The following is a 72,089-nucleotide window of genomic DNA, read 5'->3' on the forward strand; positions in this document are numbered from 1 at the left end:
TAACATCAACAATGAAATAAAGGTGTAAAGTCCACTCTTAATTCAGAAGAACAGTGATAGTTCATATAGGTGATGCGGTAAAAGATATCCACCCTGGTGTGTATTAGGATGTAATAGGATGTATATTGAATAGGGGAATAGAAAAAATTATATAAAATGGGGTATCTCACACGTACAAACACAGACTAGGCCCCGATTTACAATTTTTTGTGCCCCTAAAGGCAGGATGAGGATGAGGAAGAGGAGGAGTTCAGAACAGGAGGCAAACTGAAGCGCCCTGCAATCCACGGCGGTGGAAGATGCGCCCAAAAAATTTGAAAGGTGTAGCTCACACGTACCGATACAGACTATGCCGCAATTTAATTTTTTTCACCCCAAAAGGGTGTATATTGAATAGCGGAATAGAAAAAATTAAATAAAACGGTGTATCTCACACGTACAAACACAGACTAGGCCCCGATTTACAATTTTTTGTGCCCCTAAAGGCAGGATGAGGATGAGGAAGAGGAGGAGTTCAGAACAGGAGGCAAACTGAAGCGCCCTGCAATCCACGGCGGTGGAAGATGCGCCCAAAAAATTTGAAAGGTGTATCTCACACGTACCGATACAGACTATGCCGCAATTTAATTTTTTTTACCCCAAAAGGGTGTATATTAAATAGCGGAATAGAAAAAATTATATAAAACTGTGTATCGCACGTACCGATACAGACTATGCCGCAAGTTAATTTTTTTTACCCCAAAAGGGTGTATATTGAATAGCAGAATAGAAAAAAGTATATACAATTGGTGATTTTTCAATAGCACATGTGAACACAGCAGTGTTTTATGTTTTATGTCACGGTCAGCAGCAGGCTATGAAGGGAAAAAAAAATAAAAAATTTCCCCTTTAACTTTGTAATTTTTAAACAGCAGATTAGAACAGCACTCTGTAGTAAAATATAGCTGAACGCTGCACACAACAGACTGATAAAAATAATTTTTTTTCTCTCTCCTCCTCCTCCTCCTCAGTGGGCTCAAGTGAGGGCAAAAAAATCGTTCTCTGCACCACCCCCCACACAGCAAAATCGATGTAGATCGCTAACGGACGATTGTTCTGTCCTGTGTCTCATAATCTCTCCCTGCCTAATCTCTCCAGCCTGTCCCTAAAATGCTCAAATATCTTTCCCTGCCTACACTCCGACCTGTCCCTGCATTCTTTTCGGGCACAATGTTGTTTTTCCCTGTCTCCCTAATCAGCAGCAGTCAGCGGCCTCTCCAGTTGACGTCATTGTGACGAAACGCGTAGGGCGGAGTCTCCGACGTCATACGTCACTTTCGGTTGTCGGCCGTGGAACGCGGAAGCATCCCGGCGCACACTGTACTCTGATCTCGATCATCTTAAGAGTGAGTTATCTACGCCTTGCTTTATGCTATGTATGATTTGACTATTCACTATGGGGTTTCTTCTTATATGAGCATCTAGGCCTCCCGCCAGCGGCCATTGTTTGCATCATTTTCCGAAAAGGAACCCCTCATCATCATACAGGTTGTATTCCGAAGAAACGCCACCTAGTGGCCACTACGGATTTTGCACATCAAGTTTTTTCAGTTTATCATCACACTTTGTGTGGCACGTTTTATTTATTACTCACCAACCCTTTTCACCCTATGCATGGTAGTGAGTTTATTACACTCACGTGTTTTACTTCCAGCACTATTATCATTTAATTTGTAAATAAACACCCAGACTCGCATTTCTGACTATCATTTATTACACCATTTGGCACATTTCACCATTTGTGGGTTTTTACACCCTTTTATCCCCACTCACGTTTTTTGGGGCATTTATAAAGGTAGCGCCAACACCAATCGTCACATTTTATTTATATGTATATATACTTTGCCAACATCCCTGGGTCAGTAAGATACAAGGGAGTCTGGTGCCTCAAGCCAGGAAGAGATTTGGGATTTTTTAGGCAAAGATTTTGAGATGGTTTTTATATAAAATAAAACAATTTATTTGTACATTTTTAAAAACCATACAAGTTTTTGGGTGTAGGGCTAGAGGCCCTATTGTGCAAAGAAGTGATAAAGAGTTGAGTTTTAAAGTGAGAATAGTGACTTGGTGATGGTATGAATGTGTTTCTCTGTTCACCGGACTTGATTACAAGTTATTGGAACAGAGATAGCATCCGAAATATGCGATGCGTTTCGGCTTGACAGCCTTTGTCAAGGATATCACCGTATTTATAGTTATAACAAGGAAAGATATTTTAATACACCTACTCTTCCAAGGGAAGGATATTTAAAAATTGCTTTTAAAAGTTCCTGTGTTCTTGGCACTCATTGCACAGCATGTCATCAAATAATCCTGGTCAATCGTTTGCCAAGCATGTCAAATCATGAAACTGTATTTACTGAAAAGAGTAATAATAATAATATATGTGGTAGTTTTGCATGAAATAATGTGCTTTAAAGTTAGCTTGTTTGGTCAAAGAGGAAAGAACTTACATGATTTGTAGAGCTTGGTTGGATAATAGCAGCATTTAAGCAGGTCCACACATCTCCCTCTCCTGGAAGGGACTGGCGTGCTGCTTCGTTCCCCGTCGCTTAAATACCTTCCCCGCATACGCAGTACTGCGCATTGGGATCATGTGATGTTGCGGCCATTACGTACCTCTAGCTTTACTGCGCATGCATGGTATGAGTTGCGTGCCCAGCTTAGCAAGATGTCCTCGGGATGGAAGACTGTCTGCTGGGGCTTTTTGTGCCGGGTGCAATTAAACAGGATTTTGGAGAAAGGCTTGCTTTTCATGCAAATTGGATTGGCATAAATTAACTTATTTCCATAGTAATAAATAAATTCCAGCAGATGAAAATAAATATTGTTGTATATTATAATTATTTTACAACAATTATTTTTAAAGGAAAAAATCAGAAATGACAAAATGACACAAAGTGTCATGGGAGCATGCTGACAGGGGTAGAGAGGGGAAAATCATGTCATGGTATATGATTTGTTGGCTTTTAGTTGTGCTATGTATGGAGGGGTTGGGTTATATCTCTTTTTGGGGTGTTTAAAACTGTATTTGGAGTTTTTTGGAAAATAAGTTGGGTGTGGATGTCTCATTTTAGGAGGGTATGTATTCTAAATTTCTTAATCAGTTTTTCCGGAGGTGAATCCTGGCAGAAAGGGGCAATGGTTTTATGTTTCATTTAATCCTGAGAAAATAGTGGCTTTTAGATGTTTTATCCATCTCATTTCGATTTGGAGGAGTATCTTGTTCCAGTCCCCACCTCTTTTTGGGATATGAATCCTATCTAGGGCCATGAAGGTAACTTTTGGCATTTTATATCTGTGAAAAAATGCCACATGTCTGCCCAGAGGTAGGTGGTTGTTGCCAATTTCCATACTATTCATATGCTTGTTTATTCTTGTTCTGAATTCTTGTTTTGTTTTTCCCATATAAAATGCCCCACAATCACATTTCATGAAATAAACTATTCCCCTTGTTTTGAAGTTTACAAATGTTTTGGAGTAAAGAGATCCCCATTTGGTAGTGTTGTGGAGGTGCATTTAACAATGACCCGACACTGTGCACAACTTCCACATGGGAAGGTTCCCTTGTCCTTACTTGGGTCTTTTTTTGCACATTCTTTAAACTCGCTATGTACGAGTTTCTCTTTTATTGATCCTGACTTCCTGAATGTTATGGGAGGGTTTTCAGGGACTAGTTCTTTCAGGTTTGGGTCCTCCGTTAAGATGGACCAATGTTTTTTAAGTATATTGCATATCCTATGATGTTCATTGGTATAACGCATTATAATTCTAGTTTTTGGTTGTTTTTGAGTTTCTGTATTTTTTAGTTTTTTGAAGAGAACATCATGCCTGTCTTTAGTTTTGACACGGTTGAAGACTTTTCTGAGGGAGGTCTTCGTATATCCTCTCAGTAACAATCGTTCAGTGAGAGTGTTAGCCTCGTTTTGGAAGTTTTCCGGGCGACTACAATTTCTTTTCAGTCTCAGGTATTGGCTGTAAGGAATTGATTTCTTTAGAGGGATTGGATGGAAGCTTTTGGCGTGTAAGATCGTGTTGCCAGCCGTTTCTTTTCTGTACAGTATTGTCTGTAAGTTTCCTTCTGTATCTTTCTGTACCCAGGTGTCTAGGAATGACACTTTGTTTCTATTGTAGTCCATGGTGAAGAACATATTATAAGAGTTTTTGTTCATTTCTCTAAGACACTCTTCCAACATGGTTTCTGGGCCATCCCAGATAACAAAAATGTCATCAATATACCTTTGCCATAATAGTATATTGTCAGTGTATGGGAGGTTTTTATCGTTGCATAAAAATTCTTGTTCCCATTTTCCAAGGTAAATGTTGGCATATGCGGGGGCAAAACTAGTGCCCATGGCCACACCGCAGGTTTGTAGATAGTAAGATCCAGCAAAGGAAAAGTAGTTGTAATTCAATATGTGTTCCAACATTAGTAGGATGAAGTCGTTGAACTTTTTATCGTATCTACTTTGTTGCTCTAATGTTTCCTTAACAGCCTCTAGTCCTTTTTTGTGTGGTATGTCGATGGTGGCTAAGATGGCATTTTTAGGGATAACCATTCCTTTGAGAATTTGTAGAAAGTGTACTGTGTCTTTTGTGTACAATGCTAATTTGGTGACGTGTGGTTTGAGGTATGATTTAATGACTTGGCTTGTTGTTTCGGAGATGTTACCGTTTCTGGATGTTATTGGTCTTCGGGGGGGGGGGGGGGGTTTGGATCCTTATGGATTTTAGGGAGTACGTAGAAGGTAGGTGTTCTTGGATGTATACGCAGGAATTCCCGCAGTGTTGTTGATATCGTTTTTTCATTTAATGCTTTATCCAGTTTTTTATAAAATTCTTCATTGTAGTTATTGATCATCAGTGGTGAGATCATTTTATAACATTTTTTGTTTTGTAAAACTGTTAGGCACATGGATTTGTAGAATTCATTATCCATGAGGACTATGTTGCCTCCCTTATCTGAGGGCTTGATGGTAATGGTTTCATTTCTTTGTAGATTTTGTAATGCAATTCTTTGTGGTTTGGTCAGGTTTCCTGTGACACACTGATTTTAAATTTTTTCAATATCCTTTATTTGTATTAGTAGTCCAACCGGGTTTTATGTATTCTTTGATATATTGTTCAAAGGCTCTGATGTGCCAATGCAGGGCAGATTTCCTTTCAAGATGTTTCTTTAGTGTTGTAAATAATGCAAGTATATCAGAGTCCTGCTGTTCCTTCCCTTGGAAGTTAGTTTGTATACCTAGCATGAGGTTTTCCCACTCATTTCCTATTAGAGCTCCAATTTTGAATACTTTCTGATAATTGATAGTTCTTTAGTTTTAATATGACCAAAGAAAGGATGCCCCTCCTTAGAGACTGACTACCCTGTCAACTAGGTGGGGTATCTGTCTGAGATAGAAAATAGATCCCTATAACTCTGTGTCTTGCTGTGGATACAAAAAAAAGGAAAGAGAGAATAAACTTTTTTTATGTGTGGCTTTCAGAGACCTATGAGGTCGTGCATGTTTGACCATCCGGGGAGAATTGTGGGGTTTTTTAGGGTTCCCTGAATGCCTTGAGATATATGTATGTATACTTTGTCAACATCCCTGGGTCAGTAAGATACAAGGATTTCTGGTGCCTCAAGCCAGGAAGAGATTTGGGATTTTTTAGGCAAAGATTTTGAGATGGGTTTTATATAAAATAAAACAATTTATTTGTACATTTTTAAAAACCATACAAGTTTTTGGGTGTAGGGCTAGAGGCCCTATTTTGCAAAGAAGTGATAAAGAGTTGAGTTTTACAGTGCAAATAGTGATTTGGTGATGGTATGAATGTGTTTCTCTGTTCACCAGACTTGATTACAAGTTATTGGGACAGAGCTAGCATCCTAAATATCCGACGCGTTTCGGCTTGTCAGCCTTTGTCAAGGATATCACCGTATCTATAGTTATAACAAGAAAATATATTTTAATACGCCTACTCTTCCAAGAGAAGGATATTTCCGTTGGGGTGGGGTTTACATGAACACTTACATTTTTCTTATTTGCCCTTCCATGCATGAAGACCTTTCTTTTTATCCTGTTTCTTGCGACAGGAACTAATGGCTGCTTCTAAAAGTTGATAATATATTGTTTGTTGAAAAATATGACTGAAAATGTCATCATAATATTCTGTTTTGTTACTTACAGGAAAAAGCAGTTTTTTCAAAAAATTGCTTTCAAAATTTCCTGTGTCACTGGGTTCCTGGGTCACTCATTGCACAGCATGTCATCAAATCATCCGGGTCAATCGATTGCCAAGCATGTCAAATCATGAAACTGTATTTACTGAAAAGAGTAATAATAATATATGTGGTAGTTTTGCATGAAATAATGTGCTTTGAAGTTAGCTTGTTTGGTCAAAGAGGAAAGAACTTACATGATTTGTAGAGCTTGGTCGCATTGGTCATCCCCTAGGACCCCTTTCACTTTTTGGAAGCAGGCCGATAAGAGGGAGTATTTGTGTGTTTTTGCATGGGTTGAGAATACTGTTGCGATGGCTGTGGTGGCGGTATTGGTGGTGGTGTTGAGACTTGATTGTCTGACAAATGTATGTATGTAGACAGTTGCCCACTAACACCCTTATGCAGGACTTGTAGGAGTAAGTTTTCAGCCAAAATGCGTTGCTCATCAGACATTTTATGTAATTTGTTGGCTGTGACAATTCCTAACCCATCATAATCATCAGGCTTTCGTTCAAGAGCTGAAGATTCCTTTGATAAGGATGATGTGGCATCCTCCAGGCTTCTCCTTTTTTCCTCTTGGGTGTTGGTGCAAAGGGAGTTGATGGAATGACATCCTCAAGTTCCTATGATTGTAAAAGAAGGCCATTATCAGCAAAGTAAAAACCCCATTTTGTCAAAATGTTTACAGATAAACTGCTGAAGGCCAAAAAATTTTAGAAACTTTTCGCAAAAAAACACCTCTAAAAAAGGAATTGCTGAGGGCCTCATGCTTTTGTTGCGGTCTGAGTAATCCTTGGACTTAACTTTCCATAGGCAAGGCATTTGCCTGTATATCTCAATGAACAGTTGAAGGAATTCAGGGTTGGTGAACTTGTCTGTCATGTTAACTGCAAAGTAAAATTGTAATGATCAGACATGAAGCATGTTGGCACATACTGAAGTTCAATTCAAAGTTATGTTAGTTGGTGAAACCTTAACAAACATAAACCAGAGTTATAATCCAGAACTCCTGGCCAATAGACAACGATAATTTGTGAGGCTTACTAGCTGCAGCAGCACCAATAGTGTGTCAACATAAAATATTAAATGTTCTCATATGAATGTAAACTAAAAGGTTCACTTACTTCCTTCTTTGAACAGATCGATTGTGTGGCAGATAAATCAGGGTCAATGTTTGTTGTATGTCAGATCGTTCGGGTCTGCCACATATGTTTGTTGGATTACACAGTGAGCATGCTCCCATTGCTCCGCCTCCCTCTGATGACTCACGCAGCAGTGTGTAGGACTTGTCAGCGACACACGAGGAAGACATCAGGTGTACAAAATGGCGGACGAGGAGAACGAAGGAGAGCCCAGACCAAAGGCCAGAGGGACATGTGGGAGAAAGATGAAGGCAACAGCAATGTCCCGAGGTGAAATGGTCGATCTTGTATATCTGCTGGAGAAGCATGATTATGAAGGAAAGCTCCAAATTTATGAGAGGCCCAAGAGCAGAAAAGATGCAATTTTGGACAAAGTTCTGGAATGCTTAAGAAAGATGCATGGAGTAGAAAGATCCAAAGACCAAGTCAGGAAAAGATTGTCAGATTTAAAACATCGTAAACATGAACAGTTGGAACAAATCCATCTCACTCTTAAAAAACATGAATATTTATTTTAGGGGTATCTAATGTGAAAACTATGTATTGTAGCAATGTTATATTGTGTCTATGCATGTATGACCTCTAAACGATTCTTTTCTTTTCTCTTATTACAGGAAATATAGTAAAGGATAGAGGCAAAAAAGAAGCTATGCTAACCTGATAAGTAAAGATAATGAGAACCACACAGAAGATAATATTCGCACAACTAAATCAAGTAGGTACCCTAGCATATATCAACACATTTTTAATTCACATCTCAAAAAGTTTAAACACATGTTTTTTTTTTTATTAAAGAGAAACACAAGAAGAGAAGACTACATGTGGGTGATTCCAGCTTTGAAAAATCAACAGGTGAACACTGATGAGGACAGTGGCATCTTAACGGTGGCAGATCAATCTATGCCAAAGTCTTGTGTTAAAGGTTTATTTTTTGAAATTATACTGTACCTATCCGACCATAAATGTATGTCTGTTACATAGGGGTGTACTATAGTGGGATGGATATGGATTCCAGTATGGTCTCCAATCAGGAGTTTCAAACATTTTAAATAGCAATCTAGTAAGTATTACCAACTCAAGAGGTGAGTATTCTGTGAATACATCCTCTCATTGATGGAGCACTGCAGAGGCTGGATTTCTCACATTTTTAAGGTTCACATTGCTTTGTTCCAACCTGTCTATTTTGTGTAGTGTTCTAGCATACATATGACTGAAAATAATGATATTGACTTGTTGGCTTATATTTGGAAATGCAGATGCTACACCAAAAGAGCATATGGAGGTTCAGGAAATTACCAGTTCTGACTGCAGATTGGATATCTTGGAAGAAGACACTTTGGAGATTGTGGGTACAGATGTCATGAAGCCAACAGTTGTGGACATTGTAGAGCCTGTATTATCCTCCCGTAAGTCACATGGTCATGTCTTTTTTTTTTTTATTAGGTTCTATCGAGCATACTACCTACACATAGCACAGTTTGAATCCAACAACCATTGGCCGTCTATCTGCTGATTTGTTTCACTGCTGAACTCAACTTCATAAAATCCAAGAAGCAACACGTTTTGTACTGTTTACTGCAAAATTTCATTGATCTACTTGCTAAGTTGTAGGCCTACAGGGCAGTCAGAATAGGAGTTATAAAGAGGGTGGGAGCAGCTCCAAGCTTTAGTTAGATCTAGTCTTGAATTCAACTTTAATGTGGGGGGAATACATTAAGGTAATCACTTTGGTACTTGCAGTAATCATTTTCAAGTATAACAAGGTCTCCATGCAATACTGCCCAGCATATGAGGTTGCTTCATATGTTGTGCAGAGGGAAATAGAACAATGGAGAGTGGTCTTGAATCGGAAGTTAGGTGTTTTTTTTTTTTTGTCAGACGTACAAGTCTACATGTATTGTATACATGATACAATACATCAGCCTATTATGTCCTGTTTACTAATGTAAAGTATAATATCTGTTATCTCTCAAGTAAATAATGATAAGCTCCAATTTTACATCTTCCTAGGTTTGCTCAAACTAAACTAGATGGCTGTTAATTGATTGTATGAGTCAGAGCATATGACATCATCATCATCATCATCATGCACCTCCAGACAGTGCAGTATGCTATATGCAGCCACACCTAATTAGATGTTCAAAAGGACATCCACGCATGATGTTGAGGGACAAAGTGCAGGTGATCCAAGCTGTCCCAAACAAACTAGGTTCATAATATCAAAAGATAGAGTGGAGCCTTTGTTTAAAAATAATGTATGAAAATGACATGTTCAATGTTAAATTTTTTTTAGAATGTTTTTATGATGATGTCAACTCTTGGATTTTTTAAGAATCCTAGCATCAAAATAATGTATGTAACCTGTATTTGTTCAGAAAAGTGTTTGAATAAAAGTGTTAAAAAAATGCAATGACTCTGCTTCGCTGCAATGAAACCCTTTGTCATCGAAATTTGGTATCTGTGACTGTTACTTCCCAAATGTACCTGCTATGAAAAAGACACTTGTGCAGTTTTTCAAGATCTTTCTTTTATTTTTAACCATGCTATCCTAATTTTTGGCAGACCTTACAAACCATGGAAGTAGTTGGTTCAAAGCAGTCCGAAAAATATTTCAACATCAAAAGTATTTGAAAATGCAAATACAAAAGAATATATAAATATTAACAATGATATTGTACAAATTTACTTGTTTTTATTGCAAACAGGTTTTTCAAAAACAAAGTGTACAAATATAACTTTGACAGCAGCAAATTACATGTCGTTTTGCCAGCTCACTGCACCGATTCCAGTAAAATAATTCATGTAATCCAGCCTGCTTTGCCGAGCACTTTGTGTTGGTAGCCTGGAATGTACTCGGTCAAGAGATGTCAGTACAGCAAGGCGCTCCTGCCCTTCCTCACAGTTATATCTGCCAAGTCTCTCAGCTTCCCGATCTGGTGCTGCAGCAACATACCCCTGTACATGTTGACGGAGGTAGTTGTGAAGGACACAACATACCAAAACTATAGTGTCTATTTTATACATTGCCAAGTTAATCGCAGTTTGGAAATGCGGAATCTGTTGGCTAGTATTCCAAAGGCATTTTCCACCACCCTGCGTGCACGGGACAGCCTATAATTGTAGATCCTCTGATCTGAGGTCAAGCCACGCATGGGGAAAGGCTTCAGTAGGTGTTCTCCTAATGCAAAGGCGTCGTCTGCTATAAAAACAAAATTCATACCTTCCACATTCTGAGCATTGCTTGACAAATTAAGTGTCTCATTCTGGAGGCGCCTATAAAATTCTGTCTGTTCGATAATGCTGGCATCTTGAGTGCCGCCCATTTGTACCAATGTCTAAATATAGGAATTCATAGTTTGCATTAAAAACTTCCATCATGACAATGCTGAAGAATCCCTTATAGTTATAATAAAATGATCCAGAGTTGGCAGGTGGGGTAATCCTAACATGCTTCCCATCTATTGCACCTCCAAAGTTTGGGAAGTTCTACATCTCATGGAAGTTTTTGGCCACCTCCAACCATTCGTCTCTGTTCTTGGGAAACTGTAAAAAAAATACAGAAAATTCAATATGTGTGCTACAGGCAACAATTAACCACAAAGTATTTTAGACAATTGAATCTGGTAATGGTAATAGCTGAGAGTAATTATACATTGATAGCAACCATGAAAACATAATTTAACCACTTCTGTACTAGAAGGATTTGCCCCGTTAATGACCAGGCCATTTTTGGTGATTCGGCACTGTATTACTATAACTGACAACTGTACGGTCGTGTGACGCTGTACCCAGATAAAATTGTCGTCCTTTTTTCAATTTCTGCTATATAACATTCCCAAAAAAATATATATATTTTTACATAATTTAAGGCAAATTTGTATTCTGCTGTAAATATGTAAAATATTTACTACTATAAATATATATATATATTTACTAAACATTGTAAATATGAAAATTACCTTTATATATTCTTTCTGTAGAGCAGTGATCAGCACCTTGCAGGTCTCAGGGATGATCTTGCCAAGGGCCTGTAGGTATATTCCAGTGGTAAATTTTAAGTCCTGCAAGCTTCACCCTGTTGCCAGATAACACAGGGTGGCTATCAGCCTTTGCTCTGCACTAATGGCCCCACGAATGGCTGTTACTGTATCCGGGGAGTGACAGATGACAGGAGATGCTGGAAGCACTCATCATCCATTCGCAAATAATTACGGAAATCATCTGAGTTGTTTTCCTGAATTTCATGGATGAGTTGCATGTGGGAGTACTTTGCACGGTTGAGAAGCCATTCTTTACTCCACGATCTTTGCTTTCTTATTTTCTTTTGGTTAAGAACATTCTGGATAGCCATAACACCAAGGATAGCTACTGGAAGGCTGGAATCCTCCATATTTCCTGTTAAAATCCAAAAGATTGTGTAGAACGAGCGAATAAACATGACCAGACACGAAAATTCCAAATAGCTTGGCACAAAGGCGCTCAAGGCGTTGCTAGAGGGGTCACACGCACATTACATCATTTCCCCTCACACGCTACAGAGTGGTTACGCATACAGGAAGCTTTTGGAGCATCGTATGAGAAAATTCGTATTGTAAGTAACCTCTCCCATTTGCAATATAATTGAGAGTGTACTAGCAACTAAGCAACAATGGACGAAAAGTTGTCCGATTGTTGGATCGTGTGTACAGGCCATAAGACACCGCAGCTATGGGAATCCTGCTGTTTGCGGTGCTCCATTATCCATGTGTTTCTTTGGGCTCCTTTGTCTTCAATCGAGTTCATCCTCAAGAATAGACTGGTTAGGGTTATATATATATATCAGAAGATGGAAAAAAAATAACACAAGTTGAAAATTGTACACGTTTGTTATGTTTATTTCCAGAGGCACACTTACCTCTAGTTGGCATGCAACATTGCATGATAGGAAAGTTTGTTTCCCAACGGGTCTATTATAACAATGGCCTTCTCCAACATCATGATAATAATATAATTTTGGGAGATCACACAACTTTGAGTACAATATAGAGCAGATGTTAACTATCTGCATACATAAAAATTTTAAATGAAATTTAATAGTGCAATTTAACATTATTATGGTAAGAGAAGTAAATTAAGTTTGTTGTGTAATAAATTACCACTAAAATCCAGTGGGCCCTGATGTTAATAGGACAAAAGCAGAGTTGTTCAGCTGGAAACATCTGAAAGTAGTTAGAAAGGCAGGTTAGTAAAAGATCTAAAAAAAAAAAGTGTAACATTGTGACCAACCATGCCAAACCTCTTGAGTTTTTGCAGTAAACACTGCCGTTGAGATGACTGCAGATGAAGTTTCTGTGAAAGAGTAAAGATTAAAAACGTATGATGCAAAAATGCAAATTAACAAAGCAACAAGTTTATAAACACAAGCATACACATAATTTACACTTGCCTGATGCTTTGTAGTTAAATGGTAAAAATAAGCATCAATCACCTGCATTAAAAAAATATATAATATATATATATATATATATATATATATATATATATATATATATATATATATATATATATATATATATATATATATATATATATAGAAATAAAAAATGTAGAGTGTTTGGTTTTGATACATTTTAAATTTCAGTGTAGTATCTTACCTCGTCCACCAACCACTTTGTCTCACGCAGAGTATGAAAGGAGGACACATACAGCTTGTATGGTCCCACTACTGCTTTCACTGAGCCATCATCTTCACCAGCTCACAGGATATTAACTGGGGGGAAAAAAACAGGAATAAATATAAATTGTATTTTTGTTATTGTACGTTCGAGAGCCTAAGCCAATACAAGTTGAGTATTCCCTTATCTGAAAATTCAGAGAGGAGAGAAGGAAGGGGGAAAGAGAGAGAAACATTTTGATAAAACATGATGCCAAACAGCGGCAACTTTAAACAAAATGTGCAGAATGGCCAACAGAGTGAGAAGGCCAGGTCAACCAACAGGCCACGGCCAAACAAATGACCAATGGGGTCAAACTAGTAATAATTAACCCAGTTACTGCCACCTCGTAGGTTAAAGATGCTGAAGGCTTTAAAAACCAAGAGTAATGTTAATAAATTACATTTGTCATAAGTTTTAGATGTATATACTACATTAAAGAAAACTAGGCTGAGAACTGAACAAGACACTCTATATGCAATGGTGATTTATGCAAGATATACATGTAGTGAATTTGCTGGTATGTCAGTAGTAATAACCTTTTGTAGGGTGGCAAACTGGATTACAGAGGTCCTCGTGGTACTGAGGATATGGCCGTGTTGATCTTCTCTGGCGAGTTCAGTGACTGGACATCACCTTCCTGCAGGGGGCCTGAACTTTTCTTCTTTTTTTTTTTTTTTTTAAATTTAATTTATTTATTCAAAAGGAACACTGAAGATATTCCATTACATCATTTCAAATACAGTCCACGTTATATAACATTTGACAGATGGTTATTTCTAACATCCTCTATCATATCAGTTTTAATCAAATTTACTGGACTTAATTATTTCGGTTAACTAAGATCATCGGAACTCTCCCTTGTCCCTAATATTTTCTATTTTTTTTTTTAAACAAAGAAGAAAAAGCAAAAATGGGGTAAAGAAGAAAGAGAAAAAAAAAAAAAAAAAAAAAAGGGGAATTAAAAATTAGAGTCTCTCCCTCTCCTCCCACCTCTAGTATCAAATTAACACGTTCACCATTTATCACTTATCTCACTGAATCCATCTTCTTCATAGTGCCCACAGCTCTGTTTGACCCAGAAGTCAGATTCCACAATGAAATTATTTCCACCGTCTCCTTAATCTCATACTCACACATATTCTTAATTAAAGTCCTACATCCACCTATTTCTATACTTCTTATTACCTTAGGCCTTCTCCGCTTCATCTCCTCTATTCCTCTTCCCTGTTGTATCTCTCTCCAAGGGCATCTAATCTAAACAGATAGAGAAGTTCCCTCCCCCCTCCCTCCTCCAACTCCCGCTATACCTAGTGAGGAGTGTACACAATGGGGGTGGGGCCAGGTATACCTCCTCATCTGTGTAGTCCCCTAAACTCCCTGTAACTAAGTGGGGGGGAGAGTAAATTACTCACTTTTAATAGAGGGTGATCTTGGGGGTTATATAAGTGGGAGCCCCTTACCCAAGGGAGTCTATCCTATATTTGATGTTCCCTTTACTCCAAACAGCATCCCCTCAATTTCCATTATCTGAGTACCATTAACCTCCCCTAAGCGTTCCCTATTGTGTTCTCTCGTATCTCCTATATCTGTGTATTCCTGTGTCATGTGATACTATATATACTTTTATAAATAACATTGGTACTCTAGAGCCACCAATGATTAACAAATTTTGCTGAGTACTATAAATGTAGTGCACCTGTGATTTTAGTTTAAGTATTGCGTCAATAAATATGTTTTCTGTAAATGTGATAAAACTGAATATAATATTTGTGCTGAACAAAAAAAAAAAAAAAAAAAAAAAAAAAAAAAAACTTTGTGAGTTTGTGAAAATTAAATCCAATTGTGACTCCCGCACCTTCTTGTGAAAAAAAAAAGAAAAAACTCATTTGTGAGGAAAGGAAAGAGAAAAAAAAAAAAAATAAATAAATAAATAAATTTTTTAAAGGGGAGGGGGGTACTCATTAATGTAATTATTATGCTCTCCTTGCTGTCACAGTGTCATATATATGTCTCTCCCTGTGGGTCTCATATCCCCCATATCCCCTCAATTATTATATTCTCTCCTTCTCCCCTCCTCCTCTGATCTCCAGATTCTCACTGACTAGGGGGTGGTGGAATAGATTCTCCCTTCATCTGAGGCTATGAACTGATTCCATAATGCCCATGTTTTGGTATACTGTCCATGTTGATCTCGTGTTGATAGAATCAGATCTTCATACTTATTCATTTCTTCTACCTTACTAATCCACATCTTAATAGTCGGCGGGTTAGAATCTCGCCAACACAAGGGGATGCAGGCTTTTGCAGCATCTAATAGATGACGAATAATAGAGTATTTATATTGCCTATCTGATATATCTGGAGCATGGAAAAGAAAAAAAATTGGTTCGTCAGGTATTGTGCGTTCAATAAATTTCTGAGAAATCTCTCGCACTTGTCTCCAGAATTCCTCTAATCTAGGGCATGTCCAGAAGATATGTAATAAAGTCCCTTTTTCCTCCTGACAGCGCCAACATCTATCTGAATTATGAGGTGAAAATAAATGTAGTCGTGCTGGTGTATAGTACCATCTAGATATCAATTTATAATTTGTCTCCTGAACCCGAGTACAGATGGAGGATTTAAACGTAAATTTTAATATGTGTTGTAATTGTCTTGGTGAAAACTTATAGTTTAATTCTTTCTCCCAACTATCTATATAGGGTGGTCTATAGTCTGATATTGGGGTACCTATAAGAGCATAAATCTTTGATACTACATGAGATATCGTACCTGTTTGTGTGCACATCTCCTCATAGGTGGTTAGTGACCTATCGAATTCCTGTGGGGTATGTTGTGATTGTAAAAAATGATGGAGTTGGAATGCTTTCCAATAGTCTAGTCCAAACCCCTCTTCGGTGGAGGTCAATGTATCCATCGACACCCAGTTTCCTGATTTCAAAAAATGGGATGCCTGGTAAATCCCCCTATCTCTTAATCTACGGAAGGTTTTCTCCTGGTATCCCGGGACGAACTGTGGGTTCCCCAGAACAGGCATCAATGGAGAATGTCTTGTTGAAAAAAACGGATTTCGAAAAATTTTTGCACATATCCGGATCGTTGTTCCAATAGTCGGGTGGCGTGTCATATCTCGTGGCAATGACCCAGAACACCATGGTGATCTATTCAGCGGTATGTCACATTGCGCCTGCTCTATACTAGGCCAAAGTTTAATCTCAGTGTGGCGACACCAGTCTATTAGTCTACCTAAATGTACTGCATAATAGTATTTTAATATATTTGGGACCGCTAATCCTCCATGACTTTTAGGCAGATAAAGTAACTGTTTCTTAAGTCTCGGTCTCCGTTGGGTCCAAATAAATTTTGAAAATACTACTTGTACCTGTCTAAAATAATTAGACGGGATCGAAATGGGTAAGGCCTGAAGAAGATAAAGGAATTTTGGTAAGATGTTCATTTTTAATATATTACAGCGTCCAAACCAGGAACTAAGTCCTGTACGCCATCTACGTAATTGGTCGCTTATTTTATTCAACAATGGTGGAAAATTCATCTTGAATACCTGAGAGGGCACTGATGGTAACAAGGTCCCCAGGTATTTCAAGGCCAATTCTGTCCATTTCAAATTAAAATTTGTATGCAATTGTGCCTTCAAAGGCTGTGACATCCCTACTCCCATAGCTTCTGACTTACCCAGATTGATCTTTAAATTAGACACTGCACTATATGAACTAAATTCCTGTAATAAGTTCGGTAAGGAAATCACGGGATTTGTAAGGGTAAATAACATATCGTCTGCATATGCAGAAACCTTCTGTTGAATACCTGCCAGTTTTATGCCACTGATGTCGGGGTTATTTCGAACAGTACACAAAAAGGGTTCCAAAGTAAGAGCAAATAATAAGGGTGACAATGGACATCCCTGTCTTGTGCCGTTCGAGATGCCGAAGCTCTCTGAGAGTACCCCATTTACTTTAATTCGGGCCGAAGGGGCTGAGTATAACTGTAATATCCATTCTCTCATCCTGTCTCCAACTCCTACATGTTGTAATACTGCGGACAAAAAGTCCCAGTTAACCCGGTCGAAAGCTTTTTCAGCGTCTGTCCCGACAAATATACACGCTTGTTTTGAATCATACGCCACGTGCAGGAGGTTTAGGGCTTTTACGGTATTATCCCGTGCCTCTCGTGTAGGTACAAAGCCCACCTGGTCCAGATGTATCAGGTCAGGTATATGTGGTTGTAGCCTGGAGGCAAGGATTTTTGAGAATAATTTCAGATCTACATTTAATAACGAGATAGGTCTGTAGCTAGGGCATACTGTAGGATCCTTCCCTTCCTTTGGCAATACAGTTATATGTGCGCGTAATGTATCTCTATGAAACGGGGTATCTATATGTGATTTATTAAATAGATCTATCATTTGTTGCCCAAGAACTTGGAAAAAGGTCTTATAGTACTGTATCGGCAGTCCATCCGGTCCTGGTGCCTTTCCTATTTTAGTGTTTTTAATTGCTGTTTGTAGTTCCACCAGGGAAATAGTGGTAGATAATTCTTCCCTCACTTCCTCTGTTAAACTTAACATTCCTGATTTAGTAATATATCTAGTCATTACTTCCGGATCAAGGGGCTGCGGAGACAGATTATAAAGTGATAAATAATATTTTCGAAAGTCTCTTGCTATATCTTCGGGTCGTACAGCTTTCTGCCCTGTAGGTGATATAAGCTTAGGTATATAAGTTCTTGTTTGCGTATCACGTAAGGTTCTAGCCAGCACTTTCCCACACTTGTCTCCTGACTCATATATCACCCTGCGAGTTCTCTGTAGTGCTGATTTAGCTTTATATTGTAGAGTATCTACTATCTTTTTACGTATTTCAGTAAGCTCTCTCTTTGATTCTACTGTGGGTATGTGTTTGTGCCGTGATTCTGTATTATGTAAAGTCTGTAAGAGTGCCGTCATCTGTTGTGTACGTTCTCTCTTTAATCGGGCTCCATGTTTGATAAATACACCCCTAATTACCGCCTTATGGGCTTCCCATATCACCCCCGGACTTAGTTCTTCATCCGAATTGGTTTGAAAATAATGTGTAAGTTCTTTCTCCACTTCATTAATAACCGTCCTATCCTGAAGGAGACTCAAATTCAATGACCATGTCTGTGATCTAGTTAAAGGTATATCTGATAACTTATATGTAAGTATCAGTGGTGCATGGTCGGACCATGTAATGGACCCGATTGTTACCGACTGTACCGAGTGTAGTTGTGAATGTGGGACCAGAAAGTAATCAATCCGTGAATATGATGAATGTGGGGGGGAGTAAAAGGTATAATCCCTTTCTCCAGGGTGTAACAAACGCCATACGTCAATTAGTTGTTTTTTATGAAGTTGTGTCGCCACTCGCTTCCGAATTCTAATGGGTAAAGCAGAGGTTCCTACTGATGAGTCCTCCGATGGTATCAGAGCCATATTAAGATCCCCTCCGAGAATTAACTGGCCCTCCTGGAATTCCCAAAGCTGATCCAAACATCTTGTCATGAATACATCTTGTTGTATGTTTGGTGCATATACTGACGCTAAAGTTACTCTGGTACTCCCAATATTTCCTTTCAAAAAAAGAAATCTGCCCTCCGGGTCGGCACAAACCTGTGAGCACATCCATGGCACCATTCCTGAAATCATTATTGAGACTCCTTTGGTTCTACTGTTAGAACTGGTAGAATGGTATACCAACGGGAAAAATCTGTTTTTAAGTAATGGAGTTTTGACTTCCTTAAAATGTGTTTCCTGTATATAAGCTATATCAATATGTGCATTTTTTAAGTCGGAAAATAGCATCCGCCTTTTCTCCGGTATGTTTAATCCCTTAGTATTCAGTGAGCATATTTTGATACTATCCATTTTGTTAATAGAAGAAAGAGTCCCGGAGGAGAGAGAGAAAAAAAAAAAAAAAAAAAAAAAATTGTGGGAAAACTGGGCGTATAGGCGTCCGGTGATCTTTGACCAAAAAAAAATAAATAACCCGGAACGCGTGCCCTAAAGGGGCAAAGGTTGGAAGCCGCCGGTGTGGACTCTCCACACTCCCTCCCCTAACCCGTCTTTTTCTCCCCCAATCGGGGGTCTTTTATTAAGAAGCATTTTTAATATTGCCTACATTTTTTAAGGGGTCCTCTTCTCCAGTAAAAAAAGAGCATTAATCATACCAAAGATAACTCAACATCCTTACCATTGAGATGAAACATTACTCACATATTAATCCCATGTAATGATGAGGATATTTCATTTAAAATACTTAAGGATGACCCCGATGCAATTTATTCTCCTCCTTCTCCATTTGGAGTGTTGGATCCTATCTGCAATCCACGCTATCAACCTCTTAACCCAAGAGGTATATATACAAACAGACACTCAAAATTAGAGGGAAAGAGAAGGGGGAAAAAAAAAAAAAAAAAAAAAAAAAACGGGGGGAGACCCCCCCTGATATCCCCTCCTTCCCTCTCCCAATATCCTACTGTCTGTTGCCCCCGTCTCCTAATATCTCCCCTTAATCAAATATCCCATTCCTCTCTATTATCCCGAATCTTTTAGGGGGTATCTGTTATATCATAAGACCTATGGAAATATGAGTTCAACTATCCATCTAATACCTGATCCCCCTCCCTCCATCTGTAAAGTATAACATTTGCTGATCTGAAAGGGATCCACAGAACATTAAACAGGTAAGAGAGTAAACAGCAAACAGCCACTGAGGAGAAGAGTATTCCCTGCTAAATACATAATATCCACAGTTCCTCCGTCTTCTTCTCCCTCAACCAAATAATTTGCACTAAGCTCCCCACCCCTCCCCCAGGCAGCCGGTCCACCCTCCTCCAAGAGAGAGGGAGAAAAAAAAAAAAAAAAAAAAAAACCAAGGGGAGAGAAAGATAAAATGAAAAAATTATTTACTTGTTAGCAAAGTGATTAATGGAGTAAGGGTGCCATTACCTCATACAAATTATGCCAGGGTCATATCTACTCCTCTCCCCTTCTGCCGAAGATGTCAGATTGAGATACGTTCTTCTACCCGAAGTTGGGAGATAGGGGGGGAAGGGGGAAAAAAAAAAAAAAAGGGAAAGGGGGGGGGGGGGGGGGAAACCCCTCCAACATAATTCCCCAATATCTCCTCACCGCCCTCCTCTCCCCTTCCTCTCCCCCCCCCTTTTAAATAATCCATATTATGGGCATCTTAGTCTCTTATTGTATTGGTAAAGCGGCCGTCTGTCGATAATAACACTGATCTTAGAGTCTCCGGGGGTTCCCCCTTCTATCTCACACTTCCGTATTACTTATAATAGGTTAACTAAGCAGATGATAATATTTGCTAATACAGAAGGAAAGTCAACCCATGTACTTTATGACTCACGCGGCCCATCCACTCGTCCAGCGTTAGATTCCCTCTGCTGTCCTTGAGATCGAATGTTAACTCTGCCGCGCTGAGCCTCAGCTGCCCCCCTATTTCTTGATCGTGGTACCATATTCAGCCAATTTGGGATCTGAATAGGGGTAACTCCTAAAAAAGAGAAGAAGGCAGGCAGCTCTGTTGGGTCTCGAAGAGTAAATGTAGTCGTATTTTTTCGAAAATAAACTGCCAGCGGGTACCCCCATCGATATGTGCAGCCTGCTTGACTAGCGGCCTCCAGTGCCGGTCTGAGAAGTGCCCTGCGTTGTAGCGTGGCCTTGGATAAATCAGGTAAGATTTTTATAGCCGCTCCATCAAAGTCTACTGCTCTCATCTCCCAAGCCTTGCGCAGGATGGATTCTTTTTGAAGATAGTGATGTACTCTGCACACTACATCTCGCGGTCTTTCTGGGTTAGTAGATCTTGGTCCCAGAGCCCTATGGACTCTATCCAGCTCCACTGCTTCCAGGGGTTCTGAGCCTAATACTTTTTGAAGTATGGCTGTCACTAATTCCCGTAGGTCTTCCCTGTCTGTGGCCTCCGGTATCCCCCGGAGCCGCAGGTTGTTCCGACGGCTCCTGTCTTCCAATTCCTCTAGATGTAGCTGCAGGGAGGTGACTGTATCTGCGGATTCCTTGCTGGTATTCTCCAGGGATGTTACCCGTGCTTCCAATGCTTTTACAGCCTGTTCCCCCGTCTGCATCCTGTCTGAGACTGTCTGTACCTCGAGCTTCATAGCTTGGAAGTTTTGGCGGTGAGTCTCCTCTATTCGGAGCACCAGTGTCTCTATCTCTGAGCGTGTTGGTAACGCTCTGAGCAACGCCCGAATCTCTGGATCCATTTGTAGAGTGGTATGGAGCTCAGGGCTTCTGAGGTTAGACACCTGTTGCTGGGTGCTTGCTGTGCCCGAGGCCAGCGGGTCTATCATCCCAGGTACTGGAACTTCAGTTACCTGTGTCTCCGGACTACACAGCCTCCCCTCTACGTCCCGCATCTGTGCTCCGCTTCCTGCCATCTCGGAGACCGGGTCTGTGTCCACTGCGTGTGGCTGCAGTTTAAAGTACCGTGCTATCTCCTCTCCCTGTCTCCCGGGCGTGCGGGCTGAAGGCGTGCGGGCTGAAGAGCGTGTTCCGCGCTTTCTCCCGGGGGACATACCGAGCTTACTGCGGCTTAAGGTAGCGTGGAGCTGCAGGTTTGTAGGCTTCTCTTTGGGTCAGGCGGAGGAGAGTCTGGAGCTCGCTGTTAGCACGTCCTCACCTGGCCATTTCCAGACCCCGCCCCCTTCTTCTTTTAAATGGCTTTAGGTTCATACTAATCTATCTCTTCAGAGTAACTCCGTCCTAATTAGATAACTAAACCACCTTGCCACAGATTGCCTTGATGATGTAAGGGCCAAAGAAGTCCCATTCAATTCTTCCTCCTTTCCTACTACGCTTCCTGATGTTTTAGAGAAGGACCTCATTGCCAACATTATACGTTACAGCCTTATACTTTTTCTTCACTCTTCTCTGGAATGCCACCTTCTGCTTCTCCTGTGATTTCTGGATATTTTCTCTCTTTCTCCATTGACGTCGTCTTTTCCTCCATGAATGCGTTGTAATCCCTCTCCTGTGGTAGACTAATCATTTGAAAGCTGAAAGAAAAAAAAAGTAGTCTATTTTTTTTTTTTTCTTTATTGTGATTGAAATTGTGACAAGTTGACTAAGTAAATCAATTTAGAAATATAGTCATATAGTTTATAGTTTGTGTAATTTCTTTAAAGAATAATTCTCTTTAAATACAGTTATAGCAGCTAAGTTTACCATTTAAAAGTTAAAATAACGAATAATTGTCAAATTGTCTTATGTGCCACTTATGTTGGCTAAAGCAAGTATTTAGAATCAGGTGACATCTGTATATACTAAATTATACGATTGGCAAATATTTTACTGTAGAAAAGACACAAAAAAAAAAAAAAACTCACTGGCAGGTCTAAAATAGGATAATCAAAAGAAAAGGGGAACGCTTGGTCGTTGTTTGAACCTTCGACCTTAAAGAAAATTAGGTCGCTTCCAAATACACATCCCAATTGTTTTGATTGTCGTTCACCAATTTAGCGAGAGTTCTTTAACCACTCTGCAACCGCTCACAGTAATACTACTGCGGCAGAGTGGCTCGTTCCCGTCCAGCCACGTAGTATTAACGTGACTGGACTCCTCCCCTTCTGGGCGGCGCTTGCGCGCCGCCGGAGGCTCGCTCCCGCTGTTTTCATTCACAGCGGGAGTCGGGCCAGGGGAGGAGCAGCGGCGATCGCCGCTGCTCTTACCCGATCGTCGGGGATCGAGTCTGGAGATCCGCCCGCTGTGTGTAAACACAGCGGGCGGATCTCCATAGTGACAGGGAGTGACAGATCGGACTGTTCAGCATAGCTGGACATCCGATCTGTCCATGAATCACACAGTCACCTCCCCCCCTACACGTCAGTAAGCACCAGGCATACATTAACCCCTCCCTCTCCAATAAAATTAACCCCTTCCCTGCCAGTGTCATTTTTACAGTAACAGTGCATATATATAGCACTGATTACTGCAGTAATGTCACTGGTACCCCCAAAAGTGTCAAAAATGTCAGTCAGGGGTCCGGTCTGTCCGCCGCAATGTCGCAGTCCCGCAAAAAAAATCGCAGATCGCCGCCATTACGCGTTACAAAAAAAAACACCAAAAATGACAGAAATCTTTCCCTTTGTTAGTAAACGCAATAACTTTTGCGCAAACCAATCAAAATACGCTTATTGCGATTTTTTTTACCAAACATATGTAGCATAAAACAAATTGGCCAAAAACTTTTAAAAAAATTGGTTTTTACATCTTTTTTGGGGGGAATTTCATATAAAAAAATGTGAAAAATATTGTTATTTTTTCAAAATAAACGCTCTTTTTTTGTTTATAGCGCAAAAAGTAAAAATCGCACAGGTGATCAAATACCACCAAAAGAAAGCTCTGTTTGTGGGAAAAAAAGGACGTAAATTTCGTTTGGGTATGGCGTCGCACGACCGCGCAATTGTCAGTTGAAGTCGCACAGCGCCGAATCGCAAAAAGTGGCCTGGACGGAAGACAGCAAAATCCTCCGGTTGTAAAGTGGTTAATGAATAAAAAATAAAACAAGTTAAAAACCACACAGATTAACAACACACTCTTGGAAATAACGTAGAATTTAAAGCTCAAACTGTACACTAATACACGGGCTTTGTTTAAAAGTGGAATTCAAGAAGAACATTATTTATCCACTTCCCTACTGGCGTATAGTGAAATTAGGTTGGTAGGAAACTTTCATCCCTCCGAGTGGACATCATATGACATCCACCTATTCTCGCAGCTCCTGCGCACCCCCGGGGGCATGCAGCGGGGAGAGGTATGGGACACAGCCTATCCCTGATCAGAGTAAAGAGCCAATTAAAATGGCTCTCTACCACGTGACCCACTATGTCCAATCACATTCCAGGCACAAATACCAACAAACAGTGTTAACTCGCTGTTGTTGTGTTCTCCTCCTCACACACAGATCCAGTGTGAGGAGTTGATTGGGGCAACAAAGTTAACAATTACAGTAGTAAAACAAACACAGTCCTCATATTGCCCTCAAAGTAAAGAGGATGTGTCTATATCCCCATTAGAGTACCCAAGTACCTGTCTCCAGCCCATGTGTGTGAAAAAAAAAACTGGGTATGTTAGCAGTACTAACATTTGTGTAAAAAAAACAAAAAAAAAAAGTATTTATTATCCTTAGCATTGTGGGAAACAAAAACAACTTTAAAAACTCAACATGCCTCTTACTAAATACCTTAGACTGTCTACTTTCCAAAAAGGGGTCATTTGGGGGTTACTTGTACTGTCCTGACTCAGGGCTTCAAGAATTGACATATGCCATCAGGTGTGATCAAATTTTGATGATTTGTACCATAGCTTGTAGATTCTATAAAATTTTCACTTATCACAAAAATATTAAAATCCAGTGGTGATTAAATACCACAAAAAAATAAAAAAAAATTCAAAATTCAATTTGGTTACAGTGCTGCATAACTAAGTCATTGTCATTGAAAGTGGGAAAGCGCTGAAAGCAAAAATTGGTCTGGGCAGGAAGGGGGTGAAAGTGCCCTGTGGAAGAAGATTTTTATAAAAGTCTGCTTATAAAAAAGACTTAACCAATTACCGACCGCCCACCGCAGTCGCACTACTTTGACGCTAAATACCGTGGTTATGGCAGCAGATAGCTGCTATAACCCTGGTATTTTTAAAAATGGAGGGTGATCGGCTTTCAGGTAAGGGTGGTCCCAGCGGCAGATTCGCTGCGAGATTACCCTTACGGGGCAGCGGAAAAGGTGCTCCCCCCTCCCGCTGCGTCCCGGTCCTTTTCCCCGCTTACCGGACCGGCCGGCAGCGGGAAAAAGAACCTGTCACGGATCCTCTTAGACAGGAAGTCAAGTGAGGGCAAAATGTCTCTCACTCGACTCTATGGTCTTGGAGGACCGGAGTGATGTCAAACGTTGTTGCCTAGTAACCGGCTTAAAAGAGCCGATTTTTTTTTTTTTTTTACCATTTTTTTTTTCTTTTGTCTTTTTTAGTGTCCTTGTGAGATCTGAGGACTTTTTGACCCCAGATCTCACAATAAAGAGGTCCTGTCATGGCTATTTCCATTACAAGCAATGTTTACATTTCTTGTAATAGATACATTTTTTTTTAAACTGTAAAAATCAAAAATAATAAATAAAATAAATGGGAAAAAAATGTAAAGCGCCCTCCGTCCTTGTTAGCTTGCACGCAGAAGCTATTGCATATGGAAGCCCCGCCCACAAATGTAAACGGTGTTCAAACCACACATGTGAGGTATCGCCGCAATCGATAGAGCGAGAGAAATAATTAGAGCCCTAGACCTCCTCTGTAACTCTAAACTGGTAGCCTGTAGACATTTTTAAAATGTTGCCTATGGGATTTTTAAGTACCAAAGTTTGTCGATTTCCGAGAATGTGTGCAATTTTAAAGCATGACATATTACATACTCGGCGTAACATTATCTTTCACATTATGGAAAAAATTGGGCTAACTTTACTGTTTTCTTATGTTTGAATTAAAAAAAGTGAATTTTTTTTCCAAAACAATTGCATTTGGAAGACCGCTGCGCAAATACAGTGTGATAAAAAATATTGCAACGATCTCCATTTTATTCTCTAGGGTCTTTGCTAAAAAAAAATATATATATATATATATATATATATATATATATATATATATATATATATATATATATGTTTGGGGATTCTAAGTAGTTTGCAAAAAAAAAAAAAAAAAAACAGATTTTAACTTGTAAACACCAAGTGTCAAAAATAGGCCTGGTCTTAAAGTGGTTAATTAAACTTGCCGTTTGATATTGTCATTAGTCTTCTCGTCTAATCCATTGTTTGAGGGTGATATGCCGGTGTCACGCTTCTTTCTATTTCCAGCATACTGCACATCCGATCGTTGAGCTTTAATAAAAACAAAACACAGGAATATAAAATTATGTGCAATTAGCCTTTTAGATGTTCGATAATTGCAGCAGATTTCAATCCACTCTTCAAAAAAAAGGGGCTAAGCAAATCAACACATGGTAAACCTACACTAGACATATAATGCAAATCAAAGTTTGATCAGTGTTACCTACAGTGTCTCCCATATGATATCCTCCAAAATAAGCAGCCGAGCATATAGTGCATCTGATACCTGAGCTATTTATGTGTCTCTCACCTCCAGCGTGTAATCACGCTTCCTGGAGGCGTGGACGCCATGTCGCATCCACCGCGCATGTGCAAGATGGCGCCGCGTGTTGTCCGGAAGCCGCCAGCGCCATCTTGGAAAATCCACAAACAGGAACTGGACATAACCCGGCCACTAGTATGGGATCGCGCGGAGACAAGGGGCCCCCTTCTCCATGCTCAACACCCGATCGGGTATAAGCAATCCGGGGGAGCCTGGGTCGTGGGGCCCCCAGGCGTCCATATGGTCACTTGCTTAGTCTGAGCATTTACAATTATATAGGTTGTGTCAATCTATTACCTGTGCATAGCGCCATTTAATGGTCATAATTGCCTAGGATAAATTATACCTTCTAGATCTCCATACAAGCTGGCACCTCCATAGTTAAGTCAAATACAAGACAGCACAGTTTACAATACATCATATTCCATATTACATTCGCAATACATACACTATATAAGTAACACAAAGATGTATTGTATAATTTATACATATAATATACAAATTCCATCGGAGGACATAATAATCATCCATTAGAGGAAGTAACTGATTCTTTGCTGTAGGCAGGATCCAGCCTTTACAGAAATGGTTTAAAACTCATAGATTTTGTTCAAACTAGGATAACTGGTCGCTTTTAACATGTAAATCCACCTGGATTCCTTTAGTAATAACATTTTATGTATGTCCCCTCCTCGCTCATGACTGGGTACATGCTCTAAGACAAAAAATCTCATCTTTGAAGGATCAAAATTGTGATATAAACCAATGTGTCTACTGATTGAAGTTTCAAGCTTTTTCTTTAAGATCAGGGAGACATGTTTCCTGATCCTATAAAAAAACAGTCTTTTCGTTTTTCCTACATAAGATCTATGACATTCACATCTCATCAGGTATACAATTTCTGTTGTTTGACAAATAACTTGGAAACTTGGTTTGTAAATCTGTCCATTAGGCAAATTTATTGTATTGGTATTCATCATTAAATGACAGAAATTACATTTTCCGTACGATTTTGTGCCTGTAGTTTTTACCAATCACATTTTAGGTGGATATTGATGGTGACTTCTCACCAACTGATCCCTCAAAGATGATAATCTTCTAAATGTTTTTTTGCAGGTACTCACCCATGTATTTAGAAACAGTATTGTCAGCCAGTAGTAAAGGCCAGTACTTTTTCATGATGTCTCTTACTTGATTATGGTGACCAGAGTATTTGGTAATTAGTCTTACTTTTTCTCCCACTGGTGCTTTTACACCCTTGGGTTGTATTAGATGCTCCCTGTTTTGACCATTTGCTCTCTGATATGCTTTATTTTATGCTATACCCTCTTGCTGACAATCTTGTCTAAAGGGCTTTGGCCTCTTTTTCAAAATCAGATTTGCGACTACAGTTACGTTTGAGCCTAAGATATTGACTATATGGTATACTGTGGATCAGAGTGGTAAGATGAGAACTAGTAGCGTGAAGAATTTTATTCCCCGATGAGGGTTTCCTGCAGAGGGAAGAACCCACAGTACCGTCCTCATTAAGGAATATTTGCACATACAAAAATTCAATAGTTTGCTGACTGTAAGTCAGGGTAAATTTTAAATTTAGTTCATTTTGTTTTAGAGTGTTAATAAATGCTCTTTGGTACCAGTCCAAATGATGAATATGTCATCAATAAACCTTCGCCATAATAAAATATGGTTAGTGAAGGTCAATAAATCATCATTGGCAAACAGGTTCCGCTCCCACCGCCCCAGGTACAGGTTTGGGTAAGAGGGGGCACATCTGGTCCCCATAGCAACTTCCTGCACCTGGAGGAAGTGGGAGCGGTCAAATAGGAAAACATTGGATAGGGTGAAATCCAACAATTGTATGACAAAAAGATTGTAATCATGAGCAGTCAAACCACGTTCAGACAAAAAAACCTTCAACACATATCCCTAAGGCATGCGGAATACAATTGTATAATGCCTCTATATCCAACGCTATTAGCCATGCCCCTTTTGGAACAAATATTCCTCAAGGACCCGTAGCAGGTCGCTAGTGTCTTGAATATGTGAACTAAGAGATTTGAAATGCGAACTAAGATTCGTCCACTAATTGGCTTGCTGGTTCTGTTAAAACAATAAGACAATAAAAACATCAATGGATAAATGAAGAGTCTATGAATGGCACACAGTAGTCTTGTAAAAAAGAGGAGAAAACAGTCCAATAAGAAATCCCAATGAAAGTGCTCAGTGGTGATCAGTAAACAGGACACAAGTGCTTGTTCAGTGCAATCCTTCACCAGAGGTGCTAGCCTCTCACCTGTAGGCTGTGAAAAGACAGCCTTAAAAGTACACTCCCAGCAATGTGAAAATCCTGACCAGGACAGCAATCACAGAGGGCATCTCTCCTTTTTGTTAAGGTGTTCACAACGATCCCCATGTAATAGAAAGGGGGCAGACCATAGTGCAATATGTTTCAAACACCACAATTTATTGATAAAACAGATGGACAGCCTCTTACTTCAAGGTAATGCAAAAACGAGCAGTACAGCAATCCAGCTGGTCTCCAGACAGAGCGGAACGCTCTGCTGACAGGGGCTACGACTGACGTCACGATCTCCTCTCCCTTGCGCACGCGTATCGTCCGTGGGCGGGACTTCCTCAGCGTATGGGCGGAGGGGCGGACGTCACTCTTTTTATATACATCACTCCGCTCAATTCAGCGTCGCTGCTGGCATAGCAACGTCGGAGGAAAACCGGAAGTGCCCCAGGGCCCACCCCACACAGGAAGCAGTACATTGACCCAGGAACATAAACAGAGTCCTCCATATACACCGAGACAGCAACAAGGGCTAAAGGGCTAGTAACGCCCATTACTGTTCAAGAGCGGGGGGATATAGAATATCAGAACTAACATAAATATGGCAAAACATATATTAATAAAAATTACAGAAAAAACATATATTTGGGAACTAATACCCCTAAATATATAAATACATGAGGGGATCATGATAAATCACTCGCAGCCCCTGTATACAAAAGAAAGCAGTACAGAAAAAAAAAAAAAAAAAACGACAGTATATAATAAAAAACGTATGATAAAAACATCAAATGTATATCCATAAATACAATAGCGTTCAAAGGTCAAATAAACATACATAAAATGGGTATATAATAGAGTCCATATCATAAAAGCCCATATGTATAAGGGACCTAAAATTCATATGTTGATAAAAAGTATTGATAAAAAACTTGAGGGTAAAAACGAAGTAAAAACTACCGATCTGAGATAAAACAGTTGAGTTCGAAGTCCACATTTAGGCCTCTGGGGACCCCAACTTTTGTCTCAAAGATCCAGTAAGATTCACGCTTACTTATTTGCCTAATAAAATTACCCCCCCTCCAATGTTTTTTGACCTTTTCGATCCCCCAAAATTTCAAGTCCTTGGGATCTTTGTTGTGAAATTGTTTGAAGTGTTGGACAACATGATGGGCCGTTTCCCGACACAATCTGCCGGCCTGGAGGATTAGCAGCATTCTTGTGAATTTTTTGAAGTGCGTATATAGTGGGTGTTCTAGGATTTTTTACATTCAAAAAGTCAAAAGTTTTTTTGATCAATTAGCCCCTTATTCAAGGCCCTGGCAATGAGTTTTTTAAATTTCAATGGATGCTATTAATATGATCATTAGAGACTTTCTTATACCAATGATGATTATTCAAGATTTCCATAACCATAGTTTCGTACTTCTGTCCATTACTACTAGATTTTCCCCTTTATCTGCGGGTTTTATGACAATTTCTGAATTGTTTTGGAGGGTAGATAAAGCTATTCTTTGAGTATATGTTAGATTTGTAGGTAATTTAGAATGCCATTTAATTGTTTCTATGTCCCTAGTTACTTGTTGCATGAATGCCCAGATGTTAGGGTTTGCTTGAAGCAAGGGAAAAGCCATTTATTTAGGTTTATTAAGATGTGGAGGAGGAAAACACATCTTGATTTTAAGAGATCGATATACTTGAGCCCTGAGAAGAACACGTTGCTACATCCTGACTTTCAGAAAAGGACATATTTAAATTTTGTGGCAACATATCTGCGGAATCATTGCTTTCTTCCCATAATTCCATTAAATCACTCAAAGCCTTGAAATCATTAATGGAAAGATTTTTCCAAGTTTCCAAAGTAGAGCTTTGGGAGTCATGTTTTTCTTCCAATGATACAGCAGATGCATCGTTTTTACTGTATCTATAATTAATTCAAAGGTGTCAATTTTTTTGTATGGGACAAAAAGTCAGGCCTAAGCCCAATACATCCAACTGATCCTTAGATAAAGTAATAGAAGAAAGATTGATTATCTGGAAGTTGTTTTTTTCTGATGTTTCAGTTGTGATGTTTCTACCATGTTTGTTCCTTTTTATATTGAGGGTGACCGAAATATCGGTGCTATTTTTAAGGCCCCCGATTGGGAAGAATTATTAGAGGTGTTTGTGCTTGAAAATAAGAAAGAGGTAGGAAAAAGGGAAGATCCCATTATTCCATCCTCTCCGCTTTTGGAGTGAGAGTTATTTAATGTTGATGTTTCTACAGTGCGAGGAGATATTGGTCTAGTGCTATCAGATTGTGAATTTCCTTTGGGCAAAGGGTGCTGTATTGGAGCAGGGTCATTTTTCCGTTTTTGTGAGGAGCGTGTATCTCCCCCTCTCTTGTGAGGTGCCATTTGGGTGGAAGATCTGGAAGAGACAGGTGAACTATCAGAATCTCCCAGATCAGAAGGAGTCTCATTTCGTGTATTTGAATACGAGGGTTTCCATTTTTTATGATTTGTTTCCTGTGCCCATTTATAAGCTATATTAAGATCATAGGCCACTTTATCTCTATAATACTTTTTTATCTTTAATTTTTAGAATGGATGTAATAAATGTTTTAACATGCTTACACAGAGAATCTTCTCTGGTCTTGAACGTTGAATCAGATGTTAGTGGAGCATTTTCCATATACATTTTTTCTATTTCTGAATCTAATGCTGATAAATCTTTTTGGTATTGGAGACATAGTAGTTCCATCAGTCCTGTAAATTATTCTCCCATACGTAAATTTGCCTTTACCTTAGGAAGATTTGAAAACATTTTTATTTTTAATCCCCATGGAACAATTTTATGCTCAATATATTTATGAAAATACTTTTTGTTCCAGAAAATTCTGGATTTTTTCTCCAGTGTTTTCTTAAGGCCATGAAAAAATTAATCAACCATTGTTCCTCCATAGGAGGCGCCTTGGGTTTGATGGATATTATCCATCATTCCCTCAAAGGCTGAACCACTGAATCCTGCCATCACAAATTGTCAGTTTCTTTCCTCCTTACAAAATATATACTTCTGTTACCAACAAAAAAATCTACACGAACATGGAAGGTTGGGAAGCAAGGATTTTGTTGACACTCGAAGTAATTAAAATGTCATTTATTTAAATTCACATAAAAACAAAAAGAAAAAAGGAAAACGGATATATTACATATCTATGTATAAAAGTGTGGCTTGCGAACAAGCTCACAGTCATGTACAGATTATACAGCAGTTTTTGAATGTTCAGTTTCATACAAAGATAGGAAAATATTATACAAATCCTTAAAGGAATGAAGATGTTATGGCACCAGGAGAGTCCTGCCGACGGATTGCCAAGGGAACAATGACCGTCCAGCTGGGTCAGCTGATGTTGTATTTGTGTATAAGTTCAATTGCTCAACATGTTTCACCTTTTTCAAAGCTTCATCTGGAGCTTATATATGAATAAACTCTGTATAATAGACAAATGAGTTTAAGAACCATATCATAGATATAAAGGTTGTTCATACATTACAACACATGCAATTACACAAAACTAAGAACTCCATAAAGACTTTTTTTATTATCTGTGGCTGCTATCCCAATGGCTGACTGGGGGTCCACACTTGGACAGAGCAGGGGCCCAAGTGGACGCAACGAGGAAATGCGAACACAGAGGCCCACCATATGGTTACATGTGGGGGTCCACACTGTAACAGCAGCCCTGAGTGCCTTGTGACCCATCTATCCATCCATCCTAGGATCCACCCCGTTGTAAGATTCTGGTACCTTCGGTACCCTTATTGCCCATTTTCCGTTGCATATTGCGTCCCACCTTTTCAGTTAGGTGGAACGCATATACCTTTAAGCCGCATGACATCATCACTGAGCGCCGCTCTGAGCGGCTATTTCAATCGCCGGCTTTCTCTCACAGGTTGTTCGTTCAAACCGCATGCTTAACAGCCTTGTCGTATGCTGCCGTAGCCTCCAGCTATTCTCTTTACCTGGAACAGACCGGAACCTCGCTACTGATCCCGTATCTCGCTACCGGATCACTCCCTTACTACCGGACCCTTCTACTTACTAACCTCACTAGTGATAAGTACCCCACAGGGGATTCCTCCATAACAAACTTACACTACCTACTTTTGCACATTAAGGACTGTTACTATCTATGCATTACTAATTCTATCATCTGCACTGTTACATAGATTGCTAGCTCTTGAGTCTACTACCATCTATCCTTGCACTGGGTTAGTCTCTCCTGTATATATCATCTGCTGTCCTTATCACCTATTACCATACATGATTACTAACCTATCTGCATTCTACCTGTTACCATCTACTACTCTCCTGAACATTACTATCAAGTGTTTATCATTGCTATCACTGCTCACGCCTGTCCCTTCAGCACATCACCTCTATACTGTCATATACATCCTATCACTCCAGGAACATCTTATTGAGTGTATGTATATTTGTATGCTGAAGCAGGCGGGTCCACAGTGATGAGTCTGGAGAGTTGGATCTGGTAATTCAACACATCTCTACATGACTACTGAGTGGAGATTCTGCAGCTGCAAATCCAGCTCACTATAAAAACGCAGGAGCGTTACAGATTGAACGAACCCAAAAAATGGATTCAGCAGAATTACCCACTCAAGTGATACAATTAACACAAAAAGTAAATGCATTAATACTTGCTCTTACTGAAGTAAAAGATGAAAATCAGACTCTGAGACATCAGATAACCAGTCTTTCACAGCTTACTGCTGCTCAGCCCCCTGAACCTAAAATAAACCCTCCTCTAGTGTTTACAGGTGATCGGAAAAAATTTAGTGAATTCAAAAACGCATGTCAATTGCTTTTTTTGCTAAAACCTCGTACTTACCCTACTGATCAAATTAAAGTCTATACCACTATTTCATATTTAACGGGTGATCCACGGGCCTGGGCAGACTCTCTCTTTGAGAAAGATGATCCTCTTCTCAACTCCTATCCTTTATTCCTAGCGGAACTCGCTAGCTTATATGAAGACCCCCAATAGGCAGAGTACTGCTGATATCCAATTGAGGGCTCTAAAACAAGGAAGGAGACCTGTTGAAGACTTTGTAGCAGAGTTCAAAAGATGGACCCTTGATTCAGGGTGGAATGATACATCTCTGCGAACTCAGTTCAGACTCGGGTTGTCAGAAGCCGTTAAAGACAAGCTCGCCCGAGCGGATTTACCTGGCACTTTGGATGCTTTAATACAACTCAGTATCAACATTGACAGGCGACTGCGAGAAAGAAAGGCTGAGAAGATGGGAATGCCATTGTCCAGTCCTTCTCGGATTTCGGCCGTTGACCCTACTCCTATGGAGGTAGGAACCATACGCCCACCTTTATGGACTACTGAACGAGCCAGGAGAAGATCCAGAAATCTCTGCATGTACTGCGCATCCCCGGATCATTTGATAAGCGTCTGTCCCCTTGTCCGCAAAAAAGAGGGTGAGTGTTCACATGTCTTGCTAGGGGGATTAACAACTTCCTTTTCTAATCCCTATCTCTTTGTTCATTTGACATTGCAGTGGGACCAGACTAGGATCACTACCAAGGCTATGATCGACACAGGATCTTGTGGGAACTATATCGATACACATCGATAACCTGTCTCTGTTAGTTTCATTAACGGTATTCCGTTATCTTCTGGTCCAATCACCAATCAGACACAAGCACTCCTTGTCACTGCTAACGAGTCTCATATGGAGACCACTACTTTTGATGTACTACCTTCACCACATTTTCCCATTATTTTGGGACTTCCCTGGTTACACATACATCAACCAACCATAGATTGGAAAACACGGACTCTAACCTTCCCTTCTCACTATTGCGAGATCACGTGTAACCTCCCATCTTATGGAAAGATCCTGTCTGTGGTGTCAGATGAGATTACACCACTATGCTATCAGGATCTGTCCGAAGTCTTCCTTGAGAAAAATGCTTAAGTGTTGCCTCCCCATAGGGACTATGATTGTTCTATCGATCTACTCCCTAATAGCAAATTGCCTTTCGGTCATGTTTATCCTCTTTCACAGGATGAACTCTCTCATCTCAAGGAATACTTGGATGAGAATTTTGCGAAAGGGTTCATCAGACCCTCTACTTCTTCCACAGCTGCAGGACTTTTCTTTGTCCGCAATAAGGATTCAAGTCTTAGGCCTATGATTGACTATAGGCAATTAAATACCATTACGATAAAGGATCGCTATCCTTTACCGCTCATCCCTGAACTAATTGAACAAGTGCGTGGGGCTACCTACTTTTCTAAATTGGACCTAAAAGGGGCATACAACCTAATCCGAATCCGTGACGGAGATGAGTGGAAGACAGCATTCAGAACCAGATACGGATTATTCGAATATCTTGTGATGCCTTTCGGGTTGTATAATGCTCCCGCAGCTTTTCAACGATTCATAAATGACATCTTCAGAGACTTACTTGATGTCTGTGTTGTGGTATATCTGAACGATATACTTATCTATTCTCGATCTTTGTTTGAACATATAAAACATGTAAGACTTGTGTTATCCAGATTACTCGCACACAATCTATACGTGAAATTAAAAAAATGCCTATTTCATAAAGAAGAAATATTATTCCTAGGATACATCATATCTAAAACCGGAATCAAGATGGATATGAGCAAGATATTGTGTATTCTGGATTGGCCTATACCAACAACTCGTAAGGCATTACAGCGATTCCTCGGATTTTCAAACTTCTATAGGAAGTTCATCAAGAACTTCTCTGCTATTGTGAGACCCCTCACACAACTTACAAGTATAAAGAAACCATTCAAATGGTCAGAAGAAGCAAATGGAGCTTTCCGCTTGTTAAAATCAAGCTTCACTTCTGCTCCCATACTACGCCATCCAGACCCATCCCTCCAATATATTGTGGAGGTAGATGCGTCAAACATGGCAGTAGGAGCAGTTCTCTCCCAACGACCAACAAATACTTCACCACTCCACCCAGTTGCTTTCTTCTCTAAATCACTAAGCAGCCCAGAGGTGAATTACCCAGTGGGTGAAAAAGAGTTGCTTGCCATAAAACTGGCACTAGAGAATTGGCGACATCTACTTGAAGGTACCCGATTACCAATACTCATATATACAGATCATAAAAATCTTCAATACCTTCAGACTAACAAAACTCTTTCCCACCGGCAGGTACGATGGTCATTATTCTTCCTAAGATTCAACTTCCTAGTGACCTACACACCTGCAGACAAAAACAAAAAAGCGGATGCGCTATCACGATTAACCGAAGATAACTGCGCTGAAATTCCTTCTATTCCTATAATACCCTATGAACATATTATTGGTGTTGTTCGTTTCCTGAAGGAAGAGATTTTGCACAGTATAGGACTGGATTCACCTCCACCACAACTAAGTACTGATGCAGAAGGCTTCCTCTACTACAACGACAAACTCTACATACCCCCTACTATGCGCACCAAGATCTTGGAATTGTCACATGATGTGCCTATGGCAGGACATATGGGTATGACTAAGACCCTTAATTTGCTTACCAGGCAGTTTTGGTGGCCTGATATGAAGACGTCTGTACAAAAATTTGTTTCTTCATGTGACATCTGTGCAAGGTCCAAAATTGACACTACAAAACCATCTGGTCTACTCTGCAGTCTACCAATACCCCAGGTTCCATGGGAAGTTGTGTCCTTAGACTTTATAGTAGAACTACCACCTTCCAAAGGATTTAACCACTTTACCACCGGAGGATTTTGCTGTCTTCCGTCCAGGCCACTTTTTGCGATTCGGCGCTGTGCGACTTTAACTGACAATTGCGCGGTCGTGCGACGCCGTACCCAAACAAAATTTATGTCCTTTTTTTCCCACAAACAGAGCTTTCTTTTGGTGGTATTTGATCACCTGTGCGATTTTAACTTTTTGCGCTATAAACAAAAAAAGAGCATTTATTTTGAAAAAATAACAATATTTTTCACATTTTTATATGAAATTCCCCCCCAAAAAAATGTAAAAATCAAATTTTTTTAACATTTTTGGCCAATTTGTTTTCTGCTACCTATGTTTGGTAAAAAAAAAATCACAATAAGCGTATTTTGATTGGTTTGCGCAAAAGTTATTGCGTTTACTAACTACGGGAAAGATTTCTGTCATTTTTAGTGGGTTTTTTTTTAACGCGTAATGGCGACGATCTGCGATTTTTTTTGCGGGACTGCGACATTGCGACGGACAGATCGGACCCTTGACTGACATTTTTGACACTTTTGGGGGTACCAGTGACATTACTACAGTAATCAGTGCTATATATATGCACTGTTACTGTAAAAATGACACTGGCAGTGAAGGGGTTAATTTTATTGGAGAGGGAGGGGTTAATGTATGCCTGGTGCTTACTGACGTGTGTGGGGGGAGGTGACTTTGTGAGACAGGGACAGATCGGATGTCCAGCTATGCTGAACACTCCGATCTGTCACTCCCTGTCACTATGGAGATCCGCCCGCTCTGTTTGAACACAGTGGGCGGATCTCCAGACTCGATCCCCGACGATCGGGTAAGAGCAGCGGCGATCGCCACTGCTCCTCCCCTGGCCCGACTCCCGCTGTGAATGAAAACAGCGGGAGCGCGCCGCCTACAGGGGGAGGAGTCCAGCGACGTAGGTCTACGTCGCTGGACGGGATCGTGGCAAAGTGCCGCAGTAGCCTCCATGTGAGCGGAGGTAAAGTGGTTAATACCATTCTAGTGTCAGTGGACCATCTGACAAAGATGGCACATTTCATTTCTATTCGCAGACTACCTTCATCTAAACAAACAGCGGAGTTACTAATGAAACATGTGTTCAAGTTACATGGAATTCCAAAGACTCTTTTATCCGACCGTGGTTCACAGTTCATCTCCAAGTTTTGGCAAGCTCTATGTCACATACTACGGATTGAGCGAAAGCTCACTTCTCCTTACCACCCTCAGACCAACGGACAGACTGAAAGAGTCAACCAGTGCATTGAACAATATCTACGTTGCTACACCTCATACCTACAGGATGATTGGGTGGACCTCCTCCCTCTGGCGGAATTTGCTTATAACAACGCAACCCACAGTACTACTAAGCAAAGTCTGTTCTACTTAAACTATGGGTTTCATCCCACACTTCTTCCACCACGCATCCTACCATCAAGTAACCCAGTAGCCTCGGATTATCTTACCCAAATAAAAGACTCTCTGGGTTTACTTAATACCACCATCTCACACGCTCATAGTCAACAAAAAAGGTACTACGACCTTCGTAGAAGACCTTCTCCTCAATATGCTATTGGGGACCTCGTTTGGCTATCGACGAAAAATTTAAGGTTAAAGATCCCTAGCAAAAAGCTTGGACCTTTATTTCTGGGACCCTTCCCAATTAAGAAACTCATTGGAAAAGCTGCAGTGCAACTCACTTTACCGGCAGATCTCAGAATACATCCCATCTTTCATGTGTCGCTTCTGAAACCACATGTTCCTAACCAAGGAATAAGGCCTACCATCTTGCCTCCACCTCCAGTACAAGTTGAAGACGGAGAAGAATTTGAGATTAGGGAGATTTTGGATTCTCGTATCCACAGAGGAAGAATCCAATATCTCATAAGATGGAAGAACTATGGACCCCAAGACGACACCTGGTTGGATACTTCTGATGTTCACGCACCTAGGCTTATACAAAGGTTTCACTCTAAATACCCGGAGAAACCAGTGCTATAGGCCTTCCGGAGCCGGCCTTAAGGGGGGGATACTGTAAGATTCTGGTACCTTCGGTACCCTTATTGCCCATTTTCCATTGCATATTGCGTCCCACCTTTTCAGTTAGGTGGAACGCATATACCTTTAAGCCGCATGACATCATCACTGAGCGCCGCTCTGAGCGGCTATTTCAATCGCCGGCTTTCTCTCACAGGTTGTTCGTTCAAACCGCATGCTTAACAGCCTTGTCGTATGCTGCCGGAGCCTTCAGCTATTCTCTTTACCTGGAACAGACCGGAACCTCGCTACTGATCCCGTATACTAACCTCACTAGTGATAAGTACCCCACAGGGGATTCCTCCATAACAAACTTACACTACCTACTTCTGCACATTAAGGACTGTTACTATCTATGCATTACTAATTCTATCATCTGCACTGTTACATAGATTGCTAGCTCTTGAGTCTACTACCATCTATCCTTGCACTGGGTTAGTCTCTCCTGTATATATCATCTGCTGTCCTTATCACCTATTACCATACATGATTACTAACCTATCTGCATTCTACCTGTTACCATCTACTACTCTCCTGAACATTACTATCAAGTGTTTATCATTGCTATCACTGCTCACGCCTGTCCCTTCAGCACATCACCTCTATACTGTCATATACATCCTATCACTCCAGGAACATCTTATTGAGTGTATGTATATTTGTATGCTGAAGCAGGCGGGTCCACAGTGATGAGTCTGGAGAGTTGGATCTGGTAATTCAACACATCTCTACATGACTACTGAGTGGAGATTCTGCAGCTGCAAATCCAGCTCACTATAAAAACGCAGGAGTGTTACACCCGTATCTGCTTATCCTTTATTGGATTCCAGGCCATTTATTTCCCTTTTTTCCTCCGAGACTTGCACAATGGACTTATAATCCCCACCTTGTGCTAATTGTCAGTACAGCCCCTAACAATACGCTGAATATTGTCCTGGCCATTCATTTAAGACATACCACTCCTTACTGTATTGTTATTGTATATTCCTTTGCATTATCTATGAGCGCCATACCACCTATATATCTCTATCTGCATTTATGAAGTCCTGTTTTTGGCCTGCTATTAGATTTATGCGCTATCTCTCTGCCAACTCACTGGTTTGGTTTACTGTTTTTACTATGTTAAGTTTATAGCCTAATTTTTATCCCACACCGTACTTGACTTTTACCACTGTGTATTGATTTTAACCAACATTTTCATGTTATAATCCATCGGCCCTATATCACTACCATCTTGTGTTCTTATACATACCACGGTGCATACTATTACCAACTATATAGTGTCTTGCTTAAATTTCTTCAGCATTGCCAGCATCATCATCATTTTTTTCAGTGTATGATGGATCTCATCAATGAGATAGAACTTTTCAAATATGATACCCTAGACAATCTATACACCACCCTGCCGGCTTCTGTGTTCACTACTACCCCCAACCTTCCCAGAACCATCCGGCAGACTCTATGTGGCTTTTTCAAAAAATTAGAGAGATTAATCCACTCCGCCAACACCCATTAGTGGGACAAGTTCTTTCTTCAAAAATACATCTCCAGTAACATCACGCCTAGAGGCCTTAGAGTCCTTACTACCGGCTCCTTCTTAGACTCCACTCATCTCAAAGAATGGCAAAACATTGCAGAATTCTGCACATCCAAATTCCTAAATGTCCTTATCCAACAAAGAACGGTCAAATTTGAGGAATGTGTACATCACATACAGATTCTAACCCAAGATATCACCTCATGCCAACAGCAAGTCCCTATCTCTTGGCTAGAAACACTAAAGATAAACACAAAGAAAAAAGAAGACTCCCTAATCACCACCAAATTAGGCAAATTTAAAAGAGACAAATGATTATCAAAATAAGAAAATATTCTCTTGGAAGAAACACCAAAAAATCCCCTCTTTATTAGATCCTCTATGGGATGCCTACAGTATCCACCCATCCCGCACACCAACACCATCTCTTTTTTAATAAACCCCCTCACACGACCCCGGGCCCAGGTAAACCCTCCAAGATTTACCCATCCCAGCCTCCCAATCAACTCAACACATCCAAACCAGCAATACCATTTCGCTTCAAGAAACCCTCACACCAGGCCTCGGGCCCAGGTAAATCCCCCCAATCAACCAAATACACCCAAACCACTAATACCTAAATCCAAATGGACAAACATTAAAACCACCAACATAAACCCCAGTAAAAACATAGGTAATCCCACATCCTCCACGTACCCCTCTTGTCCCAATGCATCAGCCACAGTGGAACCTGTTTCTAGTAACACTGGTGGATCTACCTCCCAGGCGGTTGAGATACATCACCCGCCGCCACAATCCACCACTTCCACCACATCACCCCATATAGTCATTGGGGACTTTGCAACAGGGGACATACCTACCACCTCGTCACCCGACTCTATTTCTTTTTTAGAGTTGGGTCACCAACACAAAAAAACTTCTAAAAAGAAAGCACACAGAAGAGGCTGTAGAGGAGGACGTAGAACCCACTCTCATCCAAAACAAATTCCGGAAACTATAAAAATATTCAATCTTTCATCCTTTCCTCTGTCCCATCAAGACACTTCCCTTCTCAGCAGAGGTCTTTCTTTTGCCCCCACCACTGCCCCGAATTCTTTCCTAATCTTCAAAGACCTACACAAATTCATCTGCAAATTAACTCTCACCAGATTTTTCAGCATACAATCCGCCAAAACCACCAATACTGCCTGCCCCATCTCCGTCACACCTAACACCGCTGGGGACCAAACAGAACCCCCCACCAGTCCACCAGGAAGTCTGGATATCTCTACATACACAGACGACGCATCCAGCGACCTTTATTCTGATTTATTCTTATACACTCAACATCCCATTACGTCCCCTCCTGTCCAACACACTTCCCTATGTCCCAAATCCACTTTCTATCCCACTCGCTCCAAGGGCCCATACATTGAAACCTTTTACAGAGTAGTATACTCTGGTCTACAAAAGATGTGTGATGACTCTGCCCAGGCTCCCAAATCTTTACCACAAAATTTAAGCCGTGGCGAGCGACTCTCTTCAAAATTTCATTCAGAATTCTGATATCATCATAAAACCCGCCGACAAGGGCGGCGGCATAGTCATTTAAAATAAAACAGACTACACTACAGAGGCCCTCAGATTACTTTCCGACAAAAATACATACGAAATATTATCCAAGGACCCACTACCAAATTTCCAAACTGAGGTTCAACAACTCATAAACACTGCCAATCAACTAAACATTATTGATCAAAAAGAAACATCGTTCCTGAACAGAAACTACTATAAAACACCCTACTTTTACCATTTACCAAAAATACACAAACACCCCACCGTTCCCCCTGGCCGTCCCATAGTCCCCACCATAGATACCGTCACCAGCGGCCTTTCCCAATATGTAGACACCTTCCTCCAACCCCTTGCCCAAGCCCTCCCATCATACATCCGAGACTCAGCCCACCTTATGGAGATTGTGATGAAAAAAGGTGTGCTAAATATCTGCAATGTGTGTGTCACAATGCAAAATAAATCAAATACAAATGTAAATGATATAATAAGGTGCACTAACAAATCAACCAGAAGTTCAATAGTGCAACAAGTGTATCAAAATAGACTGTGGGTCATAACAACATAAATTCCAGTCCTGAGTGAAAAGGGTGAATGTATAAAAGTCCAATATAAATCTTCACCAAGGGTTTATGAGACACCTAAATCAAAAGAGATGTGTCCAATGTAGAGTGGATGAAAGGATCCCACCACCAGCTAGAGTTCCTCCTTACCAAAATTAATAAGGCAGGAACGCAGAAATGACTCTAATCTTGGATAGATGGAGATACCTTCTAGAACATCACCTGGTGGTATGGTACAAATGGCTTTTTACCAGACAGTAAATGAATCAAGCGCAGGATAAATCCAGTAGGAGACGCTGATCCAATGGATGAGTAGCCAATGGTACTGTCCCACTCCTGGTGTCAGTGGGTGCTATAACTCAGTCCCCCAGATGAACATATGGGGCAAGAAATAAACAAACCATGGTGCATTATCCCCGGTTAAAGTTTATTTAAATAAGAGTTGCACTTACAGTTAGGAGGGAATAACCAGCGGTATGGTGTAGAACAGACGTTAGCCCGGCTGCAGACAGGGCTAAACGTGACGTCAGTGGCGGTGCGACACGCCTCCTCTCTAACGACGTTTCCTCATAATAGGCTTCTGCTGAGATAGGAGGGCTTATTATATCATTTACATTTGTATTTGATTTATTTTGCATTGTGACACACACATTGCAGATATTTAGCGCATCTTTTTTCATCACAATATCACTTAACTATACACAGGTAGCAGCTTTTTTGATTTGTCAGCGCACCCCTTATCACGTCATTTCACCTTATGGAGATGTTGGGTCCATACACCTGGGAAGAGCAGTATTTATGGCTCTCTTTGGATGTAAATTCTCTATATACGTCCATCCCCCACGACGTAGGACTAAGAGCCACCGAATACTTCCTAACCAACGACAATATGATTAATCCGGATCAAGCCCTCTTCATACTACAAGCCATACAATTCTGCCTCACCCACAACTATTTCCTGTTTCAAGATACATATTACCGTCAAACCACAGGCACAGCTATGGGGGCAAATTTTGCCCCCTGCTATGCCAATCTCACTATGGGCTTCTGGGAAGAAGCACACATTTGGCACAACAACCCATTCACTCAACACCTCATTTTTTATGGGCGTTACATTGATGATCTCATTATCATCTGGGACGGCCCATCCAATATCATTCAGGACTTTATTCAACATTGAAACAATAATCCTTTTGGCCTATCATTCACTTCTGCTTGGCACCAAGACGTATTACCTTTTCTAGATTTAGAACTCAGCCATGATGGTGGCACCATCATTTCTCGCAATTATTCAAAACCGACTGCTGGTAATTCATACTTACACTACGATAGTTGTCACCACCCTTTGTGGGTCAAAAACATCCCCAAGAGTCAGTTCTGCCGTTTACGGCAAAACTGTACAAAAATCTCGGATTACACCGCCCAGAGCAACCACCTTAAACAGAAATTTTTGGATAAAGGTTATCCCAACAGTCTTATTGATGTAGCTTATAACACTTATATCTCTGACAAACCCCCCAAAAAATCAAACCCTATATCTGACTCCACTACCCGATTCATCACTAGGTTTCATGCCCGCCATAAAAAGATAGAAAGCATCTTTTCAAAACATTGGGGTATTCTCAAACAAGATCCCCATCTGTCCGATAACATCCCTGACAAACCCCGCATCACTTAACGGAGGGCCCCCTCCCTCAAAAACAAAATAGCCCCCAGCAAATTAAAAAATCCCAGGCCCAACCCCCTTTGCCTTGTACCCCTTAAGGGGATGTTCCAATGTAAAAAAGCCCTATGCAAAACTTGCGAATTTGTCCACCATGGCCAAAAATCATTCAGTCACAAAGGCAAAACATACACCTTCAATGACTTCCACAACTGCTCCACAGACCACGTGGTTTACTGTCTCACTTGTCCATGTCCACTTCCTTATGTCGGTCGCACCATCTGTCCCCTAAGACAGCACTTTGGGAAACACCGACGTTTCATTGAAACTGGCTGCGACCAACATAGTGTCCCTCGTCATTTCCTGGAGGCCCACCAAAAATCCACCACTGGATTACAGGTTTGGATCCTGGAGTCCACCCCCAGGGATCTACCAGCCGCAGAACGTTTCTCCTTACTTTGTGAGAGGGAAACGTTCTGGATATACACCTTAGATAGCCTCAGCCCCAATGGGCTCAATGAGGAACTGGACGTTAACACCATTCTGTGAATCCCATTATTATATACAATTATATTCAATTCCCTTCTTATCCTCCCCCCCCCCCGTCCTATCTGCTCACATACCTTTCCCTACTTACATGTGTTGTTGTTGTTATTATTCCAGGCATCTCCACTTTGCCCAACACACCGTTCATAACTACTGGACCCCCTAGTAAGTATAACATACCCACCATCCCAGTTTTTCCCTTTCTCCCCTAATTTCCTTTTATTATTTAATTACATCCCCTTCCCCCTTTCCCTTCTTCTTTCTTCTCCCCCCCTTTTTTCCCCCCTTCCCCCCCCCCTTTTTTTTTTTTTATTCCCCCCCCCCAATATTCCCTAGTCCCCTATATTGTGATATCAGTGGTTGCACTTCCAATATATTTGGCCATTCCATAACGTTTAGGGCCGGTTTCCACTAGTGCGACTTGATGTGCGACTTGACACATGTCAAGTCGCACAGCAAGTCAAAAGCCATTGATTTCAATTCGGCCCGTTTCCACTGCCGCGACTTCAGTTGCGGCGACTTCAAGGGTAGTTCGTGCACTACTTTTGAGCCGGCTTCAGTGCGACTTCCCTCTATAATGAGGGACAAGTCGCACTGAAAGCCGCAGTTTACTTTTGCTACGAAGTCGTGCTAGAAGTAGCACGACTTCGTAGCCGCAGCAGTGGAGGCGAAGCCTTAGAGATAATGTATTAACCTATTAACAAATATATTCCTTTTATTTCTATTGGATTATTTTCACCCATACAGCTTTTATATACTTTTATATAATTTTAAGCTTACATTTCTTAACTTTTAATTTACCCATCTGGGAGTCCTCCATCTGACTCCTTGCATTGCTGTAAGACTCTCATTGCTCCCACCTGCACTGATTGATTGATTGTTATTGAACACGCCCCCTCGAGGGGTATATACACTGCTCAGCACCATTGTCTGGACACTTGAAAAAGCAGAGCGCAGGTCCAGGACAGGACTCTCGCGCATGCTCTGAAACTAGTTGTGAAGCCCAGACTGCCCACACCTACCTGTGACGTCAGACGCCTCCGCTGACTCCCGGCCGCCGCACAAGTCTCCACCACTGCACGGCACTTCCGGAACGATTGAGCTAAGTCTCCACCAGTTCCTGGACATTAAGCCTACGCCTGGACACCTGGATACTTGGATGCAATCTCCAGCAGCCGCCCTCGGAGAGCCATGCACTTACCAGCTTACTTATATGTAAGTTACTACATGGTCTTGTAATAAATTGTGCTTTTTACCACACTCGAGGCGCTTCCCTCTTCTTTTTTTTTTTTTTACACTGTAAAACTGGAGGTGTTATATTGAGTACATCATATATATCAGGGAGTCTCATATAACAAATGTATATGTAACAAGGTTTATTCCGTACATACCTGTACGATTATTGTGCACCAAGACACATATCTCAGCAAACTTTTGTAATTAACGAAGAGGAAGTCATGGATTTGTCAGAGCTTGATACCTTGAAGGGTAGGGCTAAACTTGGACATGTAACCGCTAAGGAGTGGTATATACCTGGCTGACATCTAGATTGGAGCATAATAGTTGTGTATTTATGTTTTTTTACAAACAGATAGTTAAAATGATTGCATATTCATATGTTGCACCCAAAGGTTGTGCCAAAGGTGTAAGTATACAGATTAAGTCTTGAATAGATACAGCCACCAGGTAAAGAAATATAGATAGGTAGTGCATATCAAAGTCATGCATGGATCGATTATAGACATAAGTAAATATGTATAAAGACATGCACTACATATCAAAGAAAGCCTCCACAAACATCCGTGAGGGAACCATGCAGGAATTAGTGACATTGGAGGTCAGATAGGGAAGGTATATAAATGAATCATATTATCTTACCAGTAAGTCAATGCCACTAAAGGACTCCCATATGAGCCCATGGGATAAGCACTGTGGGGATGAGAGTTAGGACACATAATGTAAATGTGTTCCTTCTATTTGTTTAAAGAAAAGTATGCAAGGGGAAAATAAATTTTTTGGGGGCAGAAGCAACAACGACGCCAAGTAAAGGTACCTTATATATGCTCTGATCTGGTGTCCATGAATGTCCTCTCCGAATGACGTCACCGCCCTGGCCACTCCCCCAGACAGGCACAACGCGACAACCAGAGCGGCGCAGGATGCCATGCTAGTGGTCGTGGGCCTATCCGGGAAGGGTGAGCGTCTATGCAGGGCAGGAAATGCCCGCATATTCGCTCGTAGTGCCACAGGAAGTCCCCGCCAGATGGGGCGGAGACTCCATGCGGCCTATCTGGTCGCACACGTACCAACAACAGGAGCCACTCGGAACACACGCCACAGCGCCCCCAGAGGCCCCAACCTGAACATTCGCGGAATCAGCCACTCAGTGCCATCAGACACACCACAGATGCATATAGAGACACTGAAATAAATAGAAAAAACAATACATTAACATGGTCCAATGAATTGCAATTATAAAGTATACAATACATATATACAAAAGAAGAAAATTGTAACATATGAATTCAAATCACATGTGTGTGTATATATATATATATATATATATATATATATATATATATATATATACAACCATATAAACTGAGAAATAAAACTCTCATCATTGTATCTGACTAATCATACAGTCAGTGCCACATAAAAGGAAGGACAAAACATTATTGGAAGAATTACCCTTTGAGGACTTTCATAACATGAAGGAAGTAGGTATTCTAAAAATGAACAGGTGTATTAGACCTATCTCTAGACAGAGAGTATTTATGACTGTGGAATGGGGGATTTATACCCTAACCTGCTTTAAACTTCACCACAACTTTATCCCTGACCTGTCTGGTGTGTTCCTTGGCCTTCATGATGCTGTTTGTTCACTAAGGTTCTCTAACAAACCTGAGGGCTTCACAGAACAGCTGTATTTATACTGAGATTCAGTTACACACAGGTGGACTCTTATTTACTAATTTGGTGACTTCTGAAGGCAATTGGTTCCACTAGATTTTAGTTAGGGATATCAGAGTAAAGGGGGCTGAATACAAATGCACGCCACACTTTTCAGGTATTTACATAGTCAGGTTGAAAAAAGACACAAAAAAAAAACAGTAATGAAAACCCAACCATTCATTCCCATATACACAATCCTATACCCGCAGTTGTTTCAGAGGAAGGCGAAAAACCCCAGCAAAACATGATCCAATTTGCAGCAGGGGGCAAAAAATTCCTTCCTGATCCCCGAGAGGCAATCTGATATTCCCTGGATCAACGTTGCCTATAAATATTAGTACCCACTTATATTAAGTACACCCAGGAAAGAATCCAGGCCTTTTTTAAAGCAATCTAGTGAGATAGCCAGAACCACCTCTGGAGGGAGTCTATTCCACATTTTCACAGCTCTTACGGTGAAGAAACCTTTCTGTATTTGGAGACGAAATCTGTTTTCCTCTAGACGTAAAGAGTGCCCCCCCTTGTCCTCTGTGTTGTCCTTAAAGTGAGCAACTCAACACCAAGTTCATTATATGGACACCTTATGTATTTATACATGTTGATCATATCCCCCTTCATCTCCTCTTCTCAAGAGAGAATAAATTCAGTGTCTCAAATCTTTTTCTCATAGCTGAGCTCCTCCATGCCTCTTATCAGTTTGGTTGCTCTTCTCTGCACTTTCTCTAATTCCCTGATATCGTTTTTAAGAACTAGTGCCCAAAACTGAACTGCATATTCCAGATGAGGTCTTACTAATGATTTGTAGAGGGGCAAAATGATATCTCTATCTCTGGAGTCCATGCCTCTGCTAATACAAGAAAGGACTTTGCTTGCTTTGGAAATCGCAGCTTGGCATTGAATGCTATTATTAAGCTTATGATCTACCAGAACACCCAGATCCTTCTCTGGTATGGATTCCCCCAGTTCTACTCCCCCCTAGTATGTATGATGCATGCATATTCTTAGCCCCCAAGTGCAAAACTTTACATCTATCAACATTAAACCTCATTTGCCACAGAGGTCGACTTGTAAGTTGGAGACATCCTGTAAAGAAGTTATTCCACTGCAAAGCTTGGTGTCATCTGCAAAGACTGAAATGGTAATTTTAATCCCAGACCCTATATCATTTATAAAGATATAAAAAGTAAGGATCCCAACACTGAACCTTGGGGTACACCACTGATAACCTTAGACCGGGGCTTCCCAAACTTTTTTGGGCTGAGACCCACTTCTGAATACAGTTATTTTTCGGGATCCACTTGCTTGTAATTTAATATTGTAAATACAGAATTTGTTGGCGCAATATAAATGCAAATAATAATAATAATGCATATTTTAAATGTAGGGGGATGTTAAATTAAAAATATAAATTTACTACTTTTCAATTTATTATGATCAAATACCACCAAAAGAATGCTCTATTTGTGGGAAAATAAGGACATCAATTTTATTTAGGTACATCATCGCACGACCGTGCAATTGTCAGTAAAAGTAACACAGTGCTGAATTGCAGAAGATGGCCTGGTCGATAGGGGGGCAAATCACTACTCCACATATACAGGGGATATCTGTACAGGTGTGACATCACTACTCCTCATATACAGGAGATATCTGTACAGGTGTGACATCATTACTCCCCATTTACCGGAGATATATGTACAGGTGTGACATCACTACTCCCCATATACAGGAGATATCTTTGCAGGTGTGACATCACTACTCCCCATTTACTGTAGATATCTGTACAGGTGTGACATCACTACTCCCCATCTACAGGAGATATCTGTACAGGTGTGACATCACCACTCTCCATTTACCGGAGATATCTGTACAGGTGTAACATCACTACTCCCCATCTACAGGAGATATCTTTGCAAGTGTGACATCACTACTCCCCATATACAAGGGATATCTGTACAGGTGTGACACCACTACTCCCCATCTACAGGAGATATCTTTGCAGGTGTGACATCACTACTCCCCATATACAAGGGATATCTGTACAGGTGTGACACCACTACTCCTGATATACAGGATATATATCTATACAGGTGACATCACTACTCTTCCTATAGGGGAGATATCTGTACAGGTGTAACATCACCACTCTACATATATAGGAGATATCTGTACAGGTGTGACATCACTACTCTTCCTATAGGGGAGATATCTGTACAGGTGTGACATCATCACTCTCCAAAAATGACATGGTCTCTCTCATAATATCAGGAAATATATGACATCATAATTATAAATATAACAGACTCACCGCAATACACTCCTGACACCCCGATAATAATCAGGATGAGGGGGTCATCTTTCTTCCTCCTCAGAAACCTCAAAACACAGAACCGTCCCCCGCACACAGCTCAGGGAGAGTCACACGGTGACATCTGTGTACAAGATGGCGGATCTGTGTGCTGATTGGATGATCTCAGCTCTCTGTCCAATCATAAAATAAATACAGGGATGATCATCGGTTGCCGGGTAGAGGGAGAGAGTACAGGATGGAAGAGTGCAGTATATAGAAATAGAAATATTTGCGGCTTAACGCAACTCACCAGTGGGTCGTGACCCACAGTTTCGGGACTCCTGCCTTAGACCATTTAGAGTAAGAATCATTAACCACTACTCTGAATTCTATCTATTTACAAACCGATCTTTCCAAACCAGTAGACTTTACCTTACACATTAGCCGTGTGTGGGGAACTGTGTCAAACGCTTTTGCAAAATCCAAGTATACTACATCCACAGCCACCCCTCTGTCCAAGGTTTTACTTACCTCCTCATAAAAAGAAATCAGGTTTGTTTGACAACTTCTGTCTTTCAGAATCCATGCTGTCTGTTTCTTAAAATATTTTTCTCCAGCAAGAACTCATCTATGTGGTGTTTTATTAAACTCTCCAGTATCTTCCGACTATAGAAGTTAAACTAACAGGTCTATACTTACTTGGCAAAGACTTGTAAAAATAAAAAAATAAACATAATTTTCCTTCTACTTCACAATATATTCCACTTTGTGTTGGTCTATCACATAAAATCCCAATAAAATAAACTTAGGCTTTGGGCTGTAACATGACAAAATGTGGAAAATGTCAAGGGGTATGAATACTTTTTCAAGGCACTGTAGGTTTTGCCAAACAATTACCATTCTGTGCAACTGATAAAAATGAGCAAGCACATAATAAGCATGGTAAAATGTATTTAAAAAAAAAAAAACTTTTGAGCCGAGGGTCAGGAGCGTGCCTTCTTGGTTGCCCCCAGTGTAAGCTGCTAGTTAGGTAAGCGTCCTTATTGTAAAAGTCAGCAGCTACAGTATTTGTAGCTTCTGACTTTTTAAATAATTTTTTGCCCAGGAAGAACCTCCTCTTTAATCACAGCAAGCTTACCCTGGATGTTTCTGTCCTTCCAGGGCTTCATCTCCTCTGGTGGGATTGTCATGGACTTCCACTGGAATTTGAGATCTAGAATAGAGGTAAAGAAGCTTTTTACTTTTTATGCCATTATAGAGTCACAGGTTTGAAATAAATGTTTATGACCTTTTTAAATGTAGAACGCTTACTGATGTCTTCCTGCAGGTTGAAGTATGACACTTCCCTTGAACTCGAGAAAGTGTGCTAGAACCCCTAGCATGGTTGAGATAAGCATACAGGACAATGCTGAGGTTCCAAACCAGTTGCTGCATGCTGAACTGTGCCTCCTCCACAAACCTCTTGATATTGCCTTCACCAGCATTTTTCCTGCACACTTGGAGATGCATCGAGACGACATCCTGCAGTTTGGAGCAAAACTTGCATAGCAGTGGAATTCTGGTACTTCTGGGGGGAAAATTCCATGAATCAATCAATGAATAAATTAATCACGTAAAATGATATTTCATTCTTTGACAAGGGCGTGTTTACATCTGTGCAGTGTATTTTTGGTGTGGGGGGAGTTTTCACTCTAAACAGATGCATGATTAGGGGGTGGTCAAGGTGGGGTATCATTCCATCCCAGTGGAACACCTGAACAGCTGGGGAGAAATGTATATGCTTAAGCTGACCACAGACTATTGCAACTCAGCTGGTTGTACTAAAATCGACCTATCACTTAATTTCAGTACAACCAGTTATCGATCGACTTTGGTACAATCAGCCTGTCAGATTTTTTTTCCCAATGGTCACGGCAGTGATCATTGTATTCTGATAGTGGGGAAACCTCCCACTGTCAGAATACACTAGCGCAGCCAAAAGTCATTTGAATGAATTCAATCTCAGTTAGGCTACGTTCCACTAATGCGCCTACAAAGTCGCGCGATTTCAAGTGCGACTTTGTACTGCGACTTGTGTGCAACTTCACAACGACTTTACCAATGACTTTGTGCGACTTTGATGTTATGCGATTTGTTCATAGTGATTCCTTTTCCTGCTAGTGATGTAATTCCTTTTCCTGCTGAAAGTGATGTAATTCCTTTTCCTACCTCCGTGCTCCTGAAGACAAATTCTTCAATTATACACAGATGTCAATTAAAAGGTGAGAACATATGTTCATGTCAACTTGCAAATTGCAAAAATAGATTTTTTAGGAAAATGTGTATATGCATGGTCACCATGAGGCCCGGACTGGCCATAGGGCCCTGGGCCACCCGCTCCGTGGCCATCTGTTAATCAGGCCATACAGTGGGAGGTAGCTTTTGCCCTCTCAAAGCATCTTTTAAGGCCATATGCCAATAATAATTTAACAAACCAAAAGAGGATTTTCAACTACAGACTCAGTAGAGCAAGGAGGTTTATTGAGTGCACATTTGGTATATTAATAAGCAAGTGGCGCATTTTCCACAGTGCGATCCAACTTATCGTGGAGAATGCTGAATAAGAAATCAAAGCATGCTGTGTGCTCCAAAATATTGTTCGTGAGAAAGAAGGCATCAGCTTGGAAGACGTTTGCCCTCTGTTCAATATAGTGGACCGCGACCAAACCACTCTGCTCTTGCTCTACGAGATAAATTTGCTGATTATTTCATGTCCCCTGATGGAGAGGTTCCATGGCAGTATGCCCATATTTAATCAGTGCCAAGATTGTTAATTACTGCCCTTATTTTCCTTTTGTTCAAAGTTGTGTATTACATAATAAAAGAATAACACACACTTTTCCTGTCAATTTTTTTTATTAATATCATAGAAAATAATTAACCACAACATTAAGTGCAAACATACTTTTTTTCAAACATTACAAGCAGAAAAAAATGAAAAGTGCAAGGCGTATGACATTTTACACCATGGTTTATGGGAAAAACGTCATATTTCACAACATTCAACTTAGAACAACGAGACATATTAATGCCATAAATATAGCCCATATAGATGGCCTCATTTAAAGGTCCTGGTAATAAGGACTTGGTGAATTTGCAAACTGAGTTGACGCTTGCGATGAACTGCTGAACGAGTGGACCTGTGAACTGAAGGACTCATGGGAGCTGGATGGGTTTGGCTGGCTGCAGGAGGGGTTTGGCTGACTGAAAGGAGGATGTTGAGATGGGGGTCCTAAATTTGGGAGGGTGGGGGTTGGTGCTCTATGGTAAGGCTGCATGAGATTGGTTGGGGGGGTATGGATGATGACCATATAAATGGTGTGAAGATGGGTTGGTTGTACTGTGCTCTCCCGTATAATCGTGGTACGGCCGTTGGGGGACATTAAAAGATGGCATGGGTTCCCCAGCCATTGCCACTCTTATGCAGGCAATGGACACATTTGATATCACCATTTGAACCTCTATTTTCCGGTGAGTAGTTGTCTGAGCTAGATGGTGGTACAAGTTTCCGGGAAACGTTGCATCATAATTGTTTGGATCACTAAATGGATCCATGGTGTCAGCCCTCCTCATTGCCCTCATGTCCTCCATGAACCCCAGCATTGCAGTATCCATGTCCGGATTCCTTTGTCTTTGCCTTTGCCTTTGGGAGCCTCTGGATGGAGGATCTCGAACAGGACGAACCTGTATAGTAGGGAATTTTTTAGAACATTTGTCTTTACAATGGGTGTTTTGGTTTTGTATTCTTACTTACGGACACATGTTGTCTTTGTTGCGTACTTCCATGAGGTAGTGTGGTCACTGGGGCAGATGTTGTTGGTTTCCGACCCATGATCAGATGCTTCACCTTCCAGCTCAATTTCAGTGCCTTCTTCCCTCTCCTCTTCTGTTTCCGTTATGTTGGAGCTGGTACTGTAATAAATAATGTAAATAGATTTAATACAATACATTGATAAATGTGGGTAACTGTTTAAAATAAGTCTATCATTTGGTCTGGATATGTTGGGAGGGTGCACTGATAGATGTTGAAGCAGCTACCGGTATTCAGTGCCTTGTGAATATAAATAAATGTGTATGGTATGGGTGCGCTAAAACAAGAGTGATCCCAAATGAACCACTCAAAGGTGATGCAATGAAATTGGGGTGTGAAACAACACAAATATAATGAAAAACTATTTTGGAGAATATTATGAATGAAACATATCAAAGTCTATAAATAAATATTCATACGTGTCCATGCGTGGTGATTCAACTGGTGAATAAATGAAAAACAATATTTCTTGAATTCGAATGTGAAAGCCCACCACCAGGTGAAATTCCTCCTTACCAGATGGAAAATCATCATTTGGTCTACTTGGCAAATTAATTTACTTTTTGGTTGACCAATGTTTGAATGACAGTTTAGTACTCATAGTCTTAAGTCCATAATATTTCTTAGGAAGTCCAACATTTCGAAGAAGGGCCCCGCTCCTTCTCTGCTCAACTTCATTAACCAGCTCACGCCTATAGCGACCTCCAGCGTGTCACTATTTTTTTGACCTAAAGAAAAAAACAACAGTGGATACAATGAACAGAATACAATGACAGACGTGACAGATAAGTGAACTACAAGTCTCAGTATGCTAATAGAGACAGTTAGGTGGACTAGAAGTCACAGCATGCTACTAGAGACAAATTGGTAGACTAGTCTCAGCAGTCTAGTCCACCCACCAATCATTATTAGCATGCTGAGACTTCTAGTCCACCCATTTGTCACTATTTGCATACTGACACTTGTAGTCCACCTAATTGTTACATATGGGTGGACTAGAAGTCTCAGCATGCTAATAGTGACAGATATGGTACTGCGACTTTAGAGTCCACCTATCTGACACTTGTAGTCCATCTAATTGTGACATATGGGTGGACTACAGGTCTCAGCATGCCAACCCCACATCCCCCCAACAGCTACACTTACCACGTATGCTTCTGATTGAGTGATGCCCAGTTCAGTGTCACCTCCATGAAAATTTCTTCCCAGAGCCTAGTTTGGGTTATTTTGTCGCTGTATTCTGTACATGTTTCGTCCCATAAGCCAGGCCTGGCATGGACAAGGTTAATTAGGCATTCGTGTGACACGTCTCTTGCCATAACAGATAGTTCCAGCTACTTGTTATTCATGTACTGGGGGGGGGGGGGGATTTCACTTCCTAGACCACTAAACCACTACCTGGGTCAAAGGTTGAATATGCTAATGTGTTTATTGGGAAAAAAAAATAGTAAAAACGGATATGATCGGATGTATGCAGATGTCATCCGCTGACATCTGTTTTTCGTCCGTTACGTTTAGTGTTGAGCGAACACGGACTGTATTATTCGTGTTCGTACCGAATAATTGGATTTTTTGTACCCGAACACGGACACGGACACTTTACTGTATGTTCGGGTAAAAATCCGTGTTCGGTCGTTTTATTTCCGGGTTTTGCATGCTTTGGCGCTCTTTTCATGGCGGGCTTTCAACAGCCAATCAACAATCGTTTAACTGGTGTGCCTTAAGCCATCCCAGCCATGCCTGCAAATGTCTCAGTAGCTGTGATTGGCCGTCTGAAGCATGTGACCAAGTCTTTATAAGTTCGAGGCAGCCGCAGCGGCGTCATTATGCTGCTTAGATTCAGGGACAGAGCACACATCAACGTGCTGGCTGCTGATTAGGGAAAGATAGGCAGGAAAAAACCATTTGTGTCCGGATAGAATTGAGGGACAGGTCGGAGTGTTTAGGCAGGGCGAGTTGTAGGCATTTTAGGGATAGAGTCTGCTGAATTATATAGGGTCAGTGTCTTCTACAAACTACAATCGATATTGCTGTGTGGGGGGTGGGGTCTGCACTCAATCCTGATCTACGATCTCTTCTCAATCCTGTTAGGGACAGAGTCTGCTGAATTTTAGGGAAACTGTGTTCTACAAACTACAATCGATATTGCTGTGTGGTGTGGGATTGGAGATAGGCAGGTGTCAGTGATCCACATCCATTTTTCTGTGTGTGAGCTGCAGTGAACACAATCTTTTTGGGCTGCAGTGAACACAATCTTTTTGGGCTGCAGTGAACACAATCTTTTTGGGCTGCAGTGAACACAATCTTTTTGGGCTGCAGTGAACACAATCTTTTTGGGCTGCAGTGAACACAATCTTTTTGGGGTGCAGTGAACAAAATCTTTTTGGGGTGCAGTGAACACAATCCTTTTTGGTGTGCAGTGAACACAATCTTTGTGGGGTGCAGTGAACAAAATCCTTTGTGGGGTGCAGTGAACACAATCTTTTTGGGGTGCAGTGAACAAAATCCTTTTTGGGGTGCAGTGAACAACATCCTTTTTGGGGTGCAGTGAACACAATCTTTTTGGGGTGCAGTGAACAAAATCCTTTGTGGGGTGCAGTGAACACAATCTTTTTGGGGTGCAGTGAACACAATCTTTTTGGGGTGGAGTGAACAACATCCTTTTTGGGGTGCAGTGAACAAAATCCTTTTTGGGGTGCAGTGAACAAAATCATTTTTGGGGTGCAGTGAACACAATCTTTTTGGGGTGCAGTGAACACAATCTTTGTGGGGTGCAGTGAACACAATCTTTTTGGGGTGGAGTGAACAACATCCTTTTTGGGGTGCAGTGAACAACATCCTTTTTGGGGTGCAGTGAACACAATCTTTTTGGGGTGCAGTGAACACAATCTTTGTGGGGTACAGTGAACAGAATCTTTGTGGGGTGCAGTGAACACAATCTTTGGGGGGTACAGTGAACACAATCTTTGTGAGGTGCAGTGAACACAATCTTTGTGGGGTGCAGTGAACACAATCATTGTGGGGTGCAGTGAACTCAATCTTTGTGGGGTACAGTGAACACAATCTCATACTGAAGGTTTGAGGGTGCTGCCTGTTCCATACTCCCCCTACTCCTCATCTAGCCTTTTAGGGGTACAAACAATAGTAATTGGGGCCTAGTGTGGTTGTGTACGTGTGATATACATACACTTTTTTGGGATCATATTTTCTATTCCGCTATTTAATCAAAAACCTTTGGGGATCAGTTAAATTGGGGGATAGTCTGTGTTGGTACGTGTGAGAGAGATCCACCTTTCCAAGTTGTTGGGGTTCATCTCATACTTCTGAAGGTTTGAGGGTGCTGCCTGTTCCATACTCCCCCTACTCCTAGCCTTTTAGGGGTACAAACAATAGTAATTGGGGCCTAGTGTGGTTGTGTACGTGTGATATACATACACTTTTTTGGGATCATATTTTCTATTCCGCTATTTAATCAAAAACCTTTGGGGATCAGTTAAATTGGGGGATAGTCTGTGTTGGTACGTGTGAGAGAGATCCACCTTTCCAAGTTGTTGGGGTTCATCTCATACTTCTGAAGGTTTGAGGGTGCTGCCTGTTCCATACTCCCCCTACTCCTAGCCTTTTAGGGGTACAAACAATAGTAATTGGGGCCTAGTGTGGTTGTGTACGTGTGATATACATACACTTTTTTGGGATCATATTTTCTATTCCGCTATTTAATCAAAAACCTTTGGGGATCAGTTAAATTGGGGGATAGTCTGTGTTGGTACGTGTGAGAGAGATCCACCTTTCCAAGTTGTTGGGGTTCATCTCATACTTCTGAAGGTTTGAGGGTGCTGCCTGTTCCATACTCCCCCTACTCCTAGCCTTTTAGGGGTACAAACAATAGTAATTGGGGCCTAGTGTGGTTGTGTACGTGTGATATACATACACTTTTTTGGGATCATATTTTCTATTCCGCTATTTAATCAAAAACCTTTGGGGATCAGTTAAATTGGGGGATAGTCTGTGTTGGTACGTGTGAGAGAGATCCACCTTTCCAAGTTGTTGGGGTTCATCTCATACTTCTGAAGGTTTGAGGGTGCTGCCTGTTCCATACTCCCCCTACTCCTAGCCTTTTAGGGGTACAAACAATAGTAATTGGGGCCTAGTGTGGTTGTGTACGTGTGATATACATACACTTTTTTGGGATCATATTTTCTATTCCGCTATTTAATCAAAAACCTTTGGGGATCAGTTAAATTGGGGGATAGTCTGTGTTGGTACGTGTGAGAGAGATCCACCTTTCCAAGTTGTTGGGGTTCATCTCATACTTCTGAAGGTTTGAGGGTGCTGCCTGTTCCATACTCCCCCTACTCCTAGCCTTTTAGGGGTACAAACCATAGTAATTGGGGCCTAGTGTGGTTGTGTACGTGTGATATACATACACTTTTTTTGGATCATATTTTCTATTCCGCTATTTAATCAAAAACCTTTGGGGATCAGTTAAATTGGGGGATAGTCTGTGTTGGTACGTGTGAGAGAGATCCACCTTTCCAAGTTGTTGGGGTTCATCTCATACTTCTGAAGGTTTGAGGGTGCTGCCTGTTCCATACTCCCCCTACTCCTAGCCTTTTAGGGGTACAAACAATAGTAATTGGGGCCTAGTGTGGTTGTGTACGTGTGATATACATACACTTTTTTGGGATCATATTTTCTATTCCGCTATTTAATCAAAAACCTTTGGGGATCAGTTAAATTGGGGGATAGTCTGTGTTGGTACGTGTGAGAGAGATCCACCTTTCCAAGTTGTTGAGGTTCATCTCATACTTCTGAAGGTTTGAGGGTGCTGCCTGTTCCATACTCCCCCTACTCCTCATCTAGCCTTTTAGGGGTACAAACAATAGTAATTGGGGCCTAGTGTGGTTGTGTACGTGCGAGATACATACACTTTTTTTGATCATATTTCCTATTCCGCTATTCAATAAAAACCTTTGAGGATCAATTGAATTGCGGGATAGTCTGTGTCGGTACGTGTGAGAGAGATCCACCTTTCCAAGTTGTTGGGGTTCATCTCATACTTCTGAAGGTTTGAGGGTGCTGCCTGTTCCATACCCCCCCTACTCCTCATCTAGCCTTTTAGGGGTACAAACAATAGTAATTGGGGCCTAGTGTGGTTGTGTACGTGCGAGATACATACACTTTTTTTGATCATATTTCCTATTCCGCTATTCAATAAAAACCTTTGAGGATCAATTGAATTGCGGGATAGTCTGTGTCGGTACGTGTGAGAGAGATCCACCTTTCCAAGTTGTTGGGGTTCATCTCATACTTCTGAAGGTTTGAGGGTGCTGCCTGTTCCATACCCCCCCCTACTCCTCATCTAGCCTTTTAGGGGTACAAACAATAGTAATTGGGGCCTAGTGTGGTTGTGTACGTGCGAGATACATACACTTTTTTTGATCATATTTCCTATTCCGCTATTCAATAAAAACCTTTGAGGATCAATTGAATTGCGGGATAGTCTGTGTCGGTACGTGTGAGAGAGATCCACCTTTCCAAGTTGTTGGGGTTCATCTCATACTTCTGAAGGTTTGAGGGTGCTGCCTGTTCCATACCCCCCCTACTCCTCATCTAGCCTTTTAGGGGTACAAACAATAGTAATTGGGGCCTAGTGTGGTTGTGTACGTGCGAGATACATACACTTTTTTTGATCATATTTCCTATTCCGCTATTCAATAAAAACCTTTGAGGATCAATTGAATTGCGGGATAGTCTGTGTCGGTACGTGTGAGAGAGATCCACCTTTCCAAGTTGTTGGGGTTCATCTCATACTTCTGAAGGTTTGAGGGTGCTGCCTGTTCCATACCCCCCCTACTCCTCATCTAGCCTTTTAGGGGTACAAACAATAGTAATTGGGGCCTAGTGTGGTTGTGTACGTGCGAGATACATACACTTTTTTTGATCATATTTCCTATTCCGCTATTCAATAAAAACCTTTGAGGATCAATTGAATTGCGGGATAGTCTGTGTCGGTACGTGTGAGAGAGATCCACCTTTCCAAGTTGTTGGGGTTCATCTCATACTTCTGAAGGTTTGAGGGTGCTGCCTGTTCCATACCCCCCCTACTCCTCATCTAGCCTTTTAGGGGTACAAACAATAGTAATTGGGGCCTAGTGTGGTTGTGTACGTGCGAGATACATACACTTTTTTTGATCATATTTCCTATTCCGCTATTCAATAAAAACCTTTGAGGATCAATTGAATTGCGGGATAGTCTGTGTCGGTACGTGTGAGAGAGATCCACCTTTCCAAGTTGTTGGGGTTCATCTCATACTTCTGAAGGTTTGAGGGTGCTGCCTGTTCCATACCCCCCCTACTCCTCATCTAGCCTTTTAGGGGTACAAACAATAGTAATTGGGGCCTAGTGTGGTTGTGTACGTGCGAGATACATACACTTTTTTTGATCATATTTCCTATTCCGCTATTCAATAAAAACCTTTGAGGATCAATTGAATTGCGGGATAGTCTGTGTCGGTACGTGTGAGAGAGATCCACCTTTCCAAGTTGTTGGGGTTCATCTCATACTTCTGAAGGTTTGAGGGTGCTGCCTGTTCCATACCCCCCCTACTCCTCATCTAGCCTTTTAGGGGTACAAACAATAGTAATTGGGGCCTAGTGTGGTTGTGTACGTGCGAGATACATACACTTTTTTTGATCATATTTCCTATTCCGCTATTCAATAAAAACCTTTGAGGATCAATTGAATTGCGGGATAGTCTGTGTCGGTACGTGTGAGAGAGATCCACCTTTCCAAGTTGTTGGGGTTCATCTCATACTTCTGAAGGTTTGAGGGTGCTGCCTGTTCCATACCCCCCCTACTCCTCATCTAGCCTTTTAGGGGTACAAACAATAGTAATTGGGGCCTAGTGTGGTTGTGTACGTGCGAGATACATACACTTTTTTTGATCATATTTCCTATTCCGCTATTCAATAAAAACCTTTGAGGATCAATTGAATTGCGGGATAGTCTGTGTCGGTACGTGTGAGAGAGATCCACCTTTCCAAGTTGTTGGGGTTCATCTCATACTTCTGAAGGTTTGAGGGTGCTGCCTGTTCCATACCCCCCCTACTCCTCATCTAGCCTTTTAGGGGTACAAACAATAGTAATTGGGGCCTAGTGTGGTTGTGTACGTGCGAGATACATACACTTTTTTTGATCATATTTCCTATTCCGCTATTCAATAAAAACCTTTGAGGATCAATTGAATTGCGGGATAGTCTGTGTCGGTACGTGTGAGAGAGATCCACCTTTCCAAGTTGTTGGGGTTCATCTCATACTTCTGAAGGTTTGAGGGTGCTGCCTGTTCCATACTCCCCCTACTCCTCATCTAGCCTTTTAGGGGTACAAACAATAGTAATTGGGGCCTAGTGTGGTTGTGTACGTGTGATATACATACACTTTTTTTGGATCATATTTTCTATTCCGCTATTCAATAAAAACCTTTCTAGGGCAAGATCTTAAATTACAGAAATATGAGGAGACCGTCAAATAAGGGCCGTGGCCTGGGTCGTGGTGCTGCTGGTAGAGCTCCTGTTGCAAGGAGAGGACATGGTCGATCTGTGCCAGCTACACGCACAAGTGAAACACCTTCCTCAAGTGTGAGTAGGCGACAGAACCTGCATCAGTATTTGGTAGGGCATCAAACGCCCCTAGAAGTGATGAGGCCAGAACAAGTTGAGGCGATAGTAGATTGGTTTGCTGCTGACAGTGCCTCCAGTTCCTTCACATTGTCTCCCACCCAGTCTACTGCAGAAAGGTCAGAGTTGGCACCTGCAGCCAATGTCCAACCGTCTTTCACCTCACCCCCTTGCAAATCAGGCCAGCAGTCTGAGCCCCAAGCCATACAGCAGTCTCTTATTCTTTTTGAGGACTCTGTCAGCAGGGTTTCCCAGGGCCATCCACCTAGCCCTGCCCCAGAAGTGGAAGAGATTGAGTGCAGCGATGCCCAACCACTTATTTCTCAAGATGAGTACATGCAAGGATCATCGCAGCACGTCTCCGATGATGACGAAACGCAGGTGCCAACTGCTGCGGCGTTCAGCATTGTGGAGACCGACAAGGAGGGCAGGGGTGAAGACTGGGTGGAAGATGATGTGGAGGACGATGAGGTCCTCGACCCCACATGGAATGAACGTCATGCAGGTGAACTGAGTAGTTTGGAGGAAGAGGCGGTGGTCGCACAGAGCCACCAGCACAGCAGAAGAGGGAGCAGGGTGCAGAAGCGGAGCGGCCGTGCCCTAGACACTACGCCCGCTACTGCCCAACGCAGCAAGGGAACGAGCGCACCAAAGTCAGCTCAAAGGAGTTCTCTAGCGTGGAAGTTCTTTAGAAAATGTGCTGATGACAGGACACGAGTGGTTTGCACCCTGTGCAATCAGAGCTTGAAGCGAGGCATGAACCTTCTCAACCTGAGCACAACCTGCATGATCAGGCATCTAAGTGCAAAGCACGAGCTGCAGTGGAGTACACACCTTCAAAACCAAGAAACGTCTCTGGCTCATCCTGCTTCCTCTTCTGCTGCAGTCTCGGCCGCTCCAGCCACATCTGTAGTGATACCGGCACCTGCCACCCCGCAAACAGACGATCTGTCAGCAACACCACCACCTGGGTCACCAACAACCATCTCCACAATGTCCCGTGGAAGCGTTCAGCTTTCCATCTCCCAAACACTTGAGAGGAAGAGGAAGTACCCCCCTACCCACCCGCGATCCCTGGCCCTGAATGCCAGCATTTCAAAATTATTGGCCTTTGAAATGCTGTCATTCCGTCTGGTGGAGACGCACAGTTTTAAAAACCTTATGTCGGTGGCTGTCCCACAGTACGTCGTGCCCAGCCGCCACTACTTTTCCAGGCAAGCCATCCCTTCCCTGCACAACCAAGTGGGGGAAAAAATCAGGTGTGCACTGCGCAACGCCATCTGTGCCAAGGTCCACCTAACTACGGATACGTGGACCAGTAAGCACGGTCAGGGGCGTTATATCTCCCTAACGGCACACTGGGTAAATGCAGTGGCGGATGGGCCTGAGGCGGATAGCAATTTGGCGCATGTCCTTCCACCACCGAGGATTGCAGGGCGCTTCAGTTTGCCTCCTGTTCCTAACTCCTCCTACTCCGCTTCCTCATCCTCTACCGCCTCCTCATCCGGACAGCGTAACACCTTCACCACCAACTTCAGCACGGCCAGGGGTAAACGACAGCAGGCAGTTTTACAACTTGCCTGTTTGGGGGACAAACCACACACCGCGCAGGAGTTGTGGAGGAGCATGGAACAGCAGACAAATGAGTGGTTGCTGCCAGCGAGCCTCAAGCCCGGCCTGGTGGTGTGCGATAACGGGCGAAATCTCATAGCAGCTCTGGGCCTAGCCGGTTTGACGCACATCCCTTGCCTGGCGCATGTGCTGAATTTGGTGGTGCAGAGGTTCCTTAAAAACTACCCCGATATGTCAGAGCTGCTGCAGAAAGTGCGGGCCGTTTGTGCGCACTTTCGGCGTTCTCACCCTGCTGCTGCTCGCCTGGCAGCGCTGCAGCGTAACTTCGGCCTTCCCGCTCACCGCCTCATATGTGACGTGCCCACAAGGTGGAACTCCACCTTGCACATGCTGGAAAGACTGTGCGAGCAGCAGCAGGCCATAGTGGAGTTTCAGCTGCAGCACGCACGCGTGAGTCGCTCTGCGGAACAGCACCACTTCACCACCAATAACTGGGCCTCCATGCGAGACCTGTGTGCCTTGTTGCGCTGTTTTGAGTACTCCACCAACATGGCCAGTGGCAATGACGCCGTTCTCAGCTTAACTATCCCACTTCTATGCCTCCTTGAAAAAACAATTCGGGCGATGATGGAAGAGGATGTGGCACAGGATGAGGAGGAGGAGGAGGATGAAGAGGTAACATTTCCAAGGCTTTCAGGGCAGTCATTCGCAAGGGGCTCCGAGGGTGGGTTCCTGCACACGCAAACGCCAGGGACGCAATTGTCCAGCAGGGGCACAGTTCTGGAGGATGAGGAGGATGAGGAGGAGGAGGAGCTGGAGGAGGAGATGGAACCATGTTCACAGCAGGGTGGCACCCAGGCCAGCTCATGGCCATCACTGGTGCGTGGCTGGGGGGATACAGAGGACACGGACCATACACCTCCCACAGAGGACAGCCTTTCGTTGCCTCTGGGCAGCCTGGCACACATGAGCGATTACATGCTGCAGTGTCTCCACAACGACCGCCGAGTTGCCCACATTCTAACTTGTGCTGATTACTGGGTGGCCACGCTGCTGGATCCCCGTTACAAGGACAACGTACCGTCCTTAATTCACTCACTGGAGCGCGATCGCAAGATGCGCGAGTACAAGCGCACGCTGGTAGACGCCATGCTGCTGGCATTCCCATCTGACAGCGGGGCCACAGTGGAAGCACAAGGCAGAGGAGGAGGAGGAGGAGGTCGCCAACGCAACCAGGGCACCGCCAGCACCTCAGAAGGCAGGGTTAGCATGGCCGAAATGTGGAAAAGCTTTGTCAGCACGCCACAACAAACAGCAGCACCAGCAGCTCAGATGGAACGTCTTAGCAGGAGGCAGCATTTTACCAACATGGTGGAGCAGTATGTGTGCACACGCCTACATGTAGTGAATGACGGGTCTGCCCCCTTCAACTTCTGGGTCTCCAAATTGGGCACATGGCCTGAGCTTGCCCTTTACGCCTTGGAGGTGCTGGCGTGCCCTGCAGCCAGTGTATTATCTGAACGGGTATTTAGCACGGCTGGGGGCGTTATAACAGACAAGCGCAGCCGCCTGTCCAGAGACAATGTGGACAAGCTCACGTTCATTAAAATGAACCAGGCATGGATCCCACGGGACTTTTCCGTACCTTATGCAGAATAGCAATGGATACCGACCTTACCCACCCATTGTTCCATTTTTGCTCTTTCTCACTCTTTTGGGGTGTACCCTCATTTAAAATTTGTGAAAAGAAGCAGTGTTGGCTACCTCGTCCTCCTCCTCAGGGCCAGATTAATGTAGGGGCTATTGGAGCTGCAGCTCCAGGCCCCTACCTTTTATATAGGCCCCGGGTTGGCCATATTCACTGTTACCGCTCTTCTGTCACTTGTAAACACAGAAGTCTGGCTTCTATGCTCGCTTCCCCAGGCAGCACCCTCAGAACCTCCCCACACAGCGTGAAGGCCGGACAAGGAGGGACAGTTGGCGATGCATGGATGTGTTTATGGGCTTCAGAGACAGCATCCCATGTTGAATTAGGCATGCATGGCTGCACCCTTCCTCCTCTGGGTGCATGGCAAGGCACGGCCCTAAGGCCCTTCAAAATCCTCAGCACCAAGCCCATGATGCTGTTAATCCGGCCCTGGTCCTCCTCCACCGCCGCTTCCACCTACACCGCCCATAGGTGTGCGCAGCCTATTGCATTAAGGTGTGCACCCCAAAGTTGAAATACACATGCATGTGTTTGCCAGCAGGGAGAGTAATGTATCGGGGCCATGTACCTGTAGGCAAGGAGAAATAGAGCAGAGCAGGTCCCAGGGAGATCTTTCCCATCTCCTCACTGGCAATGCTATGTGCCCTAGGTGATTAGGGTGTGCCCAGGCACACCCAGCACACCCTGTGCGCACGCCTATGTCACCGCCACATCTACCACCACCTCAACCTCCCTCCTACTCCATATGGGCCTCGTCCTTCAGAGATGAAGAAGAACATTGTTTTATTTTTCTGTTTTTTTTTGTTGTTTTAAGTTATTTCCCTATCCACATTTGTTTGCAGAGCACTTGCCATGCTCTTAATTACGTTTTGCTGCCATTTGCAGCACTCTAGCCCTTTCCTTTGGTGTTTTAGAGCCATTTTAGTGCCTTAAAGTTCGGGTCCCCATTGACTTCAATGGGGTTCGGTGTCCGGGAAAAGTTCGGTAAAAGTCCGGGACACGGACCCGGACTTTTTTTTAAAGTTCGGCCGAACCCGTCGAACACGGACATCTAGGTGTCCGCTCAACCCTAGTTACGTTTTTTAAACGGAAGAAAAATAGGGTTCTCTTCCGTCTGAAAAAACGGAACAGACGCAAAACGGATGTCAACGGATGGTCATCCGCTGACATCTGTATTTACATAGAGATGCATTATGTCCGTTTTTCATCCGCAAACGGATGGGATGAAAAACGGACATACGGAACGCCCGTGAAAGAGGCCTAATACAAATTTTTACCTGGGGTGCCCAAACTTTCGATCCCCACTTTATATGCCAGTATGCTCTGCTGCCTCGTCTTTAAGAGGGGTCATCTATCTTCAAGAACAAACTATAAAACATTTTTGGTAAAAAGTTTACATTGAATCCTGTGCGCATGTTTGCCAAGTTAAAAGTTTATCAGAAACACACTTACCTCCAGTTTTGCATCACTGTCGAAATGTAGGCTGTTTCCTTTCCCAATCGGTCTATTAACCACTTAAGCCCCGGAAGATTTTTTTTACATTTATAAAGTTTATTAGATACAACCAGATACAGGCAATGCACATATTATACAAAAAAAAAAAGAACCTCGGTAAGAGTTTGACATCATCACATATATAAATCAACTCTCCCCTTAAATACCGCAAAAAAGAATGCCCTCTCTGGTATGCAACTTTTTTTTTTTTTCAAGTAGACAGAAAAGTCTACCATTAAGAACAAATAATAAAGAAAGAAAGAGAGAGAGAAGAAAAAAAAAGGGGGGGGGGGAGAAAATAAAATATATCCCCAAACTATGTTTAACCTTAACGTCAGACCACATACTATTTTAGACATAATTGCCCACTCATTTAATCATTCTGCCATAAGGCTTACCCCTTCTCCCGAGGTAATATATAGATCCCACATCTTCAATTTTTCCGCATGTCCATTTCCTCTATGCTGGGAGGACGCGATCAGATTTTCCATCCTGTTAATCTCCTCCACCCTATTAAGCCATTGAGCAATCTGCGGAGGAGTCGTCTTTTTCCACATAGATGGTATACATGCCCGGGCGGCATTCAAAAGAGGGCAGAGCATAGATTTTTTAAAGGCCCCAAGTGGAGCATCTACCACTTGAAGCAAGAAAAAAGCCGGGTCGTCTGGGTTCTTCAATTTCGTGAATTTTGCTACTATTCTTCGAACCTCTCCCCAGAAAGTAAGCAATATTGGGCACGACCAGAAGATATGTAGCAACGTACCCTTTTCACCTCTTCATCTCCAGCATCAATCTGATGCCTCAGGGAAAAAACGGTGAAGACGCTCCGGAGTGTAGTACCATTGTGTTAAAAGTTTGAAATTTGTCTCCTGCGTCTTCGTGCAGATCGAAGAGTTCAAAGCTAGGTGAATCATATTCTGTTTCTGCTGTGCAGTAAACTGACGTCCAATATCTATTTCCCAATTCTCCACCCAGGGTAGTACAACCTGGTTGTTCTGAGGCTGCAGCAAACTGTACGATTGAGAGAGGGTATGAGATAACACCTCTTTTCCCATACATAAAGCTTCAAAAGAGGTCAAGGGCCTAGAATAGGCAACTGGCTTCAGTAGAGAGGCTAAAAAATGGTGGGTTTTAATGGCAGACCAGAACTGAAGTGCAAAGGGCCCCCCTTCTGACATCAATTCTGAAACAGTTGGCCAGCGTGTCCCTATCAAAAAATGGGAGGCCTGATAAATCCCTTTGTCCCGCGAAGCTACCAGCTCACGATCTGAAGTTCCCGAAGGGAACAACAGATGGCCCAGTATCGGTTGAATGGGAGAGGGTAAGGGGGCCAGATGGAAACGTTCACTCAGATGTTCAATCACTGTAAGAGTGGCCCCGATCAGAGGATGTCGACGAACCCAAGATGGAATATTAGGGATGCACCATGGTGCTCCCTGTATTGGAAAGCCACATTGTGCCTGTTCCAACTGGACCCATAGTTTAGAAGTAGCATGTCTACACCAATCTAGGGCCCTACATAGGTGGGATGCCTGTTGGTATTTATGGATATCTGGAAAGGCCAAACCCCCCCCCCCCCCATACATTTTGGCAATGTAAGAAGATTTCTGCATAGCCTAGGTTTTTTAACTGCCCACACAAAACGAACAAAAAGAGAATTGGTCTGACGCAAAAACTGTCTAGGAATCTTTACAGGCAAAGCCTGAAACAGATACAAGAATTGAGGGAGGATGCACATTTTTAAAAGGTTGCATCTTCCAAACCAAGAGTGTGTTCCCTTCACCCATTTATCTAGTAACAACCGGGTCCGGGTCACAAGAGGGGGGAAATTAAGAGAGTATACTTTTGAAGGGTCCGGGGGTATCAGAGTACCCAGGTATTGAAGTGCCATATCAGTCCACCGCAAACCAAAGCTAGTCTTCAAAAGTTTTGTCATAGCCATGGGCAACTGGACCCCCATCGCCTCCGACTTTCCAAAATTGATTTTTAAATTGGATAGTGTACCGTACAGATCAAATTCTCTCATCAGGTTCGGTAGGGACACCACAGGGTTAGAGATTGAAAAAAGCATATCATCGGCATATGCCGAAACTTTATAATGGCCCCATCCTACACAAATCCCACCTATGTCAGTATTTTGGCGGACCCTGCTGAGAAAAGTTTCCAGAGTAAGGGCAAACAAAAGAGGTGACGGGGCACCCCTGTCTTGTACCATTCCGGATTGCAAAATTATCAGATAAAAAAACGTTTGCCTTCACTTGCGCGCATGGGTCTGTATAAACCGACTTAATCCAATTAAGCATAGTGTCCCCTAGGCCAATATGCCGTTGTACCAGAAACATAAACCGCCAGTTCACGCGGTCGAATGCTTTCTCAGCATCCATACTGAGAAAGACACTCGGAATGTCTCTGGCACTTGCTGCTTGTATCAAATTAAGTACTTTGACTGTATTATCCCTGGCCTCCCTCTTAGGGACAAAGCCCACCTGGTCAAGGTGGACCAAAGATGATAGATGTCCACTCAACCGAGATGCCAATATCTTGGTGAAAAACTTAAGATCTAAGTTGAGGAGGGAGATTGGTCTATAACTACCATAGGCCGAGGGATCCTTACCTTCCTAGAGGAGAAGGGTAATATGCGCCCGAAGCGTATCAATCTGAAATGGAGAGTCCTCTCCTACTGAATTAAAAAGCCGTATTAAATGAGGACTTAAGATGTGGAACAATGTCTTATAGTAAGCTAACGTGAAACCATCAGGTCCCGGAGCTTTCCCTGGCTTAGTGGTAGCAGTGGCCTGCTCCACTTCTGTGAGAGTAATTGGTTCCTCGAATATCTCCACGACCTCTCCTGTAAGACTAGGCATCTGGGAAGAGGCAATATACTGCACCATCTTGGATTCTGGCAAATCAGGTAATTTAAGGTTATATAATGATGCATAGAAATCCCCGAAAGTTTGGACAATCTGTTTGGGTAAAGTACATTTACGTCCCGAAGAGGACATGTGGTATATAGTTAGACCCCTGAAGGTCTCTCACTGCCCTAGCAAGTGTTTTCCCACACTTATCTCCTGACTCAAAAAAAACTTGCCGGCAGCGCTGGAGAGAGGCCTTTGCTTTAGATAACTGCAAGTCTAAAATAGACTTGCAAGTAATATGCAATTCCTCCATTATCTCAGGCGTAGGGGCATGTTTATGTCTAGCTTCCAGTCTATGCAGATTATCCAACAGGGATGATAGTTGAGCTGATCGTTCACGTTTTAATCTTGCTCCGTGCTTAATAAAGACGCCCCGTATCACCGCCTTATGAGCTTTCCAGAGAACCCCTGGATTGCAATCCGGGAGGTTGTTCAGCTCAAAATAGGTACAGAGTTCCCTCTTAACCTCTGCCAAGACACAAGAATCCTGCAGCAAGCTTTCATTGAGTTTCCAAAACATAGATCTGGAAGCTTGGACCTCCGAAAGTGTATAGGTTAGCAAAACCAGTGCATGGTCCGACCAGGTAATAGAACTAATTGATGATGTACGGACTGCACGTAGCTGTGCGTGGGGGACCAAGAAGAGATCGATCCTAGAGTAGGACCCATGAGGGGGGGAGGGGGAACTTATAGTCCCTCTCTCCTGAATGTTGTAGCCGCCAAACATCAATAAGTTGAGCACGATGAAGTGCTTGAGCGATTAGTTTATTAACCCTGGAGGGGACCGATGAGGATCCTGTAGAGGAGTCAACAGACGGCACCAATGGGACATTAATGTCCCCGCCCAGCACTAATTGGCCCTCCGAAAAATCAGAAAGGGCCTCCAATACCCTTGAAAGGAACGTATCCTGGCCTATATTTGGTGCGTAGATCAATGCCAGGGTAACCAACACATCTCCGATCGTGCCCTTAACAAATACATATCGCCCCTCTGGGTCTATAAGGGTCTCACGGAGTGTCCACGGTAGGACGGCTAGATATCAGGATGGAGACCCCTCTAGACTTGGAATCAGCAAAGGTCGAGTGATAAGCATATGGGAAATATCTGTTCCGCAGAATAGGCAGTCTATCAGTCCGAAAGTGGGTTTCTTGAGTGCCCAAACGATGTAGGTCATACAGCAAAAGACAATGTTTTTCTGGTGTGTTTAGGCCTCTTGCATTTAAAGAAACCAATTTTAGGTCATCCATAGTGTGGGAAAAAACAAAAATAAACAAACAAACACAACAAACAAACAAAAAAAAAAGAGAAACCCCAGATAAAAAGAAATAGAAAAAACAACCAAATGGTTGAAAAACGTACGTTGTCAACCCTACCCAGGCAATGCGCGTAATACTCAATGGGAGTATGGAAGGAGAGAAAAAAGGAACCCAACCCCGCACGGGAAGGCCCCTCCCGCCACCCTCTCCCAAAAAAAAGAAAAAAAGGGGAAAGAAAGGGAGAACCCCGTACCCAGCAATAACAACTAAATATCATAATTAAATATCCTAAACAAGTCAGCACAATATAAATGATCCAACAAGGAAAAAGAACAAGGGAAAAAAAAGATATATATATATATATATATATATATACATATCCCAATATATTCCCAGTAACACCACCCCAGTCACCCCAGTGCCCCCATATCACATCATATTGCACTCGATCCCACACTCCATACCAAACTCTATACTATACCCCACACCCTACAACCACCATGGGCCGTCTGTTATTCCCAATCCACGACTTCAATATCAGCCTCAGGAGAGCTCATTCCCCCCATAGCATTCCCCCAAGTAAGCTACTTAGACGGGACCCCCCAAAAAAAAAAAAAGAGTATAGTATAGCAGTCTATAGAACCGAGTGCAATCTGAGGCATCCAAGCCTACAAAATAAGCCCCTACAACAAAACAACGCACTCCCCCCACCCCATATGCACCACCCTGTCTCACTGCACCTATGTGCGCCTTTATGCCTTTATATACCGTATCATCTCAAAAAAATCTCCCTAAGATAAAAAAAAAAAAAAAAGATTTTACCCTCTTCCTGACCAGGGCCTATTTTGCGATTCGGCACTGCGTGACTTTAATGGACAATTGCACGTGTCGTGCGACGCTGTACCTAAACAAATTTGACGTCCTTTTTTTCCCACAAACAGAGCTTTCTTTTGGTGGTATTTGCTCACCTGTGCGATTTTTTGATCATGCGCTATAAACAAAAAAAGCGTCAATTTTGCAAAAATAACAATATTTTTCAAATTTTTTTATATGAAATTCCCCCAAAAAAATGTAAAAATCTAATTTTTTTTAACATTTTAGGCTAATTTGTTTTATGCTACATATGTTTGGTAAAAAAAAATCGCAAAAAGCGTATTTTGATTGGTTTGCGCAAAAGTTATTGCGTTTACTAAGGGAAAGATTTTTGTCATTTTTGTTGTTTTTTTTTTAACGAGTAATGGCGGTGATCTGCGATTTTTTTTTTTTTTTTTTGCGGGACTGTGACATTGCCGAGGACAGATCGGACCCTTGACTGACATTTTTGACACTTTTGGGGTTACCAGTGACATTACTGCAGTAATCAGTGCTATACATATGCACTGTTACTGTAAAAATGACACTGGCAGGGAAGGAGTTAACTGTATTTGAGAAGGAGGGGTTAAGTGTGTCCCTAGGGCCGTGCTTCTAACTGTGTCCCTAGGGCCGTGCTTCTAACTGTGATTGGATGTGGCCTCCGGCGGCGCGCGCTCGCTCCTAGAGCCTCACAGGCTAGCGACTTAGACCTACGTCGCTTTGCCTTTGAGGGGCTGACCGCCGCAGTAAATAGTCGTGCGGCGGTCGGCAAGCGGTTAACATGATGGCCTTCTTGGACATGTTGACAATCTAAAAAATATTTTGGGACATCACGCAACAATTTTTATGATCATATTGACATTCTCTATAAATTTATATAGAAAATGCACTCTGCGGTGTCATACTAAAATGTGTATACATAAACAAATTAAATAATGAACAATAAATTATTAAAAAGGGTAAACTAACCAAGTTTAAATACCACTAAAATCCAGTGATTCCCAACATTTAGAGGGCACGTCCAAAGATTTTTCACCAGAAATGTCATCTGAGGAATAAATGTAAAGCCAAATTGGTAAATGTTTCTTTTTTTCCCCCCCTTATTTAAACTTATAGCTGTGATTGTGACAATTAACCGACCCTTCCAAGTCTAGTGATTGGACCATAAAACAATGCAGTTGAAACTACTGCACACATCTGGTGAACATGTTTCTGTGTAAAAAGATTAAGGCTGGGTTCACATGTGGGCGTTGGCGTTTTTC

The sequence above is a fragment of the Pelophylax lessonae genome (genome assembly GCF_965119305.1).
Source record: "Pelophylax lessonae genome assembly, chromosome: 11".
NCBI classification, from domain to species: Eukaryota; Metazoa; Chordata; class Amphibia; order Anura; family Ranidae; genus Pelophylax; species Pelophylax lessonae.